The 72,089-nt window shown below is 37.3% G+C and overlaps 2 protein-coding genes across 8 annotated transcripts; both read left to right on the forward strand.

Annotated features, from left to right (window-relative positions):
- The first annotated feature begins 17,190 nt into the window (after window positions 1–17,190).
- LOC122026347 (transmembrane 9 superfamily member 2-like) lies at window positions 17,191–49,684 on the forward strand. 6 transcript variants are annotated; one of them, XM_042585031.1, is made up of 7 exons: window positions 17,191–17,327; window positions 22,311–22,514; window positions 23,515–23,746; window positions 23,814–24,037; window positions 44,111–44,184; window positions 44,431–44,501; window positions 49,440–49,684. In XM_042585031.1, the coding sequence occupies exons 3-6, from the start codon at window positions 23,636–23,638 to the stop codon at window positions 44,484–44,486; spliced, it is 465 nt and encodes a 154-aa protein (XP_042440965.1). In that variant the 5' UTR covers window positions 17,191–17,327; window positions 22,311–22,514; window positions 23,515–23,635; the 3' UTR covers window positions 44,487–44,501; window positions 49,440–49,684. The 6 variants fall into 6 exon arrangements, 3 of the variants coding, with proteins under 3 accessions (XP_042440965.1, XP_042440964.1, XP_042440966.1); XR_006124115.1 differs by lacking the exon at window positions 22,311–22,514 and adding an exon at window positions 25,634–25,776 and having other exon boundaries at window positions 23,517–24,037; window positions 49,440–49,646; XM_042585030.1 differs by lacking the exon at window positions 22,311–22,514 and having other exon boundaries at window positions 23,517–23,746; window positions 49,440–49,682.
- Window positions 49,685–55,120: 5,436 nt separating this feature from the next.
- On the forward strand, window positions 55,121–58,987 carry LOC122026205 (homeobox-leucine zipper protein ROC8-like). Of its 2 annotated transcripts, none has more exons than XM_042584854.1 (10): window positions 55,121–55,468; window positions 55,551–55,668; window positions 55,803–55,991; window positions 56,107–56,565; window positions 56,643–56,744; window positions 56,818–57,027; window positions 57,151–57,328; window positions 57,419–57,690; window positions 57,773–57,862; window positions 58,007–58,987. In XM_042584854.1, the coding sequence occupies exons 1-10, from the start codon at window positions 55,374–55,376 to the stop codon at window positions 58,385–58,387; spliced, it is 2,094 nt and encodes a 697-aa protein (XP_042440788.1). In that variant the 5' UTR covers window positions 55,121–55,373; the 3' UTR covers window positions 58,388–58,987. The 2 variants fall into 2 exon arrangements, with proteins under 2 accessions (XP_042440788.1, XP_042440789.1); XM_042584855.1 differs by having other exon boundaries at window positions 57,422–57,690.
- The last annotated feature ends 13,102 nt before the right edge of the window (window positions 58,988–72,089 follow it).

Raw genomic sequence — 72,089 nt, forward strand, 5'->3', positions numbered from 1 at the left:
AGTATTGGAATGAAAATTAATTTTTCATTCATGTGATTATGATTTCATCTCCTTCCTCTAGCCATTCTCTTCTCCCTCTCCTCTTTCTTGGCCGTGAGTTTCAAGGAAGAAACAAGGTGAGTGGTTTTGAGTTTCATGAAAGAAAAATAGAGTGATTGTCACATAGAAGAAGAAGAAGAGTGTTCTTGTATTTCATCTTCTCTATTTTTCCTTTCCAATCCCATCCGAGAGCCCTAGAAAGTGCTAGCACACTTGGGGTGCTCTCTTCTCCATCCTTGAGTGTTAGAGAACACATCTTGTTCATGTGGATATCACTAGAGAGTTGTCTACGTTGACAACTTCGAGATCCGGCGTACCTTGGACTTGCGGGATTTGCGAGGGCACGCATCGAAGGTATAAAATATTTTTCCTTTGTAGATCTACTGTAGATCGAAGTTTAAAACTCGTACTCATATTTCCGAAATTTTTCTTCGTACGGATCCAATGGCTAAGGGGGTTTCGGGGTTTCCGCGACGCGAAAAAGCGGTTTTCGCGGCCCGAATAACCCAACAGTGGTATCAAAGCCACGTGTGAAGCGAGTACTAGTTTAAATTAGTATTTTTGTGAAAAAATATGCATACTGTAACATTCTGTGAATTTCCTAATTTTTATGATTTTATGGGTATTTTTCTCGTAGAAGCGAAGCACAAGTGTTTCGGCACTTGTAGGCTTCGACTACCGAGAAGAATTTTCCAAAACGGTAATGTTTCGACCCAAAATCTTTTGGGACAACGGGCTAAGGCACTCTTGGATCGCTTAGGAGCAACTCGCGATGGTTAGATCGCGGGTAGGGGTATTGCCCCTAACCCCGCAAGGGGATTTGCTCCGCGATTGCGCCCGAAATCGCTAATCGGGACCGCCAGGAAAAATTTACTCATAAAATCTGTAAAATTATGAAAAATTACAGAAAAATTATGAAAAATATATAATTTTGAATTATATATTATTTTTGTGATAGTCATGGCCCAAAGACCCAATTCGATTGGACAATTGTGTTGTAATTCATAATACGGCCTGCGTGCCGTTATTTGATGTGCGTGTTGTATTTATCTTATTTTTATTTATTTTATTTTTCGCGACCTGCGCGTCGTGCCTTCCTTTTATTCTGGTTGTAAATTAGATTTAGACTCGAATGTAACTCGAGTTTCAAAATTGTAATGTAATTTTGAAGCGGTGGAAGGTCCACACGAGACGGAGTTACGAGGAGGGCGCGAGCAACACAAGGTGGTCAAAGGAAGAAGCTTGAGAAGCTGTTGACCTTAGGTTGACCATCCGATCTTCTCATTGGCTTGAGAAGATCGTAGTAGGGCCATGCCACAATCATAAAATAATTTAATTAATTACTTATATGTATGTGATGCATGTTTAATTAAGTAGTTAATTAGTGCCTAGCGATTAGATTAGATCTAAATCGTGCACATGATGCACCCTTCGATTAGATTAGATCTATCGAGTATATGATACGCATCATCATTTAGATTAGATCTAAATCGCGTCAACTCGTAATGCCTACCGTACCGTGATACCTACTACTACCTCGATCACATGTGTTGTTGAATCTGCCAAAGCAGAGCAACACATATTATCTTGGTAGGGTACGGAGGGACAATCTTGGTCCCGCCTATCAACGCATGGGTGAGTTCAACTCAATTAGATTGAGTAACTAGTTAACTCGGTTGGATCGAGTACAACTATAGGTATTCTTCCAACGGTTGGAAAGGTAGGACAAAATCATGTTTATATTAGCTCTCGGGCGTATTAGCCAAAGCTAACTCGAGTTTTAATATAAATGCGGATATTGATCCTATAAACAAGAGTTGCATAGAGATGTAATTGGTAATCGTTACCTACTGATCATACTAAGCTTGGGCATATTAGCCAAAGCTAACTCAAGGGTTAGTATGATGTGGATCTTGTCCCACATGAATTATAGAATTCAGTGGGAGCATCATTTAGTTAAAGGCCTAATTAAATGATTAAGAATATGATACTTATTTCTGCATTTATTTCTGTTGTAGAATTGCCATGACATCGAACACGAACATCTTCTCTCTGCGTTCTGTCCTTAAGAAGGACAAGCTCAACGGAGCAAATTTCCTGGACTGGTACAGGAATCTGAGAATAGTTCTCACTTAGGAACGTAAACTGTACGTTCTAGAGCAGCCCATCCGGAGGCTCCTCCTTCCACTGCCACGCGAGCAGACCGTGATGCTTACAAGAAGCATCAAGATGACGCATTAGATGTGTCCTGTCTTATGCTCGCGACCATGAACTCTGAGCTTCAAAAGCAACATGAGTTGATGGGTGCTTACGATATGGTTGAACATCTTTGTCACCTATATCAAGGACAAGCAAGGCACTGGAAGAGGAACTCCAAAGAATACCTGGAAGATCTTAAGAATAAGAGAAATAAGATTTCTACTTCAGGTATACATGTTATAGAAGTCAACCTCTCTATTTCTTCATCGTGGGTATTAGATACCGGATGTGCTTCTCACATTTGTACTAATGTACAAGCACTGAGGAATAGCAGGGCATTGACGAAGGGTGAGATAGACCTACGAGTAGGCAATGGAGCACGGGTTGCTGCTATTGCTGTAGGAACTTACCATCTATCTCTTCCCTCTGGGCTTGTACTAGAATTAGATTATTGTTGTTATGTGCCTGCCTTGACTAAGAACATAATTTCAGTTTCTTGTTTGGACAAGAAAGGATTTTTGTTTATAATAAAGAACAAATGTTGTTCCGTCTATTTAAACGATATGTTCTATTGTAGTGCACCTATGATAAACAGACTCTATATTCTAGACCTTGAGAGTCCTATCTATAACATTAGTACCAAGAGGTTTAAGTCAAGTGACATGAACCAAACCTATCTCTGGCACTGTCGCTTAGGTCATATAAATGACAAGCGCTTATCCCAGCTCTATAAGGATGGTTTGCTGTACTCATTTGATTTTGAATCTTATGAGACATGCGAGTCATGCCTACTAGGTAAGATGACCAAGACTCCCTTTAGTGGGCACAGCGAAAGAGTGACTGATTTGTTAGGACTCATATATAGTGATGTATGTGGCCCTTTCAATGTCGTTGCTAGAGGCGGTTATATGTACTTCATCACATTTACTGATGACTTCAGTAGATATGATTATGTGTACTTGATGACACATAAGTCTGAATCCTTTGAAAACTTCAAAGAATTCAAGAATGAAGTACATAACCAGCTTGGCAAGAGTATTAAGATACTTCGATCCGATCGAGGTGGAGAATACCTTAGCCATGAGTTTCGTGACTATCTAGCAGAGTGTGGGATCCTATCCCAACTCACTCCTCCTGGAACACCACAGTGGAATGGTGTATCCGAAAGGAGGAATCGTACCCTATTAAATATGGTGCGATCTATGATGAGTCACACAGATCTTCCGACATACCTTTGGGGCTATGCTCTAGACACGGCAGCTTTTATACTCAACCGAGTTCCATCCAAGGCCGTGATAAAGACACCATATAGGATATGGACTGGGAGAGATGCTCAGGTGTCTTTCATGAGGATTTGGGGTTGTGAGGCTTACGTTAGACGTCAAGTCTCAGACAAATTAGGACCCAAATCTGACAAGTGCTACTTTATTGGATATCCCAAGGAAACTAAGGGATATTACTTCTACATTCCCAGTCAGCACAAGGTAGTTGTGGCAAAGACTGGGGTCTTTCTAGAAAGGGACTTTGTTTCTAGAAAGACTAGTGGGAGCGCGTTTGATCTTGAAGAAGTTCAAGATGCGAACAATAGCACTGATGCCTCGATGGAAATTGAACTGGAACCACAAAGTGTTGTGGATGATGTTGTTCCACAAGGAGTTGAGGAACAACAACCAGTTCAAGTAGACATACCTCTTCGCAGGTCTGATAGGGTACGTCGTCAGCCTGAGAGATACTCATTTCTCTTGTCTGACTATGATGACGTTATGCTCATAGAGGATGAGCCTACCACCTATCAGGAAGCTGTGATGAGACCAGATTCCGAGAAATGGCTAGAAGCCATGAGATCCAAAATGGAATCCATGTACACCAACCAAGTATGGACTTTGGTTGATCCACCTGAAGAGGTAAAACCCATTGGGTGTAAGTGGGTCTTTAAGAGAAAGACTGACATGGATGGACTTATCTATAAGGGTCGCTTGGTAGCTAAAGGTTTCAAGCAGATTCATGGTATTGACTGTGATGAAACCTTTTCTCCAGTAGCGATGTTTAAGTCCATTCGGATCATGCTTGCTATTGCAGCCTACCATGACTATGAGATATGGCAGATGGATGTCAAAACCGCGTTTCTGAATGGAAACCTACTCGAGGATGTGTACATGACACAACCTGAGGGTTTTGAAGATCCACAGCATACTAGCAGAGTATGCAAGCTGCATAGGTCCATTTATGGACTAAAGCAAGCTTCTCGGAGCTGGAATCTTCGATTCGATGATGCAATCAAACAGTTTGGTTTCATCAAGAACGAAGATGAGCCTTGTGTCTACAAGAAGGTTGTAGGGGATATAGTTATCTTCCTCATATTGTATGTGGATGACATACTGCTCATTGGGAAGGACATCCCTATGCTTCAGTCTGTCAAGACCTGGCTAGGGAGTTGCTTCTCAATGAAGGACTTAGGTGAGGCATCTCGTATTCTAGGGATACAGATCTATAGAGATAGATCTAAGAGATTGCTTGGCCTAAGTCAGAGTACATATATTAACAAGGTACTCCTTCGGTTTGCCATGAAGAAAGGGATTTTTGCCGATGTCATATGGCGTGAGTCTTCAAGACTCAAGGTCCCTCTTCTAGAGAGGAGAGAGACCGCATGGATCGGATCCCTATGCCTCAGCCATAGGATCGATCATGTACGTCATGCTATGTACTCGACCGATGTCTCGTATGCTTTGAGCATGACGAGCAGATACAGTCAGATCCGGTGAAAGTCATGGATAGCGGTCAAGAATATTCTTAAGTACTTAAGAAGGACTAAAGAATATTTCTTGATATATGGAGGCAATGATGAGCTAGCTGTAAAGGGTTACAGTGATGCTAGCTTCCAGACCGACCAGGATGACTATAAATCGCAGTCGGGGTTCGTATTTTGCATTAATGGTGGTGTTGTGAGCTGGAAGAGTTCAAAGCAGGATACAGTAGCTGATTCTACGACAGAGGCCGAGTATATTGCTGCATCAGAGGAAGCAAAGGAGGCAGTTTGGATCCGCAAGTTCATCTCCTAGCATTGCTGACCCCATTGAGCTCTATTGTGACAACAATGGAGCTATAGCACAGGCGAAGGAACCTCGCTCACACCAGCGGACCAAACACATACTACGGCGCTTCCATCTCATTCGAGAGATCATCGAGAGAGGAGATATGAAGATTTGCAGAGTACCTACAGAGGCTAACATCGCAGATCCCTTGACCAAGGCTTTGGCACAGAGGAAGCATGATGGTCACACAAGGTCATTTGGGCTTAGAGCCTACACTGATTGGCACTAGTGCTAGTGGGAGATTGTTAGCTAGAGCCCTAGAGTCAATCATTTGATGATTGTATTTTGGACTTGTTGTATCATATTCTATCTATATAAATAAAGGCATTTGGATTTTGGTTATTATACTTACTTGTATTGGTGCCAAATAAACTAAGTATAATAATGTCCTTGAGTAGACGGTTCTCACCTATATCAATCGGTTAGTTGAACTGATAGTGAGATGATATAGGGAACACTACTCTTAATCATTCCTAGTCGAGTATTAACATTCAGGGACAATGTTAATGCAATAAGACTAGCATGTAGGTCAACTCGATGACTTGATCTCACAAGTCATGGATATAGAGATATCAAGTTGACACATGGGTATACATTAGAGAATGTATACTGAATGACCCGCCATGAGAAAGTATCATGGATCGTTATATGAGTGTCATATACTTTCTCATGTGGCTATTAGTATGACTACTAGTCCTTAGACCTGAAGTCACCATAGTTCCCTACATAAGGAGTTATGTACTTTGGTTTCGTCAAACGTCACCCGTAACTGGGTGGACTATAAAGGTGATTACTGGGTATATAACGAATTATGCAGAGGGATGTGAGTGATGTAGATGGGATCTATCCCTCCCATATGACGGGAGCGACATCGGTATTCTTGATAGAGTTAGACCACGAAGTGCATGGCCATGCCCAAATGAGTCAACATGAGATGGTGAGCTCATTTGATCGAGTGAGTCTACTTGGAGTTCAAGATTTAGATTGATTAGAGGATGACACGGTCTATGCCTCACATTGATCAATCTAGATGTCTAGGATAGAAGGACAATGTCATATATTGTGAGGAGTCACAATTAGTAGTCACAAGGTGATGTTGGATCTCAACATTCTTGTAACTTGGGTAGTAATGATGTATTGCTAGATACCGCTCATTACTTATGCTTCTAAATGAGTTTAGGGGCATTGCCAACGTTACAAGAACCTATTGGGTCACACACAAAGAACAAGTGGATGGAGATTAGGTTCATATGATAAACCAAGAGGATTAGATTCATTTGATGAATCAAATTGGATTAAGAGTAATCCAAATTGGGTTGGACTCAAGTTGATTCATGTATTCAATGAGTCTAATTTAGATTATGACTCATTAAATCAACCTAATTTAATGAATTAGATTCATTATATTAAGTTGGCTTGAATCAAATGGTTAGATTAGATCAACCATGGAAGAGATTTGGTCAAGTTTGACTTGACTTGAGAGGAAGAGGAAGAGTCAAGTTTGACTTCACTAATTGCCACATCATTAGTGAGATGGCAAGATGTAGACCAATGATGATGCTCCACATCATCAAAGTGTGCCACCTCATGGGAGTTACAATTCCATTCTCTTTAATGGCTACATTAATTGTGAATGGGGGTTACACTTGTGAATGGTCGGCCACTTTAGTATTGGAATGAAAATTGATTTTTCATTCATGTGATTATTGATTTCATCTCCTTCCTCTAGCCATTCTCTTCTCCCTCTCCTCTTTCTTGGCCGTGAGTTTCAAGGAAGAAACAAGGTGAGTGGTTTTGAGTTTCATGAAAGAAAAATAGAGTGATTGTCACATAGAAGAAGAAGAAGAGTGTTCTTGTATTTCATCTTCTCTATTTTTCCTTTCCAATCCCATCCGAGAGCCCTAGAAAGTGCTAGCACACTTGGGGTGCTCTCTTCTCCATCCTTGAGTGTTAGAGAACACATCTTGTTCGTGTGGATATCACTAGAGAGTTGTCTACGTTGACAACTTCGAGATCCGGCGTACCTTGGACTTGCGGGATTTGCGAGGGCACGCATCGAAGGTATAAAATGTTTTTCCTTTGTAGATCTACTGTAGATCGAAGTTTAAAACTCGTACTCATATTTCTGAAATTTTTCTTCGCACGGATCCAATGGCTAAGGGGGTTTCGGGGTTTCCGCGACGCGAAAAAGCGATTTTCGCGGCCCGAATAACCCAACACAAGGCTGATGTGGAGAAACGTCATGGTAAAAGTATCAAGACACTACGGTCTGATCGTAGTGGTGAGTACCTCTTAGGAGAATTTAGGAGTCACTTATCAGAAGTCTAAATACAATCCCAACTGACTGCACCTGGTACACCCCAACAGAATGGTGTGACAAAACGAAGGTATATGACTCTTATGGAAATGGTTAGATCAATGATGAATTATTAAGAATTACCAAATTTGTTGAAGGGATATACTCTTGAAACGACAATGAACATAGTACCTTCAAAGTCAGTACCCTCTACTCCCATAGAATTATGGAATGGACGTAAGCCTAATCTGAAGCATATTCGGATTTGGGGTAGTCCAGCACATGTGCTGAAATGAGACACTGATCACGTACAGAAGTTCACTTGGTTGTGGGTTATCCTAGATAAACGAAAGATGATTTATCTTATAGTCCTAAAGATCAGAAGGTCATTATTGGAAACAATGCCTGATTTTTAGAAGAGGACTATGTTATAAACCACAAGCCCATGAGTAAAATTGTTCTTAAGGAAATAATAAAGGACACGTCTAATCTAGTACCAACAGTACAAGATGAGATATCACAAGAAACTGCAACACGTGACACAAATGATGCACAATTACAGACAGTGTCTCGTCATAGTAGGAGGGTTGTTAGGCAATCTGAAAGATTCATGTTTTGGGAGAGTTTTTGAACTTGATCCCTGGTGAACATGAACCTGATCCCGGACATATGACGAAGCACTCCAAGATAAAGATGTAGCATCTTGGCAAAGAGCAATAGAATCTATGTAAGTCTGGGAGCTTGTAGAACCACCAAATTGTGTAAAAGTCATTGGGTGTAAATAGGTCTACAAAAGAAAAAGAGGGACAGATGGGAAGGTGGAAACCTTCAAAGCAAGGCTTGTTGAAAAAGGGTATCGATTATTAGGAAACCTTTTCACCGGTAGCCATGTTTAAGTCTCTCCAGATTCTTTTATATATTGCTGCTCATATGGATTATGAGATTTAGCAAATGGATGTCAAGACAACTTTCCTTAATGGAAGTCTTGAAGAAAATATCCATATGAAACAACCAGAGGGATTCATTACAAAGGGCAAAGAGCATCTTGTATGTAAGCTCAATCGGTCTATGGACTGAAGCAAGCTTCAAGGTCTTGGAACATTTAGTTGTAATCCAGTCTTTTGGATTTATTCAGTGTCCGGATGAGTCTTGTGTATACAAGAAATGTGATAGAAACGTGATGGTATTTCTTGTACTATATGTAGATGATATTTTTTATAGTTGGAAACAATATCAAAGTGTTGTCGGAAGTAAGGGTATAGTTGTCCAAGCAAATTCGATATGAAAGACTTGGGAGAATGCGCACATATTCTCGGGATCAAAGCGATAAGGGATCGCAAGAAAAGAATGTTGTGCTTATCCTAAGCTTCATATATCGATACTATCCTAGCTCATTTTAGCATGCAAGACTCCAAGAAAGGTTTTCTACTTTTTAGGCATGGAGTATCTTTATCTAAAGAGATATCTCCGAAGACATCAAAAGAAATAAAAGAAATGAAGGTAGTTCCTTATACTGTAGGAAGCCTAATATATGCTATGTTATGCACGAGACCGGATATCTATTTTACTGAGGGCATGGTTAGTAGATATCAAAGTAATCTAGAACAGGGACATTGGACTGGCGTAAAGTATATATTAAAGTACTTGAGACGGACTAGAGATTATATGCTAGTTAACAAAGGCAGATGATATGCTCCTTGTGGGTTACACGGATTCAGACTTCCAATCTGATAGGGACAATAATAAGTCAACCTCGGGGTTTTGTGTTTACTTTAGGAGGTAAAGCCATAACAATGGAGGAGTGATAAACATAGATGCTTTTCAGACTCCACCATGGAAGCTGAGTATGTGGTAGCCTCTGAGGCAGTCATAGAAGCTGTATGGTTTAGAAACTTCATGATGGACTTAGATGTGATTCCTGGTTTGCCCAAAAATTATTACATTGTATTGTGATAATAAGTGGTGTAGTAGCAAACTCGAAGGAACCACGAGCTCATAAGGCAAGTAAACACATAGAGCGCAAGTACCGCCCAATATGAGATCTCGTATAACGAGAAGAAGTTGTTGCCGCCTAGATTGCATCAGATGATAACCTGGGAGATCCTTTCACTAAGGCTCTTAAGGCAAGAACTTTTGATGGGCATGTTGAAGGATTGGGAATCAGATGTATGGCAGGGTATATGGCAACATAGTCTTTTAGTATAAGCCGGAGATTGCTGTAATGTATACTAAAAGCCTAGTTGTTTGTATAAACATTTATTTAGAAATAAGAATCACATTGGTCAAATGTCTATATTTATGCTAAGTGTAGTTATCCATTTAATTTATATTATAGATAACATGGTGTGAGGAGACACACAGAAGATCATGTTATCAGATCCTTATAAATTATAAATAGTAGCTCACAACCAAGATGGAATGGACAAACCATTGGAGTGGTTGTAGTGTAATTTGGTATTAGTTTATCTAGACTATAAAATTACACTAGTACACTATGAGTGTATTGAGTAGGACCATTTGAGGTAGTTTCTTTTTATACTGACTATATAAAAGAATAAAATCTTTGTTATTATGGAAGTGTGTACTCATAATCATGATATAATAACAAGCACATATATTTAATATTTATTTCTTTAATTTATCAAAGGGTGTGATTTAGCTCGTTAAATCAATAGGCTCGATAAGTTGGGAAATGATATTATTTATATGGTGTGTTGCTGATTATAGAATGAAACTGTGTCCTAGTAATCTAGGTTGATGATGTCCCCTTGAGGAGCTCATAAGGATTGTCATGTAAACCCTGCAGGTGGATCTAGTCCGGCATGATAATGAAGTTGAGTGGTACTACTCTTGGAGCTAGATATTAATTAAGTGAGTTGTTAGTAACTCATTTAATTAGTGGGCATTTTATATCTTAAACATAGGGAGATTAATACACTCATAATAAGAATGAACCCATAATGTAATTTGGGATTGGTGCGGTAGTTCAATAATAACTCTTTAATGATATGAGTTATTATTGATGAACTTGAGTTGGGTGTTCGGGGCGAACACAGGAAGCTCAAGCTCATCGGGAGACTAAAACCAATTTCTCCTCTCGGTCCTCGTTGTAGCCTCTATAAAATCTTGTATCCACAAAGTCCACTTCTTACCCAAGTAATGGGTCGGTCGCATCCTTGCTTGGTGTAAGGGACCGACTAAGCATGAGCTTGGAAGCCAAGAGATGGCTGGCCATAGCTTGGTGCTCAAGCTAAGGGTCGGCCACATGGAGAATAAAAGGAAAATGAAGTTTTGTTTAAAATAAAATTTTGTTAAAATCTTTCCTTTTTGTAGTTATCTACAATGGTTAAAAGAGAGATTTTATTTTGTTAAAATCTTTCCTTTTTTGTAGTTATCTACAATGGTTAAAAGAGAGATTTTATTTTGTTAAAATCTTTCCTTTTTTGTAGTTATCTACAATGGTTAAAAGAGAGATTTTATTTTGTTAAAATCTTTCCTTTTTTGTACTTATCTACAATGGTTAAAAGAAAGATTTTAATTTTCCTTTTATATTCATCCTCATGGTTTTAAAGAGAGTTTTAAAATTTTAAAATATTTCCTTTATAGCTATCTACAAAAGATTAAATAGAGATTTTAATTTTGTTAAAATATTTCCTTATTTGTAGTTATCTATAATATTTAAAAGAGATATTTTAATTTTTGATAAAACTTTCCTTTTATGTAACCATGATTTAAAAAGAGAAATTTTAATTAATCTTTCTTTTTTTTTCTAGTTGTCTACATGTTTTAAAAGAGAGAGATTAATTTTAAAACTTTCCTTTATTGTCATGTACAATAGGAAAATTAAAAGAGAGTGATTTTAATTGTTATTAAAAATTTCCTTTTTTGCCAAGGCCAAGGATTATAAAAGAGAGGGAGAGGGTGCCTCATGGGATAACCCTTATTCTTTTTCCTCTCTTCCTTGGTGTGGCCGGCCCCTTCATGCTCCTTTCTTCCTTGGTGGCCGGCCATGACATCTCTTCCTTCTCTTTGTTTTCTTCTTTTATGGCCGGTGGCACCATTACCTCTTGTCTCCTCTTTTGCTTCCTTAGGGCCGGCGACATCAAGGTCTCCTTAGTCCTTATGGACGGTTGCTTAGATAGGAAGAAGAAGAGGAGGAGATGCACTTGGTGGCCGTTTGCTTGAAGGAGAAGAAGAGGAAGGAAATTTCCTATCTTGGTATCCCTTGATGGCTCAAGAGTCTTAGAGAAGAAGAAGTGGCCCCGGTGGAATTTATCTTTGTAGATCATCGCTCACACGACGTCCAAGAGGAGGTGAGGAATACAATAGAAGATCAAGAGGTATTTAGCTACAAAGAAAGGTATAACTAGTTATCTTATTCCGCATCATACTAGTTTTCTTTATATGGATTTTGAAATACCAAACACAAGAGGCTAACGATTGTAGGTTTCGAATTTATGATTCGATTTTGTGTTTCTTTTGTTTTTTTTGATCTTGTGATTCAATTATTCTTAGTGGTTAAACCTAGAGTTACTATAAGGAGATTAAATATTGAATTTCGTTGAAAGGTTTTGTCTAGGAAGTGGTGGATGATCCCGTACCCAAGAAGGCCTAGTGTCTCTCCATGTTTAACATGGAAGCCGATCCTTGAAATAAATATTTAATCAACTTTGTAACATGGGTGGATTTGGATTAATAATGTTAAGCATCGTTTGCGATCCAAGTCTAAACTTCTAAAGAACAGATAAGTTGAATTTGGAATCAATAATGTTAAGTTCTGTTTGTGATTCCAAATTTAATTTCTAAAGAACACAATAGATTGTTAGGAAAGGTTCGAGACTTGTACAAAATTTTTATACAGGGAACCAGTACGATATTCCGAGTAGCAACCAAGATAATCTAAAATATCATCGGGCAACGACTCAGTCAACTTGTCCCGGCTAATGATCTTGCTTGTCAAAGCGGTGGGGAGGTAGCCGCCTTCCTTCAGTTGATTGAGAGTCCTGTCGATAGCAAGGTCGAATAGAGGTAGTGTCTGATCGGTGACCTTGTTGTTAAAAGCATCCGAGCGGATGTAAGCCTGCTTCATGAGGTGGGACCTGCTCGACTCGGCTCCCTGGTAAGTCTCTAACTCCGCTCGGGAAGCTTTCAGTTCTTTCTTCAACTTGGCCAGCTCTTCATCTTTTTCGACGAGCTGGGTCTTCACTGCGGTCTGGTCGGTCAATCATCCATCCTGCTCAGCCTTCAATGTGGCCTCCACCTCCTTTAAGTTTTGGGCCAACATCTGTGACTCCTTATTTTTGATCTCTAAGTCTTCGATGACCCAGAGTTTTATGGTGTTGGCCAAATTGAGCTTGGACTCGAAGGAGCTAACCTGTTTAACAAACCGAGCCAATTTATCAGCATGCTCGGCGCATTTTCTCTTCTCCGCCTCCAACTGTTCAGAGCTTTTATTCAGATTGGCTCTTAGTTGAGCCATCTCAGCACTCATCTGCTCCAGCTACACCTGGGAAGTAGATGATTGGCCGCTTGGGGCTCGTAGTTGCTTGACTTCTTGCTCCAAAAATACGAGCCTTTGGAACATGGCCAAGATCTCTACCCAATACTGCAAGGAAATGAGAAATTTTTTAGGGCCGAGCGGCGATAAAAAGTAACTTGTAAAATACTTACCCCAGTGAACATCTGGGTATGATTGTCGACGAGTGCCCTTGGAGGCATGACCACTACACGAACTCGAGTGTCGGCCTATATCTGTGCTAGCGGTCTCTCAATGATTATTTGGTTCTTTGAGGCTCGGGATTCAGTGCTGTTAGAGTCGCGCCACTTGTTCGTGGGCAGATGAATGACCATCGTTATGTAGTGCTGGCTACTCGGGGCAGACGGGGTTAAGATTGCTCTGCCCCCCGACTGAGATGTTGATGCCGGGTGAATGCGAGACTTCTGAATCTTCGGTGGTGGAGGCGGTAAGAAAGCAATAGACGATGCACAGATTGTTCCTTGTGGTAGATCAGACAAGGACGGCGCCTGATCGAATGAAAGCAAAATGTGTGGGACGACCGTCGCTGGCTCGGACGCAAGTGTAGAGGTTTTGCCTTGCTCGGATGACAAACGTGGGCTTGTCCTGGTTAGAGTTTGTGTAGTGGAGGTAGTGGATTAGGCGGCAATCTCTACACGACGCCTCTTCCAGCTTATCATCGGCTCCCCTGAAGAAGACGATTCCGAGGCCTCGACAATTGGAATTACTGGCAACCGCTCGGGCAGGGTTGGAAGCTGCATGAAGGTAGTCTGAGCGGCTCTTATATTTCCTAAGCTCTGGAGGGTTCAACACATATAATTGTCACCTGGTTGGGAAATCCGATTGCTTGGGAAAGTGAAGGAAGAAGTAGTAGCCCCTCCAATGTTTGTTGGAGGATGACATCTTGTCAAAGAAGACTAGATCCACTTGGGCTTGGAAGAGAAAAGTTCCCGGTTTGGATAGTTTAGGATAATAGAAATAGTGAAAGAGCCGAGAAGTGATGCGAATGCTGTGCAGGTGAAACAAAACGACGACCCCACACAGCAGCCAAAAGGAGTTCGACATTAATTGATGGAGAGAAATACAAAAATATTTACACACGACAGAGAAGAAAGGGTGGATCAGGAATCGTAGACCGGTGATAAATTGGTCCCTAAAGAAGCATACGAAACCCGGAGGCGGCTCGTTCAGGCGGTCAAAAGCCAAAGGAAGACTAATTTGATAATCGGATGAAATTTCAAAGGCAACTCTCAAACTCTCAGCATCGCCTCAGTCGAATTTGGACTTAATGGACGTATACCATAGCCCAGGGACGGAGACAGGAGGTTAAGAGGAGCTTGCCATCAGAAATAAAAGTCGATGGGAAACAACGAAGAAATTCGACTGAAAAAGAGGACGCTAAGAACAATGGACAGATTCAATCGAAAGGAGACGATGACTTACTAGAGAGATCACTGAGATTGTCGGAAAAGGTGAAGAGCGTAATGTCGCTAAGATGCTCACCGACGAAGATGAATACACAAAGTGAGGAAGACGGCGAAGCACACAAGGTTTATAAACCTCGCGGCCGATCGACCTCAACTGTTTGATCCAAGGTTACAAAAACCTAGAAGCAGATCCAACCGTTGATTTTGAAAACACGCACGTTTCGTCACAAGAGGATGTCTGCCAATCACATCGAGCATGCGACGGCAGTAAGGGACATGTGTCTTGTGGTCACCGAATAGCATTTAATGAACTTAATTAAAAGGGTATGGCCGCGTGTTCATTATAATTAGTAGGGATTTGCACGATCTTTAAGAAATTTGGATGACATCAGTCTCGACCGAACTCACCCAAGGAAACAAATAACGGAAGACAATTTGCCAAGTGTTGCTGCTCATCTTCCCGATCAGTGCAATGAACAAGCCATAGGACTGAACCCCGGTAACGACAAAATGCAGCAAAGCAACGTTGGCTTGTGGGCCAACTAGTGATTACAGATCGGACACAGTCTAATCAAACACTATAGCATTTGGGCCGAACGGGCTCTAGAGTCGCTAAAGACATATCTTGTCTAGTCAGTCGGACTTGCAGCATCCTTCGACTATACTTGAAGGGGAGGTTTGTGATACGGCGATAAGGAAGAGCATACCTGGCATAAGTCAATTGCCATAGTGTATGTCAAAGTCAAGGCGGTCAACACCAGGGCTTAAGCAAGGCTCGACTACACTCGAGCGGGAAGCGGTTTATTGGCTGATTGAAGGGATCCTTCTCCGATCGACCATCTGAGTAAACAAGTATAGTTAACTCGGTCGGTAGGAGAACAAGCTAAGCAGGTCGGGAGCCCGAGCCGAGCGGGCCATCCATCTATCTCGGAGAATGATATTGGCATTATACACATAATGAATCAATAAAATAATAAAAGAGGAAAAGATAGATAATTAATAAAGAAAAGAGAAAACTAAATAGAACACTCTATCTATCATTAAATGAGAAGAAGACAAAACAAATATATTCTCTGTCGGTAATCAATATCATTAAACAGGGGAAGATGAAGGATCACCAGAAAAGGTATAAAAGGGGGATGCCAGGTATAAAAAAAAGGTAAGAAAAATCTTTATTCTTAGTACTCTCACTTTTTTCCTTGTCTACTTCTAACTTGAACGTCGGAGGGCCAATGAAGTGACCTCTTCCCTGGTTTTGATTTTTATTTTGCAGAAAGGAGCGATGTTTTCATCTCGTCAGCAAAACTGTCACCTCTCTGGCTTTCCAACTTCACACCTTCAATAATAATAATAATAATAATAATAATAATAATAATAATAATAATAATAATAGAAAAGAATATCGTCTCTCACGAACCCAATTAATTAAAATCAAATAGCTATTGAGCCATATTTTTTAATAACCAATTAAGTTTGTTATAATTGATTGTTTCTTTAACTTATAGGTTTCCACTGTGAGGTTTTAAATGTATAAGAGCATTTTCAATAATTAAAATTTTAAATAAGTTTTTTTTATTATCCCAATACACTATATTAATAATATAAAAATTTAATGAAATATCTTTAATTGTTAGAGTTCTAAATAAATTTTTTTATAATTGAATTCATAGTATGAGTTGCATGACTTTATATATATTATATTAATTTCATGATAAAATAATATATTTTAATTTTTACTACTATTCTTAAAATACAAACGTTAAACTTTATTTTTACAATAATTTAAGACTTTTATTAAATTTTTTAGATTTTATAAATCTCTTACAAACTTTATATTGGAGATGCTCTAAAAATTTATTTGAGTGGTACAATGGAGCATCATTTTAATTTTTTAAACATCTAAGGATCAAATTTTAAAATTCAACAAATTAACGGATAATTTTAATGAATTAGTGAATTAAGAACTTAATGAATAGTCTAAGCACTTTCCAATTTATTATCCGGTGAGAAACTTACCATTTATCTAATTTACCTAAAATTATTTGACATAAGCAGGATATTTGAGCAATGGAAATATGAAATCGGGACAATTAAATTATCAATAATAATTATTAGTTAAAGCATAAAAGTTATAGAGGTTAGTTTTAAGTCTAAAATATGAGGGTCTTTGTGAAAAGTAAGGGGTCGAAGCGTAGGTAGGGATGACAATTTCACCCGAACCCGATGGAGATTCGACATCCGACCCAAATGGAGGAGGGTATGGAGGGACTATCAATACCTGATACCCGACCCGAATACCCGATTAAATAATATATATACATATATTAAAGAAAATTTTCTTTTTTTAAAATTAACTTATTATTTTTTTGTTGATATTAGTAGGCCTATATAGATGTTTAATCTATTTTTTTAATTATATATATATATATTTTAATAGGATGTTAATTTTAATATATTTTTGTTGAATAGAAAAAAGAAAAATTACACGTATAGAATATATCCGGTCCTTTAATGGGTATGGATATATCCATTGGATATCATATGATAGGGAGGATATAGAATTCGACCCGAACCTGACCCATTGTTATCCCTAAGCGTAGGGCCACAAGTCTGCTTGATCTATTCATCACCGGAAGTCACCATTTCGTCGGTTTTCCCTTCGTGGTAGCCCTCTCTTCTTCGGCATCGACGGAATCGCATCGGACGCTTCCTACCACCGCTACAAGAAGAGGGACCATCTTCCCTTCTACGCCACCAAGGTTGGCCTTTTCCGTAACCCTAGATGATATGCCTAATGTGACATTGATCTGTTATATCCATTGGTTACCTTGAGGTTGTTGCTTCCATCTGTTTCCGTAAGATCGATGCCGCTAGAGAACGACCTTTCTTGATTTCTTCTTTGGCTTGAAAACTATTTACAATGCAAGATGTGCTTCTTGTTTTTTCTCTGAAAAATGTGTTTTTTAAGGTCTGGTCTAAATGATTAAGTTTCTTAGGGTGAAATGGTATGACTGGTTGTTGCAACACTTTTCTTGAGCAATACTTCGTATTTTTATTATTATTATTTTTACGATCTCTAAATTTTTGACTGTGGTTGATGTTGTATCCGTTTTATTCAGTATTCTCAATTATTGACATGAAAATCATACTTTTTTTAAGTCATGCATACATTCTAAATAAAAGTAGGCGGTCGGCACACTACATGGTGCCTAGACAGTAGATAGAAGCATTGACGAGTATCATTAAAATAATATTAAAATAAAATATAAAAAATAATAAAAAAAAACTGACATTGAATTAATGGTGTTCACATTTGTTATTCAAAATTTGTAGATATAGTGAGGGCATGGATTCAATGCGCATGGTGATGACAATGCTTACAGGATATATGGTAGATTCTAACATGTCTATAATAATGTCTAAGTAATTGTACAGGATAACAACAAATATATTATGCATAGTATCGCTAGCAAAGTGTATTAATCAATCAAATTAAATTTACAATCATAAGTAAATAAGTTATAATAAATAAACACAAATTAACAAAAGAAAAAAAAAAAATCATATTTCACATTGTAGTGAAGAAAACACAATATACAAATAGATAGACATATAAGAAAGTGAAGGAGGGATTGGGTGGTGTTGGGTGATTAGAGTTTTATTCAAGTGAACTAATTAGTTAGATAAATTATTTTTTTAATGAACTTGGATTGCTCGCCTGAATTGCCTAAGATGCCTAGACTGCCTGGGCTGCTGGACTGCCTAAGCAGACTGCATTTTTGGAATGCCTAAACGGGATTTTTTAAATGACTAAGTGAAGCAATTCCCTTCCATTTTTGGCTAGCAACCGCTAGACCACATTTTACAAAATTGTTTATTATCAGTAAAACTATGGTTGGAGATGAAATGTCAAATTGTAAAAACAAGAATCTATTCAGTAGTTTGTTCTTGTGGGAAAATACAGATAAAACTTTTCTTACTATAATTCACTGAATATACACTGTTTATATACAAGTATGTCAATCAAAAAAAAAAAAAAAGAAGCAAAACTACTCTAATCAAGTATATAATTTGGTTACAAATTAATCCCTACAGATTAGGTATTATAATTCATCCAATCCGATGAAATCAGTGATAAGATCTTTCCAAATATATATCCAAATCTCAACACTCCCCTCAAGCGCGTGAATGGATATCTTCCATTCCAAGCTTGCTAATCATACGCTGGAAAGATATACCCGATTGCCCTTTTGTAAGAATATATGCCAACTGGTCTTTGGTTGAGATAAATGGTGTGCAAATTAGCTTGTTATCCAACTTCTCCTTTATGATGTGTTTATCCACTTCAATGTGTTTCGTTCGATCATGTTGCACTGAGTTATGTGCAATGCTAATTTCTATCTTGTTATCGCAATATAATCTCATAGGACCATCCCACTTTACTCTTAAGTCATCCAAAAACTATTTTTAACCACAATAGTTCACATATTCCAAGTGCCATTGATCTGAATTTGGATTCTGCACTTGATCTTGCCACTACACTTTATTTTTTACCCCTCCATTTTACAAGATTGCCCCCAAGAAATGTACAATAACCTGAAGTTGCTCTTCTGTCAACTAGAGAACCCGCATAATTAGCATTTATATAGGCTATTAGGCTATTAGGCTATTAGGCTTTTAGTATTATGTTTCTTGCTTTCTTAAACAAAATTCCTCTTCTAGCTATTCCTTTCAAATATTGTAGAATTCTATGAACAGCTTTGAGGTGCATCTCTCTTGGATTGTGCATAAATTAGCTGGCCACACTTACAACAAAAGCTATGTCGGGTCTTGTGTGTGACAAATATATCAATCTTCCTACAAGTCTTTGATAAGAATTCTTATCAATGACTATACCTCTATGGGCATCACATAACCCATGGTTAGTTTCAATTGGTGTATCAACTAGCTTACACCCTAGCATTCCAGTTTCATTCAACAAATCTAAAGCATATTTTTGTTATGATGTAAAAATTTCTTGCTTTGAATGAGCCACTTCAATCCCCAAGAAATATTTCAATCAGCCAAGCTCCTTAATATCAGATTCTTTTTCTAAGCACCGCCTTAATCTTTGCATTTCTTCGACATTATTCCCTATTACCACAATATTGTCCGCATGAACCAGCAATGCAATTACTCCCCCTGAATTTGAATGTTGCACAAACAATGTATGATCCCCTTGGCATTGCTTATAACCCGACCCAATTATTGCTTTTGTAAATCTTCCAAACCAAGCCATTGGGGACTTGCTTGTGTCCATACAACGCCTTGTTTCCATATAAATTTCCTCCTCGAGATCATTATAAAAAACAACTGGAGCAAATGTTTCCATGTAATCTAGGCCATAGGTTTGGCCGTTTGGGTATATCCTTTTGCAACCAAACACGCTTTATATCTTTCCAATGAACCATCTGACTTGTATTCAACTGTGAACACTCATCTGCATCCAACTAATTTCTTTTCTTTCGGCATCTTAACCAATTCCCAAGTTTTATTTTTCTCCAAGGCTTCCATTCCACTTTCATGGCATTTCCCGACTTCTTGTTCCCTAATGCTTCAGTTAAGTTTTTTGGAATGGGAATAGAATGTAAATTGGTAAGGAAGGCTTGATGATTATGGGATAAGTTCCGGTAAGACAAGAATGAATGCAAAGGATGTTTGGTGCAGGCTCTAACTCCCTTTCTTAGTGCTATAGGTATCTCCCAATCATTTGGCTCTGTGGTGTCATGGTTTGATTCCTTAGGGATTGGAGTTGCTTCTTCAATTGAGTCCATAATAATCTCAGGAGTTTGAACATTATGGTTAGGTGGTTGAACTATAGCTTGAATAGGTGATGATTGAACATCCTTAGTGAAAGTGTTGACCTTCGGCCTTCTGGAATAAAATTTCAGGGGAGATGTAGTGGTGTCTTGAATTCCTTGTTCCTTGATCATTTCATGTGAGCTGGATAGATGGGTAGGATTGAAATCAGTGACAGTAGATGATGATTCTATAGTGGCAGAACTAGATTGACTCGGAAACTCAAGAAGAAACTGATCTTTTGCTCTATCTTTACTCAAATTCTCCCTTTGAAGATAGGAATTAGGAAAATAGGGTGTTGCTTCATTGAAGGTAACATCAGTAGATAAAAAAAAAAAAATTAGTTGGGGGGATGGAAGCATTTGTATCCCTTTTGAGTGGAAGAATAGCCAATGAATACACATTTAAGAGCTCTTGGGTCAAGTTTTCCCCTTAAGCGGATGAATATGGACAAAGGCAACGCTGCCAAAGATCTGAGGGGTCAGGTTGTTTGAAACTGTGAAGTTAGGGAAGAATTTAGTGAGAATTTCCAAAGGACTTTTAAGCTTAAGGATCTTTCTTGGGAGTCGATTTATGAGATAGACTGATGTAAGAACAGTTGCTCCCCAAAAATGTTTAGGAACATTTTTATTGAATAAGGACGCTCTTGTGATAGCAAGAAGATGACCATTCTTCCTTTCAACTACTCCATTTTGTTGAGTGTGAACACACGAGGATTCATGAATGATTCCTTGTTTTTGAAAGAAATGAGTGAGTGCTTGATTGAAGTACTCCCTAGCATTATCTGAATGAATTCTTTTGATTCCATCATCAAGTTGAATTTTGACCATGTGATAGAAATTCTGAAAGATAGTGCTTACATCAGATTTATTTTTCATTAAGTATATCCAAGTCACTCGAGTACAATTATCAATGAAAGAGATAAATCATCTTAATCCAGAAATGTTAGGTATTGTGGACGGTTCCCAAATGTTACTGTAACAACAACAACAACAATTAAGCCTTATTCCACTAGACGAGGTCAGTTATCCCCAAATGTCACTGTGAATAAGTGAAAAAGGAACAAATGCCTTTGTATTATTGATTGGAAAGGAAGAACGCTTGTGTTTAGCAAGCTCACAATCAATACAATGAAAATTCTTAAACAAAGACTTGACCAAGGACGGGAACATAAACATAAGAACATGAATTGATGGATGACATAAACGACGATGATAAAGCCAAACTTTATCTTTATTGGAAATGGTGGACAAAAGGATAAAGGAAAGGAACTCACAACTCTAGTTGTATGTTTTCTTTCGGATGGTAAAAACCTTCTCTTTCACTAGCATGTTCTTCTTGAAACATACAATGAGATGGGTAGAAGATGACAGTACAATTAGAATCTTTAGTGAGCCTTTTGATAGAGACTAAATTCGTAAGGAGTTTAGGAACAAGAAGAACATTTTTTACAGTGAGATTATCATTTATATAAACATCACCACAGCATGCAACAGTGATAGTGGATCCAGTGGCTACTGTGATCTTCTTTTGGCTAGAACATGGGGTATAGGTAATGAAGTTTTTAGAAGAATAGGTCATATGGTCAATGGCGCCTGAACCAATCACCCATGTGCTTAAATTTGAAACATTAGGATAACAAGAGGTAGAATAAATACTTGAAAAGCCCAACGAACATGTACCTTCTATAGATGGTGCTTAGTGTCCCCAAGAAATCCTTAAACTTCTCAATATCTTCTTTGCTTAACCTAAAATTTGAGTTTTCTTCCCTGCTTGGATGACTATTTGCAGTATGTGCTTGTCCTCATTCTTTTTCAGTTTTGCCGGAGAAATTTCTGTTCATGTTTGAAGGTCTCCCATTTAGTTCTCAACAAGTCTTCTTGGTATGACCTGATTTTTTACAGTAATTGCACCAAAGAGATTCCTTGAAAAAAACCTTTGGAAATTCTGCTGGCTTATTGATTTCTTCAAGAGGCTGTGAAGTGACAAATTTCATCACAAGGGCTGACCCGTTAGAGGCCTGATCTTCAAGCATAACACTCCTCCCTTTTTTAGTGCAGATGATGGAGATGGTCTCATTTAGAGACAGTAAATCCTCTTTTCCCAAGATAAGTATCCTTACTGCATCAAATTCAACATTAAGGCTGACCACATCAGTCCCACACTTCATTTCGATACACTAATAGTTATCCAATTCTTGCCAGAAGCCTTGCAAGAGGTTGGAGTACTCAGTGATTGTACAAGTTTCTTGTTCCATGGCTGAGATTTTGATCTTAATCTCATAAATTTGGTTTGCATCACGAACTTTCATTCACTGATTTTTGGAATCATCGAATTCGACAACCACGACATCACTAATGAATCTGTTTCATCCCACGCAGCAAACTTGGGATCTTTTGAATCCGGTTTTGTCTTGAGTATATGACTTTACCTGTCTCTTCCCTTCAAGATTATGCGAACAAGTTGTGACCACTTCAAATAATTCTTTCCATTCAGTCGATATGCCGCTTGAATGTTATGTAAATCACCAGCTAAAATGAGGGTTGGTTGGTTTGTTGAGTGCATATCAGTGTTGGAATTATTTTCGGTTGTTTCCGACATGATCGATTAATCGGAACCTCAAAGAAAAGTGGATTCCCTGAAGAAAAGTGAAGAAATAACCGACAATCCCAAGATCAATCCAATAGCTCTGATTCCATATGGGAAAATAGAGATAAAACTTTTCTTATTATCATTCACAGAATATACACTGTTTATATACAAGTATGTCAACGAAAAAAATAAGGAAAACTACTCTAATCAATCCTATAATCGGGTTACAAATTAATCCACAATTCATCCAATCCCATGAAATCAGTGATAAGATCTTTCCAAATATATATCCAAATCTCAACAGTTCTCATACCTACATCTCTGTAGCAAGAGTTTAATTCTTGAATCAAAATGATGATATTTTTGATGCATGCTTTTTTTGTTGATTTCTTACGGTGAAACGTATTGCTACTTTGATCTACCCTTTTGCTCTTCAGATTGGTTTTTTGTATTATTTTTTTATGGCTATATTTTGTTCTCAAAATGTTTACTAATTTATGCATTAACATTGGCCACAGGGCTTTTAAAAGAGAAAAGGGTGCCACTTAATGAAAATTTGAATGGAGATTGTCTTGTAGATGCCCCCTATAAGTTTGATTTCTGAGAAGATTTTGATTCAGAGTTACTTTGCAAGAAGATGCTGATATCAGATGTGGCTAAGTTTCGGAATGCTGTTTCCAAGGATTACTGCCTCGAGATGTTCTATGATAGCCTCTCCACATGGAGATTTGTTGTGAAAGTTGATAAGGCAAGGATCTGGGAACAACAAATATTACCTTTTCCAACTTATTCATTTTGATGTAATGTATAATTAGGATCGGGTGATTGAGATCAGTGTTCACCATGAATGTACCCACAATGCTAAGTGGAAGGAGACAAAAACAACATTTGAAAAGAGGATGGAAAAGTACTCGCATCCTCTTCACAGCCTCATCGTTTGGAGATTCATTGGTTCATCATATACCCGTGTTTCTATTCTCCTATTGACTGGGTTTCTTGCAACAATTCTAATGCAAATGCTGAAGAATGATTTTGTGAAGTGAGTACCAAGCTCCTAACTCATAATTGCTATGCTTCTTTGTTCTATAGTCTATTCATGATGGTGAATCAATGACAAAGCAGTACCATAACATGTTTAAGATATCTGCTAGCAAACACAATATGTAATACCAAGTTATCTAATTGAGTTAAAGTCATTTACTCCTTATTTTGTCTTGACTTTGTTTGCTAGAGGTGATTCATTATATCTGGTCAGTTGAGTGTCAGTGTCTATCTATGAACACATGGGGGATTTGGTTTTACGAAGAATGACGATACTTTAAGTTAGTTCAATTAACCAAGTTTGGGTGTGTTTATATTAATGTTTTATGCAAAGCCTCATATTGATATCCCTGAATAATTCTGCTTTATTCAATTTTATGTTTGGTTCAGTAGTTAAGCTGATTATTTCATAGGGTGGGCATGTTCATCATGTAATAGTGCATACTGAATTTTTTTTTTATTTTAGTATACAGCAACTTGTTTTATCAAATAAACGTGGTAATCTTAGGTGTCTGATGATCATAGATGCCCATATGAGCGGAATACATTGATCCTATATGCTTATCAATACCAGGAACTACAGAACACAACCTCCACTATTGTAGTATCATTTATTAGACAAGTTAATTTGAAAGTCGGACATTTTTTCGTGGCTGTTGCATATGTTTGCTATTATTCATAAATACTCATTTATATTTACTCTTGTATTTCATGATGTATAATTTTGCATGTACTTTATAAGAAATGCAGATAAAGTTGCATACGGTATTTAGTATTTCCACTTTAAACATAATTAAGCATTTTTTGCTCTAAGTACTTATAAGCTTATCTCCGCTTTTTCATTTTAAAGCCACCAAGATGCTAAGATACTCGAGTAACTTCTAGTTGCCATTTTTTTACTGTAAATCACAGGTGGTCAAATCTCATGATCGTGTTAACTGTTAATAGTTATTAAGCATTGATTATTTTTTTTTTCAAGTTGTTTTTTTGTTCCTTTTTACATGATTAGTTTGTGTATATGGGTGTTGTTGAGAATTCTTTATATTGTTCTGATGGTTTTGATTTGTTCTTTTCTACTTTCCTAGGTAGGATTAGTTACAACTGAAACCTTTCCATTGTTTAGCGTATTTGAGAGGCAAAATACTAAATCCTTATTATTTTTGAGATATCATAGATTGCATTACAACTAATTCCCAATGGTTATGATATAAAGTCTTGGGAATTTTTTTGATTACACTCAAAAAATGACAAATTGGGTAACAGTGAGATTATTCAAACTTCCTAACTAACCTCTTGCATTGCTTTGGCTGAGATAGTAATTCCCCTATCATAGCATTATTATGATGGTAAGAGCCATTGAAATGTTAACCTAGGTTTTTAAAGGCGCCCCTGAGGCGTGCCCGAGGCGCCAAGCGCACGAGGCGTTGGGGAAACCGCCTTCACCCATGCGAGGCGGGCGTCGTTCGTCAAGCGCGCGCCTGGGTGTGCCTAGGGCACCTTCGCACCTCAACTGAGGCGCGATCATGAGCGCGATCCATTTCTGGATTTTTAACAAAAAAAAAACCTATTTCAAGCCAATTTGATTTGGAATTAGGGCACCAAGAAGGTGAAGAAAAGGAAAAAAGGGAAGAAGAAAAGAACCGAAACTTGAATTTGAAGAAAAGTCGCGCCGTCACCGTCGCCAAGGTGTTTCCTTCCACTGCAGCCGCCCTCGTCGCTGAGTTGCGCGTTGCCCAGGTATGAGTTGTTTTTTTTTTTTTTTCTATTTTTCACTTCTTCGTCTATTATCTTCATCTTATCTTATTCTGTTATTGCTTCTTTTTCTCTTCTTCGTTATCCCTGTTCAATTTTTCTTCGTTTCTTCATCTTCTTTTCTTCTCTTTATTCTCGTATCTTCTTCTTCCTCGTCTGTGTTTTTTCTTGCTGAGTTGTTGGTTCGCATTCTTGCTGTCCGATTTCGTTTGTTTTTTTTTTTTTCATTTTTGCATACTGTGTTGTTGCTGCCGGTTTTGCTGGCTACTGTAGCTGTATGGTTTTGCTGGCTACTGTAGCTGTACGGTTTTGCTAGCTGATGTGTTTTTTTTCTTTGTCCTATTTTTTCATTTTGTTTTCCTGTTTTTCTGTCTTTTTTTCCTTTTTTTCTATTGTTGAATGCTGGTACAGTTGCTTTTCTTTTGTTGGACGTTGGTACAGTACGTTTCCATTAAATTGCTTTTTTATTTTGTTTTTGATTTTTCAGATTATTTTCTTGTTCAATTATTATAGAAGGTAGTAATGATACTCCAACATATATATCAAAAGATCTGGCATGGAATTATTTTCAAAGAGTTAATCCGGATAATAAAAATGATTTGATTTGTAACTTTTGTCAACAAGTTATAAAAGGGGGTATCTATCGTGCAAAACATCTTGTTGGGGGTTTCGAAATACTACGACTTGCAAAAGATGTCCGTCTTATCTACGTGAAGAAATTTAAAATTTCATGGAGAAAAAGATGAAGAAAAGTAATCTTTCTAAACTTGCGACATTAGACTTTGAGGATGTAGGCCCTCTGAGTGATGATATTGGTATGAATGATATTGGAGCTAAAGTTATGCCATCTATAAGTACAAGTACAAGTTCTAGATTAGTGAATATGTAAAAAAAGGCTAAGACAAATATGTCCAATGGATACATATTTTGCTTTTAATGTGCAAAGAAATGTTGAAAGTAAAAGGGGTAAAGAGAGGCAAACTACAATAAATGAGGCATACAAGAAAGAATTGAGGGAAAAAGCTTGTATGACTATAACTGAGTGGATGTATGATGCGGCAATTCCTTTTAATGCCGTTAACTATTCAAGTTTCAAAAGGATGTTGGACTTGGTTGATCAATATGATGTATGTCTAAAAGGACCTAGTTATCATGAGGTGCGGGTTCTTTTTTAACAAAAGCTGTTAATAGTGTGATAAATGATTACATTAAGTCGTGTGAAACAGAATGAGCCAAGTATAGATGCAGTTTGATGGAAGATGGGTGGGCGGACAAAAAGCATAGGATATTGATTAATTTTTTAGCGAATTCTCCTAAAGGTCCAGTTTTCATCGAATCGGTTGATGCTTCTGATTATGCAAAGACTGGAGAGAAAATATTTCAGTTGCTTGATCGATTTATGGAGCGTGTAGGAGAAGCAAATGTTGTTCAAGTTGTTACAGATAGTGCAAGTAACAATGTGCTTGCAAGTAAGGATCTATTTAATTTTTTTTTTATCAATATGCTTTTTCTTAGATATGTTAAACTTATCTAGTTTTCTAACTTCTTTTTTAGGAAAGTTATTAGAAGCAAAAAGGCCGCACTTGTATTGGAATCCTTGTGCTGCTCACTGCGTCGACTTGATTTTAGAAGATATTGGGAAATTGTTTAATTTTAAAGCAACATTGAAGAAGGCAATGAGTGTGAATGCTTACATTTATGTTCGCCCCGGTATGGTAAATATGTTGAGGCAATTCACAAGACAAAAAGAACTTTGTCAAGCGAGTGTCACAAGATTTGCTACTGCTTTTCTCACTCTTGAAAGGATGCACCTACAGAAGTAAAATTTAAGGAAAATGTTCATTTCAAAGGATTGGACAGAGAGTAAATGGGTAAAAGAAGTGGCGGGGAAGAAGGTAGTTAAAATCATCATGACACTTAGATTTTGGAGTAGTATTGTGCATATCTTAAAGATCTATGACCCTTTAGTTCATGTTATGAGATTAGTTGATGGCGAAAGAAAACCTGCAATGAGCTATATTTTTGAGGCTATGGATAGGACAAAAGAAACAATTATGAAGTCCTTTAAGGAGAAAGGAGAAATATAAAGAAGTGTTTGAGATCATTGATACGAGATGAGAATGCCAAATTCATCGACCTCTGCATGCTGCAGGACATTATTTTAATCCAGAATTTTTTTATTCATACACAACTTCAAATATTTATGGAGAAGTGGTGAATGGTTTGTTTGAAACTATGGAGATTGATTTCAAGCGCTGCTGAGCAAGATAAAATCACTACCCAACTCTCTATATATCAAAAGGCAAAAGGGTTATTTGGGAGGAATGTGACAATTAGACATAGAAGAGCATTATCTCCAGCGGAATGATGAGAATGCTATGGAGCAAATACCCCAGAATTGCAGAAGTTTGCTATTAAAGTGCTTAGCCTCACTTGCTATGAGTGCAATTGGAGTGTATTTGAGCAGGTATGTAATAAATATAAATGTATAATAGATTAATACTATTAGTATGTTACTTTTATAAGTAAAAAATATTCTTTGCTATTTTATTATACTTATTGTGATTTTTGACATTTTATGGATTTATAGCAAAAAAAGGAATAGGCTAGCTCAGCAGTGCTTAAATGATTTGGTATTTGTGAAATACAATCGTGCTTTAAAACTTCGGTATGATTCACGTGATAAGATCGATCCCATCTCTTTGACAAATATTGATGACAGTAATGAATGGTTGATGGGTAGAATGGATGGATTAAATGATAATGAAGAAGATGAGTTAGTTTTTGAAGGTGATGACTTGACATGGGATGTCGTTGCTAGGGCTAGTGGAGCTGAAGAGCCTGAATATTGTACTAGAGGAAAAAACATTGCATTCATGACCTCTAGTTCACATACTAGGCTTAAACAAGTCGAGAAGGGAAATATATCTTCCTCAGACACTCATCTCTAAGACTTGGAGATGAAGAAGAAGAAGAGGAAATTGAATTTGAAGAAGATGAAGATAAAGAAGAAGAAGAATACAATGAGGATGTTTTTGAGCTTGATGATTAATTTGACTCATTACGCTTGTTTTGATGAACTTTGTTAGTTGAAACTTGAAAGTTGAAACTTGAAAGTTGAAACTTGAAAGTTGAAACTTGAAAGTTTGAAACTTTTATTAATTTTATCATGGTGTTGTTTTGCTTGTCATATTTGATATTTGTGTGTGTGAAATATTAATAATTATCATGTTTGACATGATAGTTCAGTAATCAATCTCATGTTCAAGAGGCGTGCACCTCGAGCACGCCTCACGCCTAGGGCTCTAGGAGTCCTTTTGCATTTCGGTGCGCCTCACACCTCTAACAACACTGATGTCAACCAATCTAGCTCCTAACTACCTACTTTTTTAAACATATCAAGTGCATTCTTTCTTTATAAGATATAAATGTCTCCTTTTGAGAGAGTGCTATGGAAGTACTTTAGATTACCTAAGCCCTTGTTTTGGATGTTTTGATAAAGATATGCATTCAACCTTATGATTCCTACATCATTGATATGGATGTAATGAGCAGACCCTGAGGATGATGTGACAGTCAAAGTTAAGATGAGGTGGAGGTCAAAATTAAGGTAGACAATGTTGTTAGAGGCGTAAGGCGCATTGAGACGCAAAGGGCTCTTAGAGCCCGAGGCGCGTGTCTCTTGAACATGAGGTTGATTGCTATTAAACTACTGACACACTCATATAATATGTCAAATATGATAACTATTAATATTCCACACACACAAATATCAAATATGACAAGTCAAACAACACCATGATAAATTTAATAAAAGTTTCAAACTTTCAAGTTTCTAATATAAACTAACAAAGTTCATCAAAACAAGCGTAATAAGTTAAATTAATCATCAAGCTCAAGATCATCCTCATTGTATTCTTCTTCTTCTTCATCTCTAAGTCTTAGAGATGAGTGTCTCATAGAGGAAGATGCATTTCCCTTCTCGACTTGATTAGGCCTAGCATGTGAACTAGAGGCTATGAATGCAATGTTTTTTCCTCTAGTATAATATTCAGGCTCTTCAACTCCACTAGCCCTAGCAACGACATCCCATGTCAAGTCATCACCTTTAAAAACCAACTCATCCTTTTCATTATCACTTTCTCCATCCATTCTACCCATCAACCATTCATTACTGTCATCAATATCTGTCAAAGAGATGGGGTCAATCTTATCACGTGCATCATACTGAAGTTTTAAGGCGCGATTGTATTTCACAAGTACCAAATCATTTAAGCGCTACTGAGCTAGCCTATTCTTTTTTTTGCTATGAATCTACAAAATGTCAAAAATCACAGTAAGTATAGTAAAATAGCAAAGATTATTTTCTACTTATAAAAATAACATACTAATAGTATTATACATTTATATTTATTATATACCTGCTCAAATACACTCCAATTGCGCTTACAGCCGAAAGCACTACAAGTGAGGCTAAGCACTTTAATAGCAAACTTCTGCAATTCTGGGGTATTTGCTCCATAGCATTCCCATCATTCCGCTGGAGATAATGCTCTTCTATGTCTAATTGTCACATTCCTCCCAAATAACCCTTTTGCCCTTCGATATATAGAGAGTTGGGTAGTGATTTTATCTTGCTCAGCGGCGCTTGAAATCAATCTCTCCATAGTTTTAAACAAACCATTCACCACTTCTCCACAAATATTTGAAGCTGTGTATGAATAAAAAAATTCTGGATTAAAATAATGTCCTGCAGCATGCAGAGGTCGATGAATTTGGCATTCTCATCTCGTATCAATGATCTCAACCACTTCTTTGTATCTCTCTTTTTTCTCCTTAAAGGCCTTCATAATTGTTTCTTTTGCCGTATCCATAGCCTCATAAATATAGTCCATTGCAGGTTTTCTTTCGCCATCAACCAGTCTCAGAACACAGACTAAAGGGCCATATATTTTTAAAATATGCACAATACTACTCCAAAATCTAAGTGTCATGATGATTTTTGCTACCTTCTTCCCCGCTGCTTCTTTGCCCAATTACTCTCTGTCCAATTTTTTGAAATGAACATTTTTCTTAAATTTTGCTTCTGTAGGTGCATCATTTCAAGAGTGAGAAAAGTAGTAGCAAAACTTGTGACACTTGCTCAACAAAGCTCTTTTTGTCTTGTGAATTGCCTCAACATATTTACCATGCCGGGGCGAACATAAATGTAAGCATTCACACTCATTGCCTTCTTCAATGTTGCTTTAAAATCAGGCAATTTCCTAATATCTTCTAAGATCAAGTCGACGCAGTAAGAAACACACGAAGTCCAATACAAGTGTGACCTTTTTTACTTCTAATAATTTTCCTACAAAAGAAGTTAGAAAACTAGATAAGTTTAACATATATAAGAAAAAACATATTGATAAGAAAGAATTAAATAGATTCTAACCAGCAAGCACATTGTTACTTGCACTATCCGTAACAACTTGAATAACATTTGCTTCTTCTACACGCTCCACAAATAGATCAAGCAATTGAAATATTTTCTCGCTAGTCCTTGCATAATCAGAAACATCAACCAATTCGATGAAAACTAAACCTTTAGTAAAATTCATTAAAAAATTAATCAATGTTCTCTGCCTCTTGTCTGTCCACCCATCTGCCATCAAACTACAACCATACTTGGCCCATTCTGTTTCACACGACTTAATGTAATAATTTGTCACACTATCAACATCCTTTTTTAGCTCTCACCTCATGATAACTAGGTCATTTTAGACCTATACCATATTTGGCCAACTAAGTCCAACATCTTTTTGAAGCTTGAATAGTTAACAATATTAAAAGGAATTGCCGCATCATACATCCACTCAGTTATGGTCATACAAGTTTTTTCCCTTAATTCTTTCTTGTATGTCTCATTTATCATAGTTTCTCTCTTTACCCTTTCTACTTTCAACATTTTTTTGCACATTAGGAGCAAAATACGTATCCATTGGACCTATTTGTCTTGACCTTTTTTTCCATATTCACTGATCTAGAACTTGTACTTATAGGCGGTACAACTTTAGCTCTAGTATCATCCATATCAATATCATCACCAAGAGGGTCTACATTCTCAAAGTCCAATGTCGCAAGTTTAAAAAGATTACTTTTCTCCGTCTCTGTCTCCATGAAATTTTTAATTTCTTCATGTATATGAGGTAGACATCTTTTGCAAATCGTAGTATTTCGTAACCCCTCAACAAGATGTTATTTCGCATGATAGATATCCCCTTTTGTATCTTTTTGACAAAAGTTACAAATCAAATCATTTTTATTATTTGAAATAACTCTTTGAAAATAATTCCATGCCGGATCTTTTGTTATATATATGTTGGAGTATCACTACTACTTTCCATAATAATTGAACAAGAAAATAAAAAAAATAATAATATTGTACCAATAATAGAAAAGTATTGTATCAGTAATAGAAAAATAGGAAAAAAGGAAAAAAATAGAATTAAAAAAATGAAAAAACAGGAAAAAAAAATAAAGCAGCACGAACGAACATAGCATGAGGCAGCACAACCAAAAAATAAAAAAATAGGAGAAAAAAACAAAGCAGCACGAGCAGATAGCACATAGCATGAGGCAGCATGAACGGACAACACAACAGGCAGCAGAACAAAAAAATAAAAAAATAGGACCAAAAATACGGCAAAAACGAACAATACAGCAAGAACAAAACCTATGAAAATGAAAAAATGGGAAGAAAACAAAATCGGACATTTTGTTCTACATGAACTAGCAACTCAACGTTGAGAAGGAAAAAAGAAAAACGAAGAAGAAAAGAGGAAGAAACGACGAAGAAAAACTAAAAAGTTAAAACGAAGAAGAGAAAAAAAAGAAGAAAAGAAATAATAGAAGAAGAAGAAGACGATAATATAAGAGAAGAAGAAGAAGTGAAGAATAGAAAAAAAGAAGGTTAAAACACATACCTAGGCGACGGCGCGACTCAGCAACGACGGCGCGACTCAGCAACGAAGGCTGCAGACGGAATTGGCTCGGGTTAGGGTTTCTTCTTGTTCTTGCATTTTTTTCTTTCTTCCCTTTTATCCTTTCCTTCGTCGTCTTCTTGCGTTCTCTTCTTCCCTTCTTGTGTTCTTTTCTTCTCCGTGCCCTAATTCCAAATCAATTTGGTTCAAAATGTTTTTAGGTTAAAAATCCAAAAATTATTCACGATCGCGCCCGCAATCGCGCCTCAGTCGAGGTGCAAAGGCGCCCTATGTGTGCCTAGGCGCGCCTGACGAACAGTGTCCACTTCGCGTAGGAAAAGGCGTTTTTTCCAGCGCCTTGTGCCCCGACGCCTCGGGTGCGCCTCAGGCGCGCCTTGAACAACATAGAAGGTAGGGTAGCGGTCGGAGGGTCACCCTGGGGCAAAGTTTAAACTCTCGACCTAGTATTAAGGCCTCTAATGCAAAGATGACATATTTAAGGGTCGGTCGGTTGTTCCTGAAGAACGAGCGTCCAAGTCCCAAGGGCAAGCAGGTAGCCCTGTATATGGTAGGGCGGTTATAAGGTCGCCTAAAACTCTAGATGACTCCATATATCTGAGCGACCCTAAATATCGGGCGGTACCTCACCCAGAACTCTAGATGACTCCATACATCCGAGCGACCCTAAATACTGGGCGTTACCTCGCCCAAAACTCTAGATGACTCCATACATCCGAGTGACCCTAAATACTGGGCGTTACCTCGCCCAGAACTTTAGATGACTCCATATATCCGAGCCACCCTAAAGGTCGGGCGGTATCATAAACTGAAAAGTTAAGAAGAAAAGAAATAACAGAAGAAGGAGATAATAAAAGAAAAAAGAAGAGAAGAAGAAGAAGAAAAAGTGAAGAACATAAAAACAAAAAATAGGAAAAAAAACACATATCTGGGCACGGCGCGACTCAGCAACGGCGGTGGCGGCAGACGGAATTGGCTCGGGTTCAGGTTTCTTCTTGTTCTTGCATTCTTTTCTTTCTTCACTTTTATCCTTTTCTTCGACTTCTACTTGTGTTCTCTTCTTCCCTTCTTGTGTTCTTTTCTTCTCCGTGCCCTAATGCCAAACCAATTTAGTTTGAAATGGTTTTTTTGGGTTAAAAATCCAGAAATTATTCACGATCATGTTCGCGATCGTGCCTCAGTTGAGGTGCAAAAGCGCCCTAGGTGCGCCTGACGAACAGCGCTCGCCTCGCGTAGGAAAAGGCGTTTTTTCCAGCGCCTTGTGTGCCTAACGCCTCAGGCGCACCTCATGCGCGCCGGTCCGGAGGGTCACCCTGAGGCAGTTTAAACTCTGGGCCTAGTATTCGGGCCTCCTATTACCGAGATGACATATTTAAAGGGGTGGGTGGGTTCACGAGGCGTCCAAGTCCCAAGGGCAGCGGTGTACAGCCTTGGTGGTAGGGGCGGTTATGAGTCGCTAAAACTCTAGATGACTCCATATATAAAGCCTAAATGGGTACCTCACCGAGAACTCTAGATGACTCCATCCGAGCGACCCTAAATGGAAATTTTCGCCCCAAACTCTAGATGACTCCATACGTCGAGGTGACCCTAGCAACTCAACGTTGAGAAGGAAAAAGAAAAACGAAGAAGAAAAGAGGAAGAAACGACGAAGAAAAACTAAAAAGTTAAAACGAAGAAGAGAAAAAAAAGAAGAAAAGAAATAATAGAAGAAGAAGAAGACGATAATATAAGAGAAGAAGAAGAAGTGAAGAATAGAAAAAAAGAAGGTTAAAACACATACCTAGGCGACGGCGCGACTCAGCAACGACGGCGCGACTCAGCAACGAAGGCTGCAGACGGAATTGGCTCGGGTTAGGGTTTCTTCTTGTTCTTGCATTTTTTTCTTTCTTCCCTTTTATCCTTTCCTTCGTCGTCTTCTTGCGTTCTCTTCTTCCCTTCTTGTGTTCTTTTCTTCTCCGTGCCCTAATTCCAAATCAATTTGGTTCAAAATGTTTTTAGGTTAAAAATCCAAAAATTATTCACGATCGCGCCCGCAATCGCGCCTCAGTCGAGGTGCAAAGGCGCCCTATGTGTGCCTAGGCGCGCGCCTGACGAACAGTGTCCACTTCGCGTAGGAAAAGACGTTTTTTCCAGCGCCTTGTGCCCCCGACGCCTCGGGTGCGCCTCAGGCGCGCCTTGAACAACATAGAAGGTAGGGTAGCGGTCGGAGGGTCACCCTGGGGCAAAGTTTAAACTCTCGACCTAGTATTAAGGCCTCTAATGCAAAGATGACATATTTAAGGGTCGGTCGGTTGTTCCTGAAGAACGAGCGTCCAAGTCCCAAGGGCAAGCAGGTAGCCCTGTATATGGTAGGGCGGTTATAAGGTCGCCTAAAACTCTAGATGACTCCATATATCTGAGCGACCCTAAATATCGGGCGGTACCTCACCCAGAACTCTAGATGACTCCATACATCCGAGCGACCCTAAATACTGGGCGTTACCTCGCCCAAAACTCTAGATGACTCCATACATCCGAGTGACCCTAAATACTGGGCGTTACCTCGCCCAGAACTTTAGATGACTCCATATATCCGAGCCACCCTAAAGGTCGGGCGGTATCATATTGTTTTAAGATAGCTTTCTTAAGTTTTCCTTTCCGCATATAAGATAAGCTACTTCTGTAAATTAAGTTTTCCCTTCAGCATGTAATATAAAGCTTTCTCAGCTTCGCATGTAAGCTACGCATCTGTAAATTCAGTTTTCCTTTCCGGCATGTAAAATAAATTTGCCTACCTAAGTACTTAAGAAAATCAACATGTAATATGTATAAATTCACCTTACCAGACTAGGCTCATGACAACTTAATGACATATCTGTTTGGGTTTTAACTTCTTATTTACCTCTAAGATCTTCTTCAATCCTTTTCCAAGTAATAAGTTGGTGAACACTAATTGTAAAAATTAAGTAGGCTAAGGTAAGACTTGTGCTGGCTTAGAAAGGACGACAACTAATAGCCACATTCCTACCTAGTCGGGGCATTGGCCTTCTTGTAGATCTTTTACGGGTGAGGCTCACCAGAAGACATTAGAAAGCAGTAAGAAAGAAACAAGCCTTAGACATGAGATTACCTACTGCTGTTGGTATCGCTCATTATTTACTATTTCTGCTACCTTATTTACTGTATATTGTTACTTTTAGTGTACTGTTACTCGTTACGGCTTATATTTATTAATGATACTAGCATTGAAAAACTTTTAAGAATTATTAGTGATAGTAGCATCGAAAAACTTCTAAGAAGCATAAGCACATAACCATAACTCCATAATTTTGGTATCAGAGCCAAAGACCTTTGGACCTAATACTGTATGAACAAAATCCAATTCACAAACACTCATTGCGAGGAAATCCCACTCATTACGAGGAAACCTTTGATTTTTCTCAACAGTTTGCTAAGAACAAGGACATTGGCTACAATAATTCTGCTTTAGTAAGCCAAGGTGATCAAATCCTAGTACAACAAAACAACACCATATTAGTTTTATTGACATCTTTACATTATCGGCTTACGGTCTTAGAAACTCAACTCCTTACTCGTGAAAACCATATACATAAAAACAATCAGACAAAAGTTATACAAGAAACCTTAGACAATTTAAACAAAGATCTAAGTAAACTTTCGTTTGGTAAAATCATTAGTAGACAACCATCCAATTCCTAAAGATCCAAGACACCCCCCCTTCTAATGGCCCTACGAACAAAAACACAAACCGGAAGTTTTTCTAGATTATTACATACTTAAGACAACCCAACAGAAACCTAGTTATGATACCTAGAAGGTCTACAACCAATATTACCACGTATCAATTAGAAGAACTCATAGATATCGAACAAAATTTAGATACATTTTCAAATGAACAATTAAATACGTTACATCAAAAAAGAATACACAACTAAGGTTTATTATCTTTTTCTACAACACTTTATAGACATCACAGAACACAACCATTTCACCTACTAGACGGAGGAGAGGAAAGATTTGCACTTATGAATGAAGAATCTGCTAATACATTATTACAACGTAAATATAATTACATCCACTTAGGATTAATTGTGTTCGGATTAAGAGGACTTATTAGAAAAAACATAGGAGCTAAGGTATTTTTAGTACTTTATGACTCTAGATTTTCTGATAATGATAAAACAGTTATTAGACTCGTTGAAGTTGATATGAATAGCAACTTAGGAATTACCTACTTCTGCCCAAATTTTAATATGACTATTCCAGACTTTATTGATCATATTAAAATCTCAGTTCAAGCCAGGGATATGGTGATTTTCAAAAACACAATATTCAGATAGATATTAATTTTCTAGACAAAATTATGACTAATATCAACAATAATTTAAAGTCCAAATCAATAATATTATTGAGACTCTTACCACAAAAGGAATTTATTTTATAAAACCTAAAGATTTCTCCTTTAATCTACTTGCTGGACTAGAATGAAATCTTAATCTAGACAAGCATGAAACCACAAACTTTACAACCAATTGAATCCATTATATATAAAGACAGATATGGTAAATCCTTATTAAGATTCCATAATTACAAACTTATAATGTCACAGGAAGATCAAGAGGAAACCCAACCTAGTATGAACTTAATAAATAAAGAATGTAGCAATCATAACACAAACTTATGCCTAGAATCTAACTATTTATTTTATGATGACTTAAATGAGTACGTGTACCTACCATTTGAAATAACTACTTATTTTATTAATGAAGATATTAAAGAATTAGAAACTTTTGATCTTCTATATCATAAGTTAGAAGCAGACTGGATGTTATACTTTGATGAAGACCATAACATGATTGCTAAAAAGAAAGACTATTTCTCCAATATCAATCTAATGAACCCTACCGAATCTAGTGCTATTAGTACATCTAGGCCACAACCTTTACAGGTACGGTACCCAGCAAGTTCTATGCAAACTATGGATTATAGAGAAGGACATCCTCCAAGAACACAAATCTATCCCTACATAAATAATAATCTCTTATTAAGAACCATAGGGAAAAAGAAGACCACCTGAGATAACTTATTTCGGGAAAAACTCTGTTTTACTTAATATTGGGGAATGTGATGATTCACAAATGCATGATACATACTTAGAACAATAGATAGTCTCTGTTAAACGAGATTATCAAGCTAAACATGAACTAGATATAGAATCAAGGGACGTCATGATAAGAGTAGGAGAAAATTACTTAGGAGATGTTGCCAGAGCCGCATGAGAATGCTATAAAACTATCCATTTGGAAGAAGTAGCTAGAATTGCTTCACAAGGAAATAACATACTTAATTTTTGTTATACTATTCATAGATTGTTTACAGCCCGAGATGTAAGCATAGGTTTAGATATTAGACAAAAAGAAGCCATGAGAGACTTAGAGCAATTACAACTATTTAACTTGAATTGGATTAAACCTTTTTGTAACGATTTTTGAGCCCTACTAGCAGTTTCAGGAAATTATTGTAACCCTGAGTTAGGAGAACGATTATTTTGTAAACTCTCAGGAGACTTAGGAAAAAAAATACATAAGGCCTGGACATATATGAAAGTAGCACCACAGTATGATAATATTGGAATAAGAATACAACACATCGTTTCAGTTTTAAAAGAGAAATGTACTTACATACACATACAAAAACAATTTAAAACCAACAATATGGATTATGTAGTCAAATTTATGCCCCTTAGTAGTATGGCTCAACTCCCTCAAGAACACGACATTATAAAAATAATCAAACTTCAAAACAATCTTACTAAACCTAAAACAGTCAGACTAAGAAAAACATACTATGTTAGAAAAAGCAGAGAAAAGAAATCTTACCTAAATAAGGAAAGACATGCACGAAAATTCAAATCAAAGAAAACTTATGCCAATACGATTACTTATTTTGTTTGTAATGAGGCGCCATTTATCCTCAGCCTGCCCAAACAAGAAAAATTTATACACATGTGAGACCAAACTAGTTACTTGCACTAATCTTGATTTAGTAGAAATCCAGTCAGATATTTCGGATACCTCTTCTATTTATTCCATTATCTCTGTCGAAAAAGTTCCTCCCTCCTCTGATTATACCTTAGTAAATTCTTTTTTACAACCTTCACATTATTATCCTGAAATTGATTTCCCTGACTATATGCCATTAAATTATGATATGGTATTATGGGAAGACTTTCCTGAAGAAATGAATTTACTGTTCACCCAACTTAACATAGAGAGCCAAGAATCTAATTGTACATATGACTGACTATTAAACATAGGAACTAATAACATCTCTAGCTATTTTTGTAGTTATGACCCCTCTATTGAAAAACGGGCCACCTGCACTTTATGCCGAAAACATGCTTATAATCTGTCTCCAAAAATATTTTACCATTACAATACCTAAAACTTAGCACACTAAAAGCAATACTAGAAATATTCTCTTAGAAACGAGCATCTACATTAAAAACCCGATTAAACCAAATGGAAGCCCATCTAGATATAATTGAAGCTCAACTAGAAAAACTATTACCACAATCACTTATAAAGGCAAAGGCCCATAAGTTTCCATGAGTTCTACATAGAACGATAGGGTTTTATTAAAGCCTCTAGTATTTGTAACAGAGGGAAAACCCTTGATATTAGAGTTTAATGTCTCGTTAATATACATGGCCATGAGTTTACACTACATGCCTTTTTAGACAGCGGGGCCACTAACTCCACCATAGATGAGGCAACCCTAGTCTCAATATTACCAAAAGCTTTTATTTAGTAAGCCTCTCAACCCTTAATTAGTACCCAATTTGATGTACAACAATTAACATGTATACAATTTGTGACAAACATACACTTAAAGAAAGTTACGTAATGTACAAGAGGAATGTGAGGACGGGCTCGTGTATTGGGCACTCTAATATTCCATGAAGAGGGAATATCATAGTTCTATCGAATATCGTCCCGGTCTATGTCGCAAAAGCAAGAAGCTAATTGGGTATAGGCGGGACCGGAGGAATGGGGAACTAGTTGGGTGCGGTAGCGAAGAACTTCTAGAGGAAGAAGGTAATGAAGACGAAGGGTTTAGAGTTTCTCAAAAGGGGTCTTCTCGGGAAATTCTTTAAATACCTCTCTCCCTTAACAAGAACCGTCAAATTGAGAGAAGAAAAAAGAGGATTAACAATTAAGATTGCTAGATTAAAAGACGGGATGACACTAGCCCCAAAGAACGATGCGCCAATTATGGCGTCAGAAGGGTAAGGTGGGTGAACCTGTGTCCTCAATAAGAGGTGCGTAATTATAAGGGATGGGACAGGTACAACATTACTGCAGCAAGGTGATGTTTAATATTGAGGCAGATTTACTTGTCGCTAAGCAATTAGCGTAATTATTTGCTGAATGATCGACCTCAAGTGGAGGTTGTTTTTTCGCCGCACCACCTATTCAAAATATTTAAGGAGCTGACTGACTTAAAAGATCGTCCGGGCCTGGGATTCTTGCACGGTCCAAGCCTGAGCAGTTTTGGTTCTTATCTGTGTGTGTTGGTTCACTGAGAGATAAGCGGACACGCCAAGTTTTTTCTTGTAACTTCTTTTGAAAACAATAAAATAAGCAGTCACTAAGGAACGAACAAAATGGCCAAATGAGGAGGAAATATAGGAAGGGGTAGTCTCAAAAATTAGGTTACAGTTATTATGAAAGTTTACAGAAACTACTTTAAGACAGGAAAAAAGCTGGGTGGGCTTCCCGGAGAAGTCTTTGATAGTCGAGGAAACTTGCCGGCGGAGCCAAGGTTAAATAGCCCTTCTCTAGAAGTTGTTTGATCGCATCGTCAACACCATAATCCAGAGCATTGACAATGGACTCGACGATGGATGCATTAAAGTCTTCAGAAGTAAATAAGGTTTTTTTCTTCTCTTCAAATCAGTCGTTCTCCCCTTCTTGATAAGAAGTAAGATTCATCCGGGCGGCCGCTAGCTCAGTTGAAAGGCTGGTCACTTTTGATTCAATGGCCGTCACAGCCGCTCGCTCGACCTCTAGATTGTCCCGAAGTTTTCCCAGCTCAATCTCTTGAGCCTCTACTTTTCACAGGTGTTTGGTCACCAATTGGGTCTGTGACTCCAACTCCTTGGCATGGTTAGCCTTTAAGTCTTCTAGCTGGGTAGATGAGCTCTAAAGGTTGACATTTTTCTTGTCAAGTTCCGCTAGTATATTTGCTCTTCAAGCAGTTTCGGAGCGAAGCCTATCCTCCGAAGTTTTCAATGCGGCCGCAGCCTTTTGTGCCTAGTTCTATATCTATTTGATGCTTCTCCCGCATCTCTTGAAGTTCTTTCTCAATTTGACTCATCCGTTCCAGTTGAGTTTGGCTTGCTGGGTCGGGGTGGGAGTGAGTACCGTTGACTCTATTGCAGATTGGTGCCTCTTCAAATCTTCGTTCTCTTGGGTCAAAGCTGTGGCCTTTTGTAGCAGGCCCAGCCTGAACGTCCAGTGCTGCGAAGCAAGGGTCAGTCAAAGGCATCTAGAAGTGAAAATTAATCGAAGGTTCATAAAGTTACTTTGGTTAGGCTGAAAGAATGCCCGTTCATCACCCTTGCCAGCGTAAGATCATCCCTGCCCAAGCATCCATCAATTGTCCTAGTAATAGTACCCGACCACTTGATAAAGGAGTAGATGGTAGGGAAGTCGGGAGGGGGACAAATGGAAGATTATACAAGGCTGAAAATTTGTAGCACCTTTTTGGATCTGCGGAAGGTGGGGAAGCTGAGAGGGGGACAGATGGAAGATTATACAAGGCTGAAAATTTGTAGCACCTTTTTGGATCTGCGGAAGGTGGGGAAGCTGAAATTTCCGTCAGGTTTGTAATATGAGACTCGATTGGCGGGCAGGCAATGCCGACTCTAGACTCGGTTGGATGAGAAGTGACTTCTTGAAGTGGACTGTTAGGAGGATTGAAGTAGATGGACAGACAAATAAGGTCCGTTCAGAAGACTGCGCTTAGAACTCTTTTGGGGTGGGCGTAAGGTCAGCAGAAGGAACATGAAGGGGAGATGGTTGTCCCTCAGGAGCTTGAGCAGGTAGGACGAGCCTCCGACTCTTGCATCTCTGCCTTAGTGGCTCCTCTTCCTCAGGAGCCTTTGTTGGAGGGACTTTGGGTAATTGGGCTTCTAGTATGGCCGCAGATTGGCCTCATTACTAGTTGCCTCACTAGAGGGGTTGGCTAGTTGCTGAGCTCGCTCGGATATCAACTCTTGCTCTTTTCTCAAAAGTGCTTCTTTCAGCTGTATGCGCTTGGCGGTCATACGTTCATAAAAGGCATCCATTGCATAAAACAAAGAGAACCTTAGTTAGAGATTATATGATATAGATCCAATCGTGAGCCTTACCGAAAGAGCAGCGAAGTTTCATTTAGACGGGGCTTAGGCTAAACAAATATAATAGTTTTTCATGCAATAACTTGGATACCCGGAATTGCGCTCCATTTATCTTCTATAAAAAAGAAATAAAAATAGGATCTAACTTGTGATTCCTAAGGTCTGGAAGTGAGGGGAGATCAGAACGTGGTCGACCAAGAAACAGGCTCGAGCAAGCTAATAAAAAAGAAGCAGTCCCTCCAATTCTTATTGGAAGAGGCAAGTCTTTAAAGAGCACAACTTTCTAGCAAGATTGAAACAAAAACACCTCAGGGTTTGATTTTTTGGGGTACAAAAACAAGTAAAAATTGTGAGCGGTAGGGGGAATATCGAATAAACGATAATATGAACATACTACACATATTAGGGAAGGAATTTGGGACAAACTGGAGAGAGGAATGCCAAAGTATTGACTTATTTCGCTAAGAAAGTTAGGTATAGGAAAACGCAAGCCAGTCCTCATTTGATCTCTGAAAAAAGTAAAAAACCCTCTGGCGGGTGATGTAGATGATAACGAGGGATAGGAAGACGAATAGGATAGTTGGGGGGAATTTCGTATTGCAAGCAAATAGCATGTTGATCGGCATTGTCAAAATCCGAACGCGTAAAGGTATACCACGGAGAAACAGATTCCTAGACCATAAGAACAACAAGCAATGGAAGGTTGGAAGAAAGGCTTATTGGCCGAAGATTGAGAAAAAAGCAAACTGGTTTGCAGAGAAACGCCGGAGATGAAGAGAGAAGAATGGAGAAGATGAAGCGCCAAGTAACACGTTTTTATGTCGTTAAAATTATCCTAATTAAATTATCCTAATAAAATATATAAAGAATATATTTAAAATTAAAATAAATAAAATAAATTTTATTAATTAATATTTTGAAAAAAGTAATATTTTAAATTTCATTTAAATTTTTTTAATAATATATAATAATTCTTATTTATAATACTAATATATTTTTTATTATTTTAAATTTCATTTAAATTTTTAAAAAATTCTAATAAATTATATTTATATTCTGATATTTTTTTAAAAAAAATTTTTGCTTGATATTTTTTACTATTTAAAATATATATTATTTAATTAATAATTAATTAAATGAATAAATAGTTAATTTATATAATTATTATTAATATAAAATAATATCTTGTATTAATTTATATTATTATTATTATTATTATTATTATAATAGATACTTCCATTTTACTTTGAATTATTAATATATCAATTCTATTTAAATAAAATTATTTTTAATTATTTTTTCTAATAATATTAAATTATTCAATAATTGAGAACTTATAATAAATCAATATACAACTTATTTTTATATACATAATAAGTATATTTATCTTATAATTGCTATAGATAAATAAAAAATACCGAAATTGTATCGGCACGGCATGATATGATACCGAAACTGTATCATTCCGGTCTGAGACCGAAACTTCGGCACGGGTCGAAATTTTAAACCTTGCATGAACCTAAACAATAAGAAGAATACGATCTTCAGATTGGAAGATAAAACACTGAATGATCTAATATGCTCCTGATCATACCAAATTGGGGAATTGCATAACTAAATTTGTCAAGTCTAGGCGATTGTCTCAGCCCCTACAAAGATTTTTCGGTTTATATATGGCCAAACTTCTCTTTAGCAACAAACCCAGGATGATATTCTATGTACACCCTCGTCCAGAAAACATTCTAGATATATAGTTGATGTAGCAACCACTGGATACAACTGTTAATGTAAGAAAGAGAACTGAAGCAATTTTAGTCACTGGATAGAATCTGTCCATATAGTCAATGCAGCAGACCTTTGTGCAGGATCTAATGTGCAGGATCAACTGGTCTATTTGATTACACTTACTGCTTGTGCTACTATGCTCGTGCAGACATGTCTGGATTCAGGCAGACGTCCTTCCTTGGTTGTATGGCTTGCATTTGCTGTCGTTCTTCTGGATGCTTGGTATGGTTGGTTTTCATGCAGTTTTGCTATTTGCATCACATTTGTAGATCCATAAAACGTGAGTAGCCAATCTGTAGTGTATTAGTTTGGATTAAAAAATAGCCTTTCAAAGCTGTCTTAGTCGGTAATAGCAGAGGCACTTGGGATAGTGCAGACATGTTTCTTGGATATATGGTTGGAAAGTTGCTAATCATAATGTATTTGAATGTGGAAATTTCTCTAAACTCCTATTCTTTCTTTATTCAGTTAAAAAACTTACATGCCAGACAGCTTTGGTGACACTTGATCTATTTGTGTCTTGACTATTTAATGCAAAGGTATGGTCAATTCATCTGTTTAACCAAGAAATTTTGCATCTCTAGCCATTATTCATAATTTTATGCTGTTTCAACATAATTGACTGAGATCAAGCTCAAACCTAGAAATAACTGGAAAGCCTCTCTTGTTTCACATCCTGAAAATGTCATCAAGAAATTAAATTCTTTTCCAATGCTATTTTCTCTGCAAAATGAATTGGTATATATGGTGACAATAAAGCTAGTACCATGGTACAATTATATTGTTGCGTGCCATAATTATAACAGAAGAAAAATCACTACTACAAATAAAGTAAATGGATATTTTTTGGAGTTGAGATATTAATAACATTATTTCTTGAACATGTTTTAGTAATTATATATTAATAAATTGAGACAGAACTAAACGAACCGTTCACAGCAAGAACAATGACTAGTGAGTGATCGTATTTTCCTTATTTTATTCAGAAATGCCAAAAAGAAGTATTCTAGTGAACAATATGAAGGTGAAAACATCAATGCACGATCCATTTGGAAGTATTTAGCTTTTGTAGCACAATGTTTCACATCAATTTATTGTTAATACTGCTTAAGTTCTTAAACGTTTTTTTGGCCAAACTGAAACACTGGAGAGCTTTTGCACTTAACAACTTGTCATTGTCCTTCCATTTTGGATAGATCTTCATTAATTCTGTTTTCAATCTTTTTTATTTCTTCACATTAAAGTCATATTTAAGGCTAGAAATAATACTATTTCAACTACCCCCATATTTCACAACTTTAATTTATGCCTCATGATTTTGCTACATCGCTATAATGCCTGTCTTCCTCTATTTGTCTGATCATTAAATACCATATTGCGTAGTATCGTTTATTCTACACTAAATTCCACTACAATAACTATTCTACATATACAAAATGAAACTTGTGAGACTAATGTGAAGGTGCTTTAATACTTGCTTTAATTGTCTCCATTTATTCAAATCAAACCTATCAGCCAGTTCATGCATTGTCTAAAATTTATACGATATTAAAGAGAGTTAATGATACAAGGAAGTATGATGATTCACAACCTGGTTTTATTCATTATGTGAGATATTGTCTTAAATGCAAGGATAATAATGGCTCATTAGTTATTGGAAAGAAGGGAGATAATTAAATGAGCGTATAATGAATTTGATTTAATTGGACAACTAAAAAACGGTGCGAACAATGTGCATCTCATTAGCGTGTCTCTCCATGTTATTTAATCGTCAAATAATTTCATTTAGAACAGTTGGAATTTATGAGCTGAATCATATTGTCAAAAGTATGGAGTACTGAGAGAGAACTCATGCTCGTTTCTATGCTTAACATGACTTCGTTATTGTAGAAAAAATATGATTACTTTCGCCCCAAGTATCTTTCACAGTATGCCCCTAAATTTTGTGAAGGGAAGTAAATCACATGATCAACTTATAATTGGTCGTTAAATGGTTAGAGAGCATGACTTTGTTATTAATGATAGAGAAGTTGGATCTTAGATTTAAAGCTTCATTGTTATATCTAAATTCACATTTGTTGGTTGAACATGAATGGCCCATTTGTATGTTATCTATTGATATGGCTATTGAGGTGCCCCCGGTCGGGTCAAAGTTAAGGAAGCCGGTTGACATAGCAGTCAAAGTCAATTAGTGTCAGCATGCTAGGCGAGCGCATATGATTGTCTCAATCGAGCGTTCATCTGATCGGATCCTTTGGCTGGTTGGACCATGGTTGAAGTTCCGAACCGAGTCAGTGCCCTCTAGAGTAAAGTCCTTTTCATCACTCGGGCTACTATGATCAACTATTTTGGTCGAGTCACCCAGCCGAACGAACCTATGGTCTGATTGGACAAATGTAACACTTAGTTTGATCGAACTCAATGGCTAAACAGATAGACTGAGTGAGGGATGAGTGCCTAACAATACTCTATAAATCCGATCGGTTTGCCCTTACAAGTGATTGTCGATCGGGTCACAGAAGGAACTCGATCGACTTGACATGTAAGCATATGGTGGGCCTCTCAATCCAATGGTCTCATGTTCTTTTTTGGCGTTTTGTGCGATGAATAACAGAGAATATTCTGCATGCAAGTTGTACATTAGAAGTTTCCTCTCTACCAAACGTAGAAATTACGGGTCCATTTTGGGAAAGGTGTCAGAGTATCTTTATGGTCTGTTTTTTTTAAACACTTTGAGATTCGTGCACAGACAAACAGTATCACTATAAAAGGAGTCTCTATCTACGGGCGGAGGTACATGATGCTATGCAATTTTACACACTCATAGCTTAATAGCTATTGTTCAACTTACTGTTCATCTTTCAACTCGATCACTGACTTGAATATCGGAGGGTTTACGCTGGGATTCTTTCTCTAGCCCGATTACTAACACTTTTGTTTACTGAATCAGAGTCTTCTAACAGTCAACATTAGAGCCAATTTCCTAATCAATATTTTTCTCCGCGTTCAGACAGGATCATCTATGGTTCAATTTTTCGTCAAATTTGTCATTAGACCAGTTGATTATTCTGCGAATCGACTAAGATTTACACCTGAGTTGTCATTCTAGGCTTGTATTTAACGATGAGCATCATTGAATTCAATAAGCCACTTCCACATCCTTCCAACGATGATATAGGGTTTGTTTTGTAGCTTAGACATGCCCAAGTGCCTTACTGTTATACTTTTAACATGCACTAATTTTCGAAAGGCTCAATATGGTTTGTACCTCAAAACACTACAAAAGACACTAGTTTGGTTAGGTTGGTGACTTCATGTTCACAGAAGTTGATAGTTTGAGAATGTTGAAGTAGATGATAATGTAGAGAAGTCTAGATGATTTTTAAATAATTTAAAGAAATGATTGAGAGTTATTTATGATACTAATACGTTTAAAATGCTAACACAAAATGGCTTATCTAGATTATATTAACTACTCCTTGCGAACAAGGAAAACAAAAATGCCTCAGGTTTTACCTATGCATTTGAATTGTTGGTTTGATTAATCACTATAAAATTGTATAATTGTATTTTGAAAATGATATGAAGTAAAAAAAAAAAGTATATAAACAAAATATAAATTAACCACCACAAAATCTATCTAACTTCATTCTCCCATACTTTTCCTAGCAAAGTTAGAATGATCTAGCTTTTAAAATCAAGAAAACTAGAGTTATCACACCACAAGTTTTGTTTTGTGCATTTTAAAGATATCTTGAGTTTTTTTTATTATTTCAATATATCACATCAATAATACGAAAATTTATTGAAATATCTCCAATGATTAAAGTTCTAAAGAAATTTTTATCCAATTCATAGCATGAATTATATGATTTCATATATATTACATCAATTTCGAGATAAAAGAACATGTTTGAATTTTCATTACAGTTCTTAAACTATAAATCTTAAACTTCACCTCTATAATGATTAAAGATTTTTTATTTAATTTTTAAAATTTTATAAATCTCTTATAAATCTTGTATTGGAGATGTCCTAATGTCTTCGAAGGCTCTCCATTATCTGATTTTCTATACGTAAAAGATTCTCATTATGCACATACGTAGGTTTCTAAGACTGAAATAGACCTTTGAGAATCCCAACTACAAGTTGCATTTGTCCAACGGAGGAGGGGAATTAATTAATTTAGCTAATCAATCATTGTCAGGAGAATTTAATGCTGTTAAAGAGAATTAAAGAACATTAAATATCTTCGGCTGTTTTCATGATTGCCTTTTAATCTCTATTGAAGGTAGGTATCATACAATGCTAGATGACTAAAATTGTATCTGCTAGTATACATTTTTAAGATTATTATTACAGGTATCAAATAAAATTATCTCTCTATATTACTAATTAATTATAATTTAAGATAGGATACATTACAATTTATTTTTAGTTGGCCAGATTTTGGCCAATAAAATTTACCGATAAAAAAATACAAATAATTCCTAGAGGCTTACCTAGTCAAAGGATTTCACATATATATTAAATAATCCAATGTTAAACAAACAACGAATGCATTGTTCAAAGATTTGGTGGAAGTATAAAAAAAAAAAAAACAAACTTCACTGGTCATAAATTTTGAGTTATAGCAAGACCCTTAAGGAACCCTTCATGCATTTAGTTTTTCATTATAAATCATTTTCAGTATATATATAAATATATACTTTTTAAACTTTACCATGCAATTTATTTCTGGAGAGACGTATAACTACAAGTACTAGGGGCGGTGGAGATAATAAATTTTGTGCACCAAAAACTTCAGCTGGTCAGTATGTATCATTACTCTCTACCCAATTGATATTATATCTCCAGTGTTTGCTTTTTCTGCTTCATTCAGCAGGATATACTACCTCAGTCACTCACCAATTCTTTTTAAAAAATGAACAAATTGGTTGAGAATATGATTCACTTAATCTAGTTTGATGTTTCAACACTAACATTACAGTCACTTACTTCTCTACAGTGGATATAAATACTGTAAAATTGTGTCATAAATCTAGCAACTGTTCATTTATAAGTAATTATTTGCAGTATTGATGAGAAGTGAAACCAGCATTCATGGAGTTTGTGCTCCTTTGTTTCTCATCCCCTATTCAATTCTGGAAGCCATTTCCAAAGGCTATCAGACATGCATTAAATCTTTTAATTTTGGGAATAACTTCATCTCATTTATGCTTCTGTTGAACTACAAGTAGTCAACTTCCCTACCACGTTAGATTGAATTTTGGGTATTGCTAAACGGTCAGAATCTGGCCAGCTAGAATATATGCATGCATGCATATGCATGGGTATTTTAGTAATTTCATATGGTCACATTAATTATATGCATGTCCATGCATGCATTTTAATTGGGAGATAGGGATTTCTAGCTGGCCAGATTCTGGCCAACAAGATTTACTCTTGAATTTTATCCCCTACTTCACTTGTGGTAGTGATGGTGGCGATAGCGATGGTGATGCTCGGAAATTGTAGTGGCGGCTCAGCATTTCCGATGATGGGGCATTTAACGCAAGAGGGCTTGAAGCTATAACGACAAACACCTTGAGTGCGTCGTCGTACACACAATTGTTCTTTAATTTCTCGAGTAAGATAGCTTGTAATGCTCATAAGATACATCTTCATTCACTCAAACAAAGTTACGTTAGAAGGCGGCACCTTACGACAATAAAAGTGCCCCTTTAACACCACTAACAACAACATTATCCTATATAATTATTGTGAATTCGGTAACTACTTCAATTGAATATTAAATCATTTATATGCATTGATGTAATCAACTCGTTCGTGTTTATTATCCATCGAGAATAGATCTTCTCATGGTCATAGAGGTGAGAAAGTGCTCGAGTTGCTGCACTAGTCACATCCATCACATCGCAATACAAACCCAGAGGGCCGTATCATCGTCTTCCATGCAAAGTTATGAAAAAAATCGATAATGCTGTTGTCGATTAGCAATAGATCAACAGAGACACTATTACTCGAATCGACACATCAAATCTCCTTGTCTGTTCTCAATCTATTTGCAAATACTTCTGCATGATCTTCTTTGCTAGTTCTACTATAATATATAATCAATTTTCAAATCTGATTACCTTCGAAAAGAAAATGGATGTTTGGCAGAGGTTTTCAAATCTGATGTGAAATAATAAGAGAGAATTTAAGTTATAAGAGTTTGCACAACTAGAAGTGAAATAATAGTCACTGTCTATGCAAATTGAGAGAGTTAATAAAAACAATTAAATGAAAGAAAAGAGAAGACATATCAATTTCTTGTAAACTGAGAAAATAAGAGAGAATTTAAGTTACAAGAAGCTTTACTAAAACAGAAAAACAAGCAAGTGCACGTTGTCGCCCTTGACATTTTTACATATTTAAATTTTAATATTTATTATGATATATCTATTGTAATCTTTAATTTCCTTCGCTCTTGCTAATATTGCATTCAATGATGCTAAATGGGCTGCCAAAATAAATGATTGGAGGCCTGTCTGTGGATTTCTTATATTGGAAGTAAGGATGTCAAGTTAGATAAATCAGATCAGATTAGATTAGGTTAGATTATTATTTTTTTAATTTAATCTGAACTCGATCCGAACTTGAATTTAATCCAAAATTCTTAAACCTGAATTTGAACCGGACCAATCCAAATCCGACCAGATAACTCGAAAATATGATTCAAAACGATTTTTTTAAAACTATTTTCCTTATAATCTTTCACTTTTATCTCAATACTCCATCATTATTATACTAACATTGGCATTAATATACATAAAAATATCTTAATTTTTAAAATAAATTTAATTTAGCCCTAAAAAATCTACTAAATCCTATATTTTGGTCAACCGAACCCGACCCGACCCGACCAAACCCAATCTAAAAATTTTCAACCCTCCAATCCGAACATAATCTGAATTCAAAAATGTTCAATTCGAACTTGATTTTTTTCAGATCGACTCAGGTTAGGTGGTCATATTGGATTTATTTTAAACACCCCTAACGGTAAAGGATTCTCTAATATTCTAGTAAATAATAATAAGTCTCAATGTAACATGATATATAAATTTTTGCTAGCACCATCTCTAATGTATTTGATTTATTGTCTACTTCATGGTATAAGTTTTCGATTCCATTTTCTGCTCCTATTTATGGTGGCAAAAGGTGACTACACTCGCCCTCAGCGCCCCCGCCAATTCGTCCCAAGGCCAACACGGAGGAGGTAAATCACAGACGGCTACTAGCCTTTGGAATAGAAACTAGCACATAAGGGAGACATTTATCTCGACTTTACCGATTTTCTGCTCCTATTTATGCTAATGAACAAGTGTACAAATGGTACGTAATAGTATCTTTGGGCAAAAATATAAGGTCGCCCCGATTTTATAAATCATAAAAAAAAAAAAGATACTCTTTGTTTAAAAAAAAAATGAAATAGATACCCCTCTTACAATTTTATTCTAAAATTATCTATCCTTTAACCTAGTGCTCTTGTATAAGCTACCAGATAACTTCTATAAAGTGTAGAAGTTACCGAATAGCTACTACAACATAGTTAGGGTAAGTTTAGGATTTAGATTTAGCATTTATATCATATAGAAGCTATTCAACAATTGCTACAACATGTGAAAGTTATCTAGTATCTATTACAACGTGTTTAATGTTAGTTTAGGATTTAAATTTAGGGTTTATCATATTTAAGATGAGTTTAGGATTTAGATTTAGAATTTATACCATGTAGAAATTATTCAGCAACTGCTTTAACATGTGAAAATTATCTAGTATTTGTTATAATGTGTTTAGGGTTTAGAATATTTGAACACTATTGTATCAAATAACTTTTATAACTATTTTAAAATTATTTTGATGAACTTTAAATAATTTTAACCAAATTGGTAAATAGTATTTTGATATAATAGTGTTCAGATATCATAAATCTTAAATCTTAAATTCACACTAAACACATTATAACACCTACTGTGTAGTTTCTACACACTATAATAACTACCAAGTAACTTCTACACATTGTAGCAATTACTTGGTAACTTCTATATGATATAAATCTTAAATACTAAACTCATCCTAAACACATTGTAGTAACTACTGAGTAGCTTTTACACGTAGTACTAGTTACCCGGTAGCTTCTATACCTTGTAACTTCTATACAGTAGCTACTACAACAAGTTTAGGATTTATATATGATTTAGGATTTACAACGTGTAGAAGCTATCGGGTAGCTACTATAAAGTGGAGAAGCTATTTAGTTGCTACTACAACATATTTAGGGTGAATTTAAGATTTATGATTTATACTATGTAGAAGCTATCCAATAGATGCTACAATGTTTAGAAGCTACTCAATAACTGCTACTACGTGTTTAGTGTGAGTTTAAAATTTAGATTTAGAGTTTAGGATATCTGAATACTATTATATCAAAATAGCTTCTACAACTATTTTAAAATTATTTTGACGAAGTTTAATTAATTTTAATCAAATTTGTAAATAGTATTTCATATAATAATGTTCATATATCCTAAATCCTAAACCCTAGCCTCACACTAAACACATTGTAGTAACTATTGGGTAGATTCTACATGTTGTAACAGCTACTGAGTAACTTCTACACATTGTACCGGCACTGGTAGCTTCTAGATAGTATAAATCTTAAATCTTAAATCTTAAACTTACCCTAAATATGTTGTAATAGCTACTGAGTAACTTCTACACATTGTAGCAGTTGCCGAGTAGCTTCTATACGTAAATCCTAAACTCACCCTAAACATATAACATGTTGTAACAGTTATCCGTGTCATGTCCAAAAGGAATGCACATATTTCTACAATGACATGATATTCCACTTTGGGTCTAAGCTTTCATGGTCTTATTTTTGAGCTCTATTCAAAAGACTTCATGCCAATGGAGATATCCTATATCCTTTTAAATCAATGATCTTTTACATATCTTTCCAATGTGGGACTTTGATTATATTCTTAATAATCCTCCCCTTAAACGATCTGGAAGTCCTGAGCGCAGCGCACCCCCTAGAGCTTCCCCAGCCGTAGAGATTCACAGTGTAGCTTTCTAAGCGCAGAGATGAAGAGTAGGATGAAGAATCAGTGTCTTGAGCATAGAGCGTTCATCTCCTTTTATAATGTTGGATCAGATCTTATCTGGATCAACTCTTATTTGAATGAAGCCTTCTCTCTATCTACATCATCTATCTTATTCTCATCCTGATCCAAATCATAAAGATGATCTTTTGCCACATTATTTTCCATGTCAATATTTCTGACAACTCAGCAATCTAGACCGAACCCAGTCAGTCTAACGAACCACCAATTCGGTCTTCTGAACCAGTTTAGATCCGTTTCAACCTGAGTCAAGTTTGTTTCACCCATTTACATTTGTCTATTCTCTCTTTTGCTTCCAGCTCTAGGTTCCTACAAAACAACCATACAAACACAAACAAGCCACTTAGCCTATATTTGTAAGTCTACCTGACTTACTAAACTTACCTTTTACTTAGAGGTCCCTCCTCTAAGTCTACCACCTAAGGGTCAATTCCTTAAGATCAAGCCGTACTCCTGTAAGTCTACCCGACCTACTAGGCTACATGCTTGGACTATATCTAAGACTTTATCATTACCAACCCTTAATTAAACTGACCAGAGTTAGGTATTTTGTCAAATATTAAAACCCTAAAGGTTGATTATTTTTATCTGGTGCTCCTTGCACCAACACATTACTCTCATGGTCCGAGCCTCCGGTAAGCATCCAGCCACTCTTAACTTGCTCCGGACCTTCCTGTGATCATTCGATTATCCTGACATGCTTTGGGTCTTCCTCGCAAGTTCCAGTCACTCTGACATGCTCTAAGCCTTCACCGTAAGTATCCAGTCACTTTGACTTGCTCTGGGCCTTCACTGCAAGTATCTGGTCACTCTGACCTGCTCCGAACCTTCTCCACAAGTATCCGGTCACTTTAACTTGCTCCAGACCTCCCTGCAAGCATCCAATTATTCTAACCAGCTTCAGATCTTCCCTATAAGCATCTAGTCATCCTAACCTACTTTATGCCTTTCCTGTAATTATCCGGTCACCCTGACATGCTTCAGACCTCTCCACAAGCATTTGATCACTTTGATCTGATGTGGACCTTTCTGTAAGCATTCAGTCACCTTGAGCTTTGTGCCTCCTAGTAAGCATCCGATCATCTTGACCTGCTCTAGGCTTTTTCCACAAGCATCTGACCACACTAGCCTACTCCGAATTTCCTCGTAAGCATCCGATCATCCTAACCTGCTCCAGGTCTTTCCCATAAGTATCTGGTCACTTTGACATGCTCCAGCCCTTCCCCACAAGCATCCAATCACTTTGACATACTCCGGGCCTCTCCGCAACTTCATTTAAGGTAATCTCACATGATATCTGGTCTGGACCATGACTTTTATACTATTTGTTGTGTCCAAAAGGAATGCACATATCTTCAAAATGATATGATATTATTCATTTTGGGCCTAAGCCCTTATATTTTATTTTTGGCCATACTCAAAAGATATTATATCAATAGACATATCTTACATCCTTTTAAATTTATGATCTTTTTTGTATCTTTCTAATATGATATTTTGATTGTATCTCTAATAATCCAATCTCTATTATATGTTATAGAAGTTATCTAGTAGCTTTAACTTATAACAATACTACTAGATCAAAGGATAATTAAAAAAAAAAAATGAGGGATGCCCATTTAATTTTTTTGAAAAAAGGAATGCTCAATTGATCTTTCTTTGAATTTGGAAAGTCATTTTTATTTTTTCCTATTATTAAAAAAGATAAAGCAAATATAAATGGATTGCTATTTTACTCAATTATTTTACAGTCTCCAATGAATCAAAAGAAGAAAGGATCCAATAAACCCTTTATGTCATGATTTCTGCACCCCTAAACTGGATGTTCAAATGTGCGGAGAGAACTAGAACTGGATTCTTCAAGAAAAAATTACAAGGGAAAAAAAGACTTTTATATATATATATATATATATATATATATATATATATATATGTTGTACCTCCAAGAGACCATCAAGCCTTGGCCTTTCAAAATTTCCGGTCAGTTATTGATGGCTTTAAATACAGAGACGGGGAGAGACAGAGAAATTGAGAGATTTAACGAGGAGGAGGGCGAGGCGAAGCCGCCCGAGTCGCAAGCAATCTGTTGAAGGCTCGCATCGCCGCTTTCCTCGTTTGGTTTCTCGCGCCAATTCCTAGCGCAAGGGAGAAAGTCGCCACCTTTGAACATCGACGAGGCGTGGGACGACCGACCGCTTCGCCATATGCGTCTTGTCTGCACGTAACTGGAAGTGCGAAAGGATGGACTCCGGCGACGACCACGATGTCCTTGACTCACGCGGGAGGAAAAAGCGGTACCACCGGCACACCCCGCGGCAGATTCAGGACCTCGAATCGTACGCCCCCTCTCCCTGATTTCTCTCTCTCGGTCATGGTTAGTGTTGCTTTCTGACGGGTTTGTGCTTGCTTTTGATCTAGGATGTTCAAGGTGTGTCCGCACCCGGACGAGAAGCAGAGGATGCAACTGAGCCGTGACCTTGGGCTGGAGCCGCGGCAGATCAAGTTCTGGTTCCAGAACCGGAGGACGCAGATGAAGGTAGCGGCCGCCTCCCTAACATTCTCTTCCTTTCTCGTTATGTTTTCCATATATTCTTATTGTTTTCTTGCTAGAAAAAAATTCCATCTTTGTGCCCTTGTTTGATTCCTTCCTCCTGGTGCATCACATCGCAGGCACAACAAGATAGGTCGGATAACTGCTTGCTGCGCTCCGAGAACGACAAGATCAGGTGTGAGAACATCACGATGAGAGCGGCTCTTAAAAATGTCATCTGCCCTTCCTGCGGCAGCTCCTCCTGCACCGAGGACCCCTACTTCGACGAGCAGAAACTGCGGATGGAGAACTCGAGGTTGAAGGACGAGGTAACGTCAATCTTAGCTTTCTTTTGGGCTAACGTTAACATTGTTGCTGTGTGTAACTAATCAAGGTTAACATTGTCGCTTCTCATTGCTCAGCTATAGATGTTCTTCCTTGCAGCTTGATCGTGTCTCTAGTCTAGCGTCGAGGTACCTTGGAAGGCCCGTTACCCAGCTTCCCCCGGTACAATCAGTATCCATCTCATCATTGGACCTATCTGTCGGCTGTTACAGTAATCCAGGGATAAGCTCTTCCCTTGACCTTGATCTTCTACTGCGAAACTCTTCTTCTTTTCCATATGCATATCGCGCGGGCATTACTGAGCTCGAGAAGCCCCTTATGATGGACATCGCAAGTAACGCGATGGAGGAAGTTATCAGGCTTGTGCAGGTGGATGAACCCCTGTGGGTGAAGTCTGGAAGTGATGGGAGGGAAATACTCCAACTTGAGACATATGACAGGATGTTTAAAAGATCAGGCCATCAGCTCAAGTTTCCAGATGTTCGAATTGAGGCATCAAGGGGTTCGGCAGTGGTCGTTATGGATGCTACGACATTGATCGATATGTTCATGGACGCGGTAAGTTGGAACCTCTTTTTCTGAAGAACACGACTTCTACTTGATCTACATTGCTCCTGATTCATATTTTGTGGCAGAGTAAGTGGGCAGAGCTGTTTCCGACAATTGTTTCAAAAGCAAGGACCATTGAAGTCCTTTCGTATGGAATGGCTCAAAGCAGAAGTGGGTCGTTGGAATTGGTAATGGAAATTCTCAAGCTCTTCAGATTGATGCCAACTTCCTCGTGATACTAACACATTTAAGGACATGCAGATGTATGAGGAGCTACAGGTTGTTTCACCAGTTGTTCCTACTCGTGAATTCTTCTTCTTAAGATGCTGCCAACAAATTCAACCAGGCGTGTGGGTGGTTGCTGATGTTTCAGTGGATTATCCTCGGGCTAATCAGCTCACACCTTTTTCTCAATCAAAGAGACTTCCTTCTGGCTGTTTGATTGAGGAAATGGCAAATGGATATTCTAAGGTACTGATTCAAATGTGTATTTGTAGTCTTTTGATCGATAGATTGATGTGCATAATCACTGGATATGATTCATTCTTTCCCAATTTCCATTATATAATTAAACGATTGATGATGTTGTGGTAGGTGACTTGGGTCGAACATGTGGAGATTGAAGAAAATAATCTAATTCCGGTACTCTTCAAGGATCTGTTAGATAGTGGATTTGCATTTGGAGCACAACGTTGGCTAGCCGCCCTCCAGAGAATGTGCGATAGACTTTCTTGCTTAGCCATTGTCGGACTTCCAACTCGAGAGCTCGGAGGTATGACAAGTTTCTGTAAGTTAATTTGCAATGGGTAAACAAACGAAAAGAGTTTGTTTCCTATTTAACTATGATTTCCACTGTGAACAGCAGTGACACCCTCGGCTGATGGTAAGAAAAGCATGATGAAGCTTGCCCAGAGGATGGTGAACAATTTCTGTTCCAATATCGGTGCTTCGAATGATCACAAGTGGATCACGCTACCGGGGTTGAATGATGCTGGAGTCAGGGTTACACTTCACAAAAACACGGACGCCGGCCAGTCCAGTGGCGTCCTGCTCAGTGCAGCAACTACAATATGGCTCCCGATATCACCTGAGAGGGTCTTCAGTTTCTTCAAGGATGAACGAACTCGAGCTCAGGTTACTGCTGTTTTGCTGCATTGTTGTATACTTTAACCACGAGATCAAATCTCATGATCATTTTTTTTTTCCCAATTTTCAGTGGGATGTTCTATCAAATGGAAACACCGTCCAAGAGGTAACCCATATAATGACCGGCTCACATCTAGGGAACTGCATTTCTCTTCTTCGTGTAAGTTTTCTTTTCTCTTCATGTTTTTACCATCTGGTTCTAATAAATTTCGCTCACCTTTGAAAGCCAACCATTCACTTTACTGAGATTGCCCTCTGTCAGAGGTTTTTAATTGCACCCTTTTATGGTGGTGAATGAATATAGGGACTCAATTCTGGTCAGAACACCATGTTGATACTTCAAGAGTGCTGCACCGATGCGTCAGGTTCTGCGGTGGTCTATTCTCCGATCGACGTACCGGCGATCAACGTAGTCATGAGCGGCAAAGACCCATCCTTCATTTCTCTTTTGCCTTCGGGCTTCACCATACTGCCAGATGGGCGATCAGTGGGGGGACAAGGGGCCTCGTCCAGCTCAAATCCACTGGGAGGCTCATCTGGCTCACTGGTCACCGTAGCATTTCAAATACTTATGAGCAGCTTGCCATCGGCGAAGCTTAACATGGAGTCAGTAATGACAGTTAATAACTTGATCGGCACCACAGTTCGGCAAATAAAGGCAGCCTTGAACTGTCCTGATATCTGATTCATGCTCTGAAGTGAATTAAAAGCCCACATTTTACTTCTGCCCCCTGCTTCCTCAACTGCTTCAGATCTGATGGACTCTTAAGGCTCTCCTCTCTTTGTATGTATGGCATTCAAGATAGGATTTAAATGGGTCCTCTCGTGTTGGTTGGTAGGCCTTTGAATGCATGCTTCCGTTGTGAGCTTGAATTGCAACTTTAAGATGCTGCTGTCGTAGCAGCTGTGGTTGCTGCTGCCACTGGTGCCAGCCAGCTTCGGGCCAACACAATATTTTATTTTTACAGGAATCTTTCAGGCTTTACATTTACAAGAACTCAATGAAGTCAAGAACGCACCACACCTGCTTCTCTTCTGCTGCCATTACTGCTGCTGCCCTTTTACGTTCGCTTGCCTCTCCTTCCGAGCAACCCCCTCAATTTCCTTCTTTCCTTCCTCGGCGCAGTCGAGCAGTAGTGGTTCGGGTATTGACTTCGGTCCGGTAGAAGTCGCGGATTAGGATTTTACTTAGGTAATTAAATAGGCTGTTTCAGTTGTTTTACTAGGCGTGGATGCATTTGTGTAATGGAGTAGCTGTGAATTGGATGAAGCAATTAAATTCTCAGCTTGATCTTGAACTTGAAACTTTAGAGCTAGTGGTCCCTGTGTGGCACTGATAGAGCTACATTAGTTTTTTATTTACTTTGGTTAACAAGTTTAATTAGTGCTATAATTGTGCCTCTTCCTGTCTGGATTGGTACTCTCTGCCCCTGTCTCAGTTATGAGCCGGTTGTTGCTGCTTTGAAGATAGCTATTTAGTTATTTGTTGCATAATTTAACTATTCAACTTAGTTTTGATAGACTTATCTCATCTTATCCTAACTTTATTCAACATTCTAAAAATGATGTCGGATAAGACAACGATTATCCTTCGGGCTAACGAAAAAGAAGATTGGAGGAGAAGGCAAGAAGAGAACCTAAAGAAAATTCGTCGTGTGTCAAAAAAAGAGAGAAACTTTGTTATTACTAGAGCATAGTTCCTTATACAACTGATAGGTACTATATAGATCATGACTTAAAAAAAGAGAGATATCCTAAATTTTAAACCTAAATCAAATCTTATAAAGAAAAAAAAGAAATCTTACTAGAAAATTTTCATAATAGACAGAAACAAATCTTACATAATACTGATATAGAGAATCTCTAACATCTAAATACCAGAAATATTAAAAATACCCTAAATATCATAAAAATAGAAACGAATAAAAATAGTAAAAAGGCTCCGAAAAGGATCTAAACAATGAAATTTGAGCCAAAAAATTGGTAGTTATAGATTCTCTAATAACAAACGTAGATTTTTGAATTCTGTAATGTGGTCACTAACAAAGCTTGATTTCGAGTCTCAAGTCAAAAGTTATGTCCTCTAGAAGATTGGGTGCTCTTATGTTGATCATGCGTTAGTCACCCCGAGTTAAAAAGAACCTGTCCTCAAGTTCATAGTAGCTTCATCAGTGCCCACAGAGTAAGGAGTCAAGTGAGACATCAAAAGTCTTTAAATGACTAGGAAGACGCAATTTGTAGGCATTATCATTGATCTTCTGTGGTATCTCACATAGTCTAATTTTTTGATCCTTCAGCTTATTATACTCACCAACAGAGAAACCATCACGAGTTAATACAATCTAGACAAAATCTCTGACCTCAAAAGTACCTGGCAATGATGACTATCAACCTGAGTCTTATACTTAGTATTATTATTATGAATTGTCAAGTTCACTTGCTCATGAATGTTTCGAAGATGCCCTTCCATTGGTTTTAGGACTAAATCGTTCTATACATGGGATAGGGGCTAAGTATAGAACACCGAATGAGTTGTTCCCATAGACAATCTTAAAAGGACTTAATCTTATAGTCATGTTTCTTGATCTATTGTAGGCAAACTTTGCTTGACGTAACATTAAGTCCCACTACTTCAGCTTAGTCTTGGTGAGACATCTCAGAAGATTGCTCAGACTCTGATTCATCACATCGGTTTATCCATCAATCTGAAGGTGGTAGGCACTGCTAAAGTTTAACTGCATGCCCAATTTTTCCCATAATCTCTTTCAGAAACGACTGAGGAACTTGGTATATCAAACTAAAATCCATGGATTTAGGAACGCCATGTAAACACACGATCTCCTTAAAGTAAAGATGGGCAATCCGGACATCATTCATAGTCTTTTTGCAAGCTACAAAATGTGTTATCTTTAAGAATATGTTAACAACAATAAGAAATGAATTTGGGGTTCGTTGGATGTGGGGTAATCTTAACACAAAAATCTATGCTGACATCGAACCAAGTGTTATATTTGAGAGGTGTCATAAAGCAATTGCCTTATGATTTGTACTTATTATTGGATAAATAAAGTTTCACTAATTGAGTGCATATTCTCTATGTGTATGATTGAATCTTAAACTTATTTACTAAAAGTCCATAATACAATTCATATCATGAGAAAACTTATGATTAGAGTACAACTAGTGAGCATCTCTACATGTGTAATTATGAAAGTATTGAAACATTTCCTAGTCAATGAATTGATGAGTTTGGATATCATCGATTCTATGAGACTAGCACTGGTTATACTCCTTAAGTTGTCCAAGCAACTTCTCTTCACTAGCTGGAGATATTGGGATGTCAAGAGTTAAACGTGGATACTAGTTAATGGTAACTAGTCCATCAGGATGACCTGTCATGAGACTTCATATAGTTCTTTACATATATAAATATTACAATAAAGATCTCATTGTAGCTCAAGTGCAAATTTCTTTAACTTGAGGTATTCAAGTCGTTTTGGTCATAGAGACTTTTACTTTGATATCTTAAGTAAGCATCTTCAAGAATGTGTGGACCCAGGATGATTGAGTATAAGTTAAAGTGTCCAAATGTGATTGGATAGCCAACAAAGGATTCACCCCTTTTTACAAGGAGACGTATACCCTACGACCGCTTGTCAGGTTATTACTCGAAGTCTATAGCCAAAGTATCATATGCCAAGAGTATGAGACTCTTGGACAGATGTCTGAGTAATTTAAATCCACAAGACAAGAAAGTATAGCTTGGTTTAGGTGTGACATAGTTAGCATAGTATGGACTAACATATAGATTATGTCCTGAACCAAGTGAGTATAAAGTAGATGAAAAGAATGAGGCACGACTAACTGTAGCTGCTGAAAGGTTTAGATGTAGTTTTGGAATCAACTATAATTTTCTGATAAATTGGAGATCATGATGTACTACTAGATATCACTTATGATTGATCCATAATTAATGGTTAATTATAGACAACCAACATAATCGAGGGCTTATATGGTCACACACTATGATTTTATCCAAAGGACTTAAAACGAGTTTGAAAATTAATTTTCAAATCTAGAGAGAGAAAAAGTTTGGTTAGACCAAACGAAGGGAAAATATGGAAAATATTTTGTCAGAACAAAAATACGGATGAGCCACATCTCTTGTAGATGAGTTAGACCATTCTTGGTTTAGTCATGAACCAAATTGGTTTGATTCATAAACCAATAAACAAACCAAGAGCTTAATGGGCTAAACTTTGGTTAAGGTTTAATAGGTTGGATTTGGTCTTTCTCATTAAATCCTCAGAGAGATCTATATATACATATAGATAGGAGAAAAATAAAAAATAGTATAAGAGAATGAGCTGTTGGAGTGTATACTAAAAGCCTAGCTTTTGTAAACATTTATTTGTTAAAATAAAAGAATCACATTAGTCAATATCTGTATTTATTTATTAAATATAATTGTTCAATTAATTTATATAGTAGACAACATGGAGTGTTGTGTCACACTCAGAAGATCATGTTGTCGGTTCTCTATAAATTATAAACAGTTGCTCGCGACTAAGATAGAAAGGAACAAACTATCAGTATAGTCGTAGTGTAATTAAGTATTAGTTTATCTTGACTAATAAATTACACTAATACACTTTAAGTGTATTGAGTAGGATCATTTAGGTATGTTCTTTTTGTACTGACTTAGTAAAAGACCTAAACCTTAGTTAGTATGGAAGTATGTGCTCTTAATCCTAATATAATAACAAGCACATATATTTAATATTTATTTCTTTGATTTATCAAAGGGTGAGGTTTAGCTCGATAAATCAATATGCCCGATAAGTTGGGAAATGATATTACTTATAGTGTGTGTTGTTGATTATAGAAGGATCTGTGTCCTAGTTATCTAGGTTGAGAATGTCCCCAAGAGGAGCTCATAAGGATTGTCATGTTAAACCCTGCAGGTGGACCTAGTCCGGCATGACAATAAAGTTGAGTGGTACTACTCTTGGAGCTAGATATTAATTAAGTGAGTTGTCAGTAACTTACTTAATTAGTGGATATTCATAATCTTAAACACAGGGAGACTAACACACTCATGATAAGAAGGAGCCCATAATGTAATTTGGGATTGGTGCGGTAGTGCGGTAATGACTCTCTAGTGGAATGAGTTATTATCGATGAACTTGAGTTGTGTGTTTAGGGCGAACACGGGATACTCAAGCTCATCGGAAGGTCAAAATCAATTTCTCCTCTAGGTCCCTATCGTAGCCTCATTATAGTCTCAAGTCCATCCAAATGTAAGGCTCTTCTTGGTGTCCAAGAAGGGGGCCGGACCATTGCTTGGTGATCAAGCAATGACCGGCCACATCCTCTTGAAAGGGGCCGGCCCTATAGCTTGGTGACCAAGCTTGTAGGGGCCGGCCATAATAATTCAAAAAGGGAGGGTTGTTTTGAATTTTTAAAATCTTTTCTTTGTAGAAAACTATAAGTTTTAAAAGAGAGATTTTAATTTTTAAAACTTTCCTTATTTGAATTAGGCCACATGTTTAAATAGAGAGTTTAAAAGATTTTAAAACTTTCCTTTTTTAACCATCCTTATGGTTTAAGAAAAAAAGGAAAAGAAGTTTTAAAATTTAAATTTTCTATCACCATGTTAAAAAAGGAAATTTTATAAGAGAGTTTTTAAATTTTAAAACATGGTTTTAATTTTTAGAAACTTTCCTTTTTTAACTCATACTTTAGGAAAGAGAGCTTGTAAATTTTATAAGAGGATTTCTTCTTGTAAAATTTTTAAAAAAATTATTTTTCCTTTCCTTTTAATTGTGGCCGGCCACCTTGCTTGATGCCCAAGCAAGGGCCGGCCAATAGGATTAAACCAAATTCAATTCTAAACCAAATAGGATTGATCTCAACCATTGATTGATGATTGATTCAATCAAGAGGAAAGAAAGGGAAAAATAAAAAGGGAAAAGGAAAAACTCTTGGATGATTTTATTTTTTGTAAAAGGTTTTTCCTTATTTGCCTTGGGCAAGTAATATAAAAGAAGGGGTGAGGGGGCTTCATGAGTAACAACTCTTATTCTTTTGCTTGGGTGATCTCTTGGTGTGGCCGGCCCTCTCCCTTCTTCCTCTCCCTTTGCTCTCTTCTCCTTGGTGGTGGTGGTGGCCGGATTTTAGAAGAAGAAGGAGGAAGCTCTTGGGTGGTGTTCATCTTGGAGGATCGTCACCCACACGTCGTCCAAGGCGAGGCGAGGAATACGGCAGAAGATCTCGAGGTCTTTAGCTTACAAAGAGAAGGTATAACTAGTATTTTTCTTCCGCATCATACTAGTTATTTTTGTTTGTATGAATTCTAAATACAAGAGGCAATTAGATCTAGTTTATCGAATTTATTTTTCGATTTTGTGTTTTCTTCTTTTTCGAATTTGTGATTCGATTGTTCCTTTTGGTTAACCTAGAGTTATTTAAGGAAATAAATATTAGCTTTCCTTAAAAGACTTCCAGAGACCAAGCAGGCTGTGGCCGTGTGAACCACACGGCCGTGTATCATTTCCAGAGAGCAGAAGGGTTCTGGCCGTGTGGAGTCACACGGCCGTGCAGGTTAGGCAGAGAGGGAACTGGACATGGCCGTGTGAATCTCACACGGCCGTGTCACGGGGCCGTGTGGCGCCCGAATCCCTCCTTTATTTAAACCCTCCTTCATGATTTGAAAGGGGATCTCTCCCCCTTTGGGAGAAAGCAAGATTTGGTGGTTTCCTCCCATTCTTGGGAGGATTTCTTGGCGATTCTAAGGGAGATCTCGACGATTCCGGCTCCGGAGCGAGGATTGGATCCGAAGACAAGGCTTCTTCGTAGATAGGTTTTCTCTTCTCCCCTCTTCTTGTTTTCTTGGATTGGGGATTCAAGGAATGCTTGTAATCTCTATTCTTTCGGGTTTTCTTCCTCGATTCATGGAGTAGATATTGTATTCTAGGAATAAGGGAGTATTTGTATGATGGATTGATGTAATCTCTTATGGATTTGCCATTTTCTTGTTTCAATGACATTATCTTGCTTGTATCAATTAGATCTTGAATGATTGGTGTTGGTTTGTGCTTAATTCTCATTCTTGATTGATTGTTTGGATTTCTTATGGACTTGGTAAGGACAAACTCTCACTCGATCATCCGAGGGATCCACGTGACAGGTGCAAGCCCGTGTAAGGATGTTTGAGAGATAATCTTGAAGAGGAAATAGGAATATTCAAGAGAGTAGGATGGATTCTATGATTAGCTTCTTGTATCTTTATAGATTAATAAGTTGTGAGCTTCTATGTTGATATCCGAGGAAGGCATAGTAATAGGTGCGCTTCTGTGTAAGGACAACGTAGGTTCATGTCTCATTAATCCTATTTAGATACATTTCTCAGTCCTTAGCCGGTTGTCTATTGCAAGAGGGAACCGACAACTTTCTACATGTTTGGCAATTGAGGAATAAGAATTGGTGAACCATTTACATTCAAGAAATCTTACAAAGAAACCGAAACTCCTAGAATCTCCCTTTATCATAACCCAAAACACTAAACTCTTGTTTGTTGATCTCTAATATTAGATTTGTTTACCTTTACTTTGCTTTTGAAATGATTGGATAGTTGTTTAGCTAATTCGCATTAAGACATTTCTAGTGCTTATTCCAGTCCCTGTGGATACGATAATCTTTTATATTACTTGCGACATTTCCGTACACTTGCGGAGCGTAACAGACTCTTATGGAAATGGTTAGATCAATGATGAGTTATTCAGAATTACCGAATTCGTTTTGGGGATATGCTTTTGAAACAGCAGTGTACATTCTGAATATGATACCTTCTAAAATAGTTCCTTCTACTCCCATGGAATTATGGAATGGGCGTAAGCCTAGTCTGAATCATATCCGGATATGGGGTAGTCCAGCACATGTGCTGAAGGGAGATACTGACAAGTTGGAATCACGTACAGAAGTTTGTCTGTTTGTTGGATATCCTAACGGAACGAAAGGTCGTTTGTTTTATAATCCTAAAAATCAGAAGATCATTGTTAGCACCAATGCTCGTTTTTTAGAAGAAGATTATGTAATGAACCATAAGCCCATGAGTGAAATAGTTCTAGAAGAAATTAGAGAGGACACATCTACTTCAGTACCAACAGTACACGATGAAGTACCACAAGAGACTGCAACACGTGTTGCACATGATACACAACCACAGACGGTGCCTCGTCGTAGTGGGAGGGTTGTAAGGCAACTTGAGGGATTCATGTTTTTGGGAGAGTCTTCGGACTTGATCCCGGGTAAACATGAACCTGATCCCCGGACATATGATGAAGCACTCCAAGATATAGATGCAGTATCTTGGCAAAAGACAATGAATTCTGAAATAGAGTCTATGTACTCTAATAAGGTCTGGGAGCTTTTAGAACCACCTGATGGTGTAAAAGCCGTTGGATGCAAGTGGATCTACAAAAGGAAAAGAGGGACAGATGGGAAGGTAGAAACCTTCAAAGCAAGGCTTGTTGCGAAAGGGTATACTCAGAAAGAGGGAATCGACTATGATGAGACTTTTTCGCCGGTAGCCATTCTTAAGTCTATCCGGATACTCTTATCCATTGCTGCTCATATGGATTATGAGATTTGGCAAATGGATGTCAAGACAGCTTTTCTTAACGGACGTCTTGAAGAAAACATCCATATGAAGCAACCAGAAGGGTTCATTGAAAAGGCAAAGAGCATCTAGTGTGCCAGCTTAATCGGTCCATTTACGGATTGAAGCAAGCTTCAAGATCTTGGAACATCCGGTTTAACAAAGTAATCCAGTCATATGGATTTATTCAGTGTCTGGATGAGTCTTGTGTATACAAGAAGTGTAACGGAAACGTGGTGGTATTTCTTGTACTATACGTAGATGATATTTTGTTAATTGGCAACAATGTCAAGGTATTATCGGACGTAAGGGTATGATTGTCCAAACAATTTGATATGAAGGACTTAGGAGAATGAGCACACATTATTGGGATTAAAGTTATAAGGGATCGCAAGAAAAGAATGTTGTGCCTATCCTAAGCTTTATATATAGATACAATCCTTGCTCGTTTTAGCATGCAAAACTCCAAGAAAGGTTTCTTACCTTTTAGGCATGGAGTAGCCTTATCTAAAGAGATGTCCCCAAAGACATCAAAGGAGATTGAGGACATGAAGGCATTTCCTTATGCTTCGGCTGTAGGAAGCCTTATGTATGCAATGCTGTGTACGAGACCTGATATCTGTTTTGCCGTGGACATGGTTAGCATATATCAGAGTAACCCTGGACAAGGGCATTGGACTGCGGTAAAGCATATATTAAAGTACCTGAGAAGGACTAGAGATTATATGATAGTTTACCAAGCAGACAATTTGCTTCCTGTGGGTTACACAGATTCAGACTTCCAATCAGATAGGGACAATAGTAAGTCAACATCAGGCTATGTGTTTACTCTAGGAGGTGGAGCTATTGCATGGAGGAGTGTTAAGCAGAAATGCGTCTCAGACTCAACCATGGAAGCTGAGTATGTGGCAGCCTCTGAGGCAGCTAAAGAAGCTGTATGGCTCAGGAACTTTCTAATGGACTTAGATGTGATTCCTGGTTTGCCCAAGATCATCACAATTTATTGCGATAATAGCGGTGCAGTTGCAAACTCGAAGGAACTACGAGCCCATAAAGCAAGTAAACATATAGAGAGCAAGTACCACCTGATACGAGACATCGTCAAGCGAGGAGAAGTTGTCGTCGCCAAGATTGCATCAGAAGATAACCTAGCAGATCCTTTCACAAAGGCCCTTCCGGCGAAAGCTTTTGATCGGCATATGGAGGGGATGGCAATCAGATGTAAGGCAACATATATGGCAGCTTAGTCTTTTAGTATAAGTGGGAGATTGTTGGAGTGTATACTAAAAGCCTAGCTTTTGTAAACATTTATTTGTTAAAATAAAAGAATCACATTGGTTAATATCTGTATTTATTTATTTATTAAATATAATTGTTCAATTAATTTATATAGTAGACAACATGGAGTGTGGTGTCACACTCAGAAGATCATGTTGTCGGTTCTCTATAAATTATAAACAGTTGCTCGCGACTAAGATAGAAAGGAACAAACTATCAGTATAGTCGTAGTGTAATTAAGTATTAGTTTATCTTGACTAATAAATTACACTAATACACTTTAAGTGTATTGAGTAGGATCATTTAGGTATGTTCTTTTTGTACTGACTTAGTAAAAGAACTAAACCTTAGTTATTATGGAAGTGTGTGCTCTTAATCCTAATATAATAACAAGCACATATATTTAATATTTATTTCTTTGATTTATCAAAGGGTGAGGTTTAGCTCGATAAATCAATATGCTCGATAAGTTGGGAAATGATATTACTTATAGTGTGTGTTGTTGATTATAGAAGGATCTGTGTCCTAGTTATCTAGGTTGAGAATGTCCCCAAGAGGAGCTCATAAGGATTGCCATGTTAAACCCTGCAGGTGGACCTAGTCTGACATGACAATAAAGTTGAGTGGTACTACTCTTGGAGCTAGATATTAATTAAGTGAGTTGTCAGTAACTTACTTAATTAGTGGATATTCATAATCTTAAACACAGGGAGACTAACACACTCATGATAAGAAGGAGCCCATAATGTAATTTGGGATTGGTGCGGTAGTGCGGTAATAACTCTCTAGTGGAATGAGTTATTATCGATGAACTTGAGTTGTGTGTTCGGGGCGAACACGGGATACTCAAGCTCATCGGAAGGCCAAAATCAATTTCTCCTCTAGGTCCCTATCGTAGCCTCATTATAGCCTCAAGTCCATCCAAATATAAGGTTCTTCTTGGTGTCCAAGAAAGGGGCCGGACCATTGCATGGTGACCAAGCAATGACCGACCACATCCTCTTGAAAGGGGCCGGCCCTATAGCTTGGTGACCAAGCTTGTAGGGGCCGGCCATAATAATTCAAAAAGGGAGGGTTGTTTTGAATTTTTAAAATCTTTTCTTTGTAGAAAACTATAAGTTTTAAAAGAGAGATTTTAATTTTTAAAACTTTCCTTATTTGAATTAGGCCACATGTTTAAATAGAGAATTTAAAAGATTTTAAAACTTTCCTTTTTTAACCATCCTTATGGTTTAAGAAAAAAAGGAAAAGAAGTTTTAAAATTTAAATTTTCTATCACCATGTTAAAAAAGGAAATTTTATAAGAGAGTTTTTAAATTTTAAAACATGGTTTTAATTTTTAGAAACTTTCCTTTTTTAACTCATACTTTAGGAAAGAGAGCTTGTAAATTTTATAAGAGGATTTCTTCTTGTAAAATTTAAAAAAAAATTATTTTTCCTTTCCTTTTAATTGTGGCCGGCCACCTTGCTTGGTTCCCAAGCAAGGGCCGGCCAATAGGATTAAACCAAATTCAATTCTAAACCAAATAGGATTGATCTCAACCATTGATTGATGATTGATTCAATCAAGAGGAAAGAAAAGGAAAAATAAAAAGGGAAAAGGAAAAACTCTTGGATGATTTTATTTTTTGTAAAAGGTTTTTCCTTATTTGCCTTGGGCAAGTAATATAAAAGAAGGGGTGAGGGGGCTTCATGAGTAACAACTCTTATTCTTTTGCTTGGCTGATCTCTTGGTGTGGCCGGCCCTCTCCCTTCTTCCTCTCCCTTTGCTCTCTTCTCCTTGGTGGTGGTGGTGGTTGGATTTTAGAAGAAGGTGGAAGCTTTTGGGTGGTGTTCATCTTGGAGGATCGTCACCCACACGACGTCCAAGGCGAGGCGAGGAATACGACAGAAGATCTCGAGGTCATTAGCTTACAAAGAGAAGGTATAACTAGTATTTTTCTTCCGCATCATACTAGTTATTTTTGTTTGTATGAATTCTAAATACAAGAGGCAATTAGATCTAGTTTATCGAATTTATTTTTCGATTTTGTGTTTTCTTCTTTTTCGAATTTGTGATTCGATTGTTCCTTTTGGTTAACCTAGAGTTATTTAAGGAAATAAATATTAGCTTTCCTTAAAAGGCTTTGCCTAGGCGGTGGTGGTTACTCCCATATCCAAGAAGGCCATGTGCCTCGCCATGCAGTCCTGGAAGCCAATTTTGGAAATTAATATTTATGGAATTAATAACCTAGGTAGATTTCAATCAATAGTGTTAAGTTCCGCTTGCGATTCAAATCTAAACCATTAAGAACAAATAAGTTAAATTTGGAATAAATGATGTTAAGTTCCGTCTGCGATTCCTTATTGAACTTCTAAAGAATACAATAGGTTATTTAAGGAAAGGTTCGACACTTGTACAAAAATTTTTGTACAGTGGAACCGGTACATTTTCCTAGGTTTAACCAACATGAGCTTGTTTTGTTTGGCTTGATAAGAACTTGTTTATGTTTGTTCAATATACATAATATTAATTAAACAAACAAACTTGAACAACTCGTTAAATTAAATAAATAAACTTGAACACATATGTGTTCAGCTCGTTAACATTCCTGAACAATGTTCACGAACTGTATTCATTAATAAAATTCTTTTCAATATGCTAAAAAATAATAAAATAAAATAAAATAAATAGGTTTGAATTATCAAGCTCCATAACCAATCAAACAACTAAAAATTTCAAACAATCAAACAAACTTGAATTGAGAGCTCGATAATATCTAAACGAATTAAGCTCGAACCAAGCTCAAGCCAAGCTTGAATTGAGAGCTCAATAACATCTAAACGAACCAAGCTTGAGCCAAGGTTGAATTGACAGCTCGATAACATCTAAATGAACCAAGCTCAAGCCAAGCTTCAAACAAGCTCAAGCTGATAAAAAATAAACCAAACCAAGCTTGAACAATCATTTTAAAAGCTTGGTTCATTTTAAGCTTGACTTGGCTTGGCTCGGTTACCTTATCAAAAAAGTTTGAACACTACAAAGCTTGGCTTGGCCCGTTTACAGCCCTAGTTTACATTTTGGAAATAGTTTCCAAAAACCCTCTCCTCTCCTCTCCTTTTCTTCCTCTCTAGCTGCCAACCACCAAAGGAGGTGCTCCTCCTTGTGCTGCTGCCCAAGACAGGTGGCCAGCCATCTCGTAGGCCAATAGGACTTGTCAGCTAGCAAGAGGCCTCCAGTGCAGTAGCTCCATCTAACAAGTTCGTTGGCCTTCCAATGAGTAAATGTTTCTATCGGAACCTTGATGCATCTACCTTATACCTTGTCAGGAGAGATCATACGACCGTTAAACAGTGAAGAAAAGGTGTCGGATAGTACCTTCTAAGCGCCGGACAACAACCTCTTCGGTTGCTCTTCTCCCCATAATCCTTCTCTCCGATCGTATCATCTCTACACTTGGTTAGTACCAATAAGAGATAAATGACTCATGGCTTTATGAAGCTGTCTCAAGGATAACTTGGTGTGGATATGTGTAGAGGCAAACTTCGTTGAGTTTGCTAGTTAATCCCTTACCACTTCACGTCATCCGTTAGGTATAACTAGTTTAAATAGTTTTTAGTTTCCGTAAAATTTTAATTCGCGGTTGTGTTTGCACGTGTTGTATCTTACATATGTGTGTGTTGTAATAAATTAGTATTTATTATGTTTTATTTCTACTACGTATGTTTTTGAAACATGTCAAACTCATGTATTCGTGTCAGACTTTTCCATCACCAAGGAGCTTTAGGACAAGTAAGGGAGTGTGCAAGCATGCATTGGTGAGAACCCCCTTAGACCATTGGCATACAAAATGTCGGTCTACAAAGTGGGTCACATCGCTTGTCAACTTGGGATAATAAAAATTGACAGAGACGAGGGGCAACATCTTATCACACTTGAAGTGCCTCATTATGAAGCTTCCTCATGATCTATTATCTCAGAGAGCAATCTGGAATGCACAACTACAACCCATGAAACAGATAGTCATTATGTAAAATACAATCATAGTGGTGACTATCATTTACCTTCTAGAATATCTTTCCGAATGATGGGTCAACTGTGTATATATCTGGAAGACCTCAAAGTCTGCAACACTGGTACTCAGGGTGGTGAGTGATGAAGAACGATGACTCAAGGTATCTGCAACGCGATTCAGACTTTTATCTTAGTGCCTCAACATCCACTTGACATACCGTTTGCTCAACTAGTGTTAACCATTGATGTACTTCAATGCTTCATGATCAGTAAACAGGATGAATTCCTTCTGTACTAGGTAGTGACGCCAATGCTTCAAGTATTGAAAAATGACATAGAACTCCAAATTATTGGTAGAATAATTCCTCTTAGATCCAGATAGTTTCTCATTGAGGCAAGCAACTAGATGCCCATACTGACTTAGAGCACCTCCTATATTGATGCCAAATGCATCAT

The sequence above is a fragment of the Zingiber officinale genome, chromosome 10A (assembly GCF_018446385.1).
Source record: "Zingiber officinale cultivar Zhangliang chromosome 10A, Zo_v1.1, whole genome shotgun sequence".
In the NCBI taxonomy this organism is placed as follows: domain Eukaryota; kingdom Viridiplantae; phylum Streptophyta; class Magnoliopsida; order Zingiberales; family Zingiberaceae; genus Zingiber; species Zingiber officinale.

What these genes read in the sequence shown, in the direction of transcription:
- LOC122026347 (XM_042585031.1), top strand. Translation starts at nt 23,636, where the DNA reads ATGCTGATATCAGATGTGGCTAAGTTTCGGAATGCTGTTTCCAAGGAT. An exon ending in TTGTTGTGAAAGTTGATAAG is followed by an intron (nt 23,747 to 23,813) that starts GCAAGGATCTGG and finishes ATGTATAATTAG; the next exon opens with GATCGGGTGATTGAGATCAG. An exon ending in CTGAAGAATGATTTTGTGAA is followed by an intron (nt 24,038 to 44,110) that starts GTGAGTACCAAG and finishes ATGCTCGTGCAG; the next exon opens with ACATGTCTGGATTCAGGCAG.
- LOC122026205 (XM_042584854.1), top strand. Translation starts at nt 55,374, where the DNA reads ATGGACTCCGGCGACGACCACGATGTCCTTGACTCACGCGGGAGGAAA. An exon ending in ACCGGAGGACGCAGATGAAG is followed by an intron (nt 55,669 to 55,802) that starts GTAGCGGCCGCC and finishes ATCACATCGCAG; the next exon opens with GCACAACAAGATAGGTCGGA. An exon ending in ACTCGAGGTTGAAGGACGAG is followed by an intron (nt 55,992 to 56,106) that starts GTAACGTCAATC and finishes TCTTCCTTGCAG; the next exon opens with CTTGATCGTGTCTCTAGTCT.